This window comes from Spea bombifrons, chromosome 9 (genome assembly GCF_027358695.1).
Source record: "Spea bombifrons isolate aSpeBom1 chromosome 9, aSpeBom1.2.pri, whole genome shotgun sequence".
Lineage (NCBI taxonomy): Eukaryota > Metazoa > Chordata > Amphibia > Anura > Pelobatidae > Spea > Spea bombifrons.
Genome location: NC_071095.1, coordinates 5,687,947 through 5,752,466, shown reverse-complemented (window position 1 = coordinate 5,752,466; position 64,520 = coordinate 5,687,947). Strand labels below are relative to the sequence as shown.

The following is a 64,520-nucleotide window of genomic DNA, read 5'->3' as shown; positions in this document are numbered from 1 at the left end:
GATTGGGAGGAAAAAAAATAAATCCCTTTTCCTGATCCATTTATACGGAAGGATTGCTTATAGATTTGGTCGGAGCAGTCCAGGCAATGGACCGGATGATCTGAGGGTCACGATAGATGTTCTGGCCCTCAGCGCTCACACCCCAAAACAGACCGGAAAAAGGGTAACACACGGGGGGGGGTTGGGGGTGAAGTCGCCGGGACAGAAAGCCGACAGGTGTTATGGGGGGGGGGATGATGCCGATGGTTCAGGTGGTTCTGGCTTCGGGTGAGTTTGGTGCAGGGTCTTATAATAAAGGTTAATGTAGTCTGTAGAAATATAGGGGTCTAAACAGAAGACATAAGCTGTACTATAGTCATAACCAGGAACATGAATCAAGACCCCCACGGGGGGAAGACAATTAGGCAAATGTCCCCCCAGGGACTTGTTTGGTTTAATTGCTACACGGTGCGAGTTCCTTCCCTCTCCGGCCCAATTGAGTCAGACCACTCTACTCCGTTTTGCGAACCAGCGTTATCGCGTCTGTTTCTATTCAGGGGCAGTTTAATGTCACGGGCAGCCTTGCCAAGGAACAATGCACATGAAAGTATTTTCTATATGCATTCTTAAAATAAATTTTTAAAAAAACATAATAAAGGTAATTCGCCTTAAGGAGAAGCTACAGCTCTCCTCCTCCGGGGTCCGACATGTCTCACCGCTGTTTCCATACATTTAAAGTGACCCCTTATGAGTGCATGGGGTGGCTGGAGCGTCCCTTTAACTTTGTTTTTAAAGATTTCAAAAAAAAAAAAACACAAAGGATAATGTTTTTCGTGACGTTTACTTCCATGTATGTCACGCTAACATCACGCTAACATCACGCTAACATCACGCTAACATCACGCTAACATCACGGATATACTGCTGATACACGCGTGACATATTCCGTTAAGTTGCTACAGAAGTATTCGAGCCATTCGGCAAAAAACATTAAACGAGAAACAACATGGAATCTCCGTGATTATTATTGTTTTATATAGCGCCATCATATTCCGCAGCGTAGTACAATGTATGACGGGCCATTAAAGAGTTAATATTTAAAGCGTCCCCCCCAATATGGCCGCTGTGTTTCGTCTCGGTGCCCGGTGATAGGTATTTCAGGGTTATTAACTCAGCTAGCAGAGGTATGATGTCATTGAAGTCAATTCCGCTGAACTTTGAAACTTCTCATGGATTCCGCGGTCCCATCGCTTGGACGTTATTTAGTGCTTTAAAGGATAAATGTCTTAATTTACTTAAAAAAATTAGGGTTATGAATTAAAAAAAAAAATGGTACAAAGCTTGAAAGGTGGCGTTACCACCAGTGCAACCAAAAGCAGGTTTCCTTGGTTACTACCCCTTCTCACAATCTGCACCATATCTTTTTGCACATAACCCCCCAGACGCTCGTGTTATTGGGGTCACAGACCCCCCTGTGGTGACCACGGAGACTGCAGATACCCCAGGGGTAGTTGGGCTGCCTCAGTACATTATCGCACGTGATGACCGCCGGCTGGGCCGAAGGTGGTCCGTGTCACCCGTCGTCGTCAAGGTCCCCGTCCAAAATATCGCGACACGTCCCGCCCCTCAGAGCAACCACCTCCCTCCTCCCACGCTTTGCCACCATTGGCTCTTTGCGATTGGCCGCCGTTGTAAACCAACCGTAATCCGACATGGAGTCCCTGCCGGGCCAATCACAGCTTGGTGATGGGTGGGCGGTGTTCGTCCCACAGCTAGGGCCGGACTGTGACAGACGGGCTCGGCTCACAGCGCCTCCGTGCTCCACACGCGCTACAACTTTCCTGAGGTGAGTGGCGGCGCTTGCGTATGAAGGGGGAGGGGCGATTTACCGTATTCGTTATATCCGCGCCCTGAGTGGCGGCTAATTAAGCATCAGTTAACCCCTTCGGTGCTGTTACACCGTATGCCTGCACCGGGGGATCTCGGTTCCATCGTGTGTTTTTGCAATCATTGCTGTGATCGGTGATTAATGGCTTTACCCCTCCCCCTTTGTTGCTCCTCAGGTTCCTCGATTGGAGGGTGTCTCCCGTTTGAGTGTAAGGGCTTTTAAACCCCAACTCGCTCGGCCTGTGCCCAGACTCGTGGCCAGCTCTGCGCTGTGCCGTCCATCTATCCCCGCCGGGCCGCCATTGTACGACGCTTCCTGCTGCTTCCGTTCATCGCACCACCGGGCGAGCCGCGTTGTGTTTATGTCTTTATTGGACGAAAACGGTGAGTACTGAATGGGTATGATAGGTTTCGTGTTCACTGTCCGGTAACGGTGGGGTTTAGAGGTGGAGTGGGGGGTAAGGTTTCCCGCGGGGACGCTGAGGGATACAGCGCTAAAATGGCGGTCGCACCTCGTGACTCTGGCTGTGACGCATGTTGGAGCAACTCGCTGCGCCAGCACCCAGCGCGCCCTCCCTGCAGCTTGGCTGGGTTCCGGGTCTCAGGTGGGTCAGTAGGGGGTGGGCAGACCCTGGCAGAGGGCCTGGGGTGCAGTATTTACTGGGGTGACGGTGGGGAAGGGCACTAGGCCGTGCGCATGCGCAGCGGATCACGAGGCTGACTCAGTTCTGCAGTTCTGAGTCATCAGGAGCGGGCCCTCGGCTCTCCTTCCCCCTCCCTGCTTGTTTTTGTACCCCCAGCCCCCCTGGGTGAGTTACCGGGACCCCGGGGACTGCCTCTATTTATACGTAGATCTCGGGGGGGGGGGGATACCGATGCGCTGATCCGCAGCCTTGGGGTAAAGGGACTGCTGTTTGCAGGGAAGGCTTCCCTTATGTAACACGCCTGCTCCTTTACATATGGAGTGCTGCTCAACGTGCAATAAACTGGGTGCGTGTTACGTGACATCATGCCTGGAGCCGCTCGCTCACACGCTTCTTTGGTTGCTATACAATATATGATGGGGACCCTTAAACAAACAAGGGCTTTATGTCAAAATAGAAGGCCATAGGCTTTGTAATGGAGACTTGCTCTACTGAAATCGTGGTAGATAAGGGGAATAGCTTCCCAGCAGAGGTGGCAGAGACTAATACAGAAAGGGGATTTAAACATGCATGGGATAGGCATACGGCTCCTGAATCTGAGTCTTTACAGCAGGGTGGTTCTTGTCTGTTAAGGGGTCTCGGTATCTTGTAGAACATGTGGGACGTTAACCGTTTCCTGCCTGTAGCTGGCTGTGGTGGGAAGGCTGTATGTCTCTTTGGGTTAAGCGATTATAAGGATTAAAATATAATGCTGTCTCTGTGTGTTTAACCTCTTGTTAACATGAACACCGTGTCCGTTATAAACCAGCGTTTGCATGTGAGGGATCTGTACAGAGTATGTACTGTTACCACGCACACGCTGAAACAACACGCCTCTATTCCTGCATGGAACTTTGGAACACGTCTCTGTTCCGCTCCCCTCCCTCCTGATTTTGTGGGTGGGTGATACTGACGCCGCTGCCCGTGTGGACTTTGCGATTAAAGCCGAGCCTCCGCTGCCATGAACGCTTCTTACACTCGCCACGGGAACGCGGCTGACGCATAACCCTGTAACAAAATCTGTCCACTCTTTCCTCGCCGCGGTCCTGTGGAGTTGATGCGTTTCTTGGGGTCTCTACAGAGAAGTTGCTGTCTTACGGATCCGACTCTGGGCTGCTTTGTGTTATTATCTTACTGGATTCTAAATAATAAAAGCGGGGAGGAATTACATCTGAACAACAGTGTCCATAATTGACTGTTGTTCTCGCTGTATTGGCTAATGGCGGAGTCTGCTGAGCAGCTCTGGGGATTAACAGATAGCCGAACGTCAGCACTCTTGTGTTATCTGCAGAGCTGCCTGTTAGTGATATGATTTGCTAAGCTGGCTTTTCTTACTCCTTCTCTGTATTAACATAATTTTTTTTCCGTTTGCAGAGCTGTTGCGCAGCCATTGGTACCTGTATTGGGGGAACATAGCATACAAGCAAGAAGCTCACAGCCTCGGGGGCGAAATTATTTTCATGTCAGAGACCGAGAACTCTTGCAGTCGTTTATGTCATCCAGTCTTCTCCAGACAGAAGATACCAAAAAGTTGCAATCCAAGAGCTTTTCCTCTTATTGACAAGGCTAATAAAAAGCCAAGATGTCTGTCAACGTCAACCGCAGCGTTTCCGATCAGTTCTATCGGTACAAAATGCCCCGTCTGATTGCCAAGGTGATGTTTCTGAGTAGCTCCTGTTTCTCCGACGCACTATGATCCGACAGCTTCTATAAAGTGTTTTCCCTCTTCTCCCCTTACAGGTAGAGGGCAAAGGAAATGGAATAAAGACGGTAATAGTCAACATGGTTGACGTTGCAAAGGCGCTTAATAGGCCTCCAACGTGTAAGTGATTTCTGAACTGTGTTTTATTTATTAGAAGTGGCCTGAGTCTTAGTGTGTGCTGCCTGAAGCTGTCTCAAACCATAGAGTGTTATGGATCTTGTATGTTTAAATTTGGTGTGAGATGCTTGTTTCTTGCTTGTGGGCTTATTGTCTTAATTGTGTGTGAATTTATTTTTTATTATAGATCCCACCAAATTTTTTGGTTGTGAGCTGGGAGCGCAGACCCAGTTTGATGTTAAGAATGACCGTTTCATTGTCAATGGATCTCATGAGGCAAACAAGCTGCAAGACATGTTGGATGGGTTCATTAAAAAGTTTGTTCTGTGTCCCGAGTGTGATAATCCTGAAACAGATCTGGTAAGTCTGGCTAACGGCATGATTATTACACTGAATGGGGGGGGTTCTTGTGTAACTTCTGGAAATTTTCCAGATAAAGCGTGTGTGCGTGGAGAGAACTACTACCCCTGCCAAGACCCATCTTGCATGTGAAGCATTTTAATGTTGGTCTGGCCGTCGTGTGTATGCATGCTTTGTATAAGCAGGTCGCCGTCGAGCCTGCCTTAAGGATTCCGAGGCTGTTTGAACCCTTCTAGTCCTGTTTATGGCTTCAGAAGTCTATAATTCTATCGCCATCGGTCCAGTTGTTTGTATTGCGGCCAAATAGTAGCAGTTTTTTGTCCAAATGTAATTCATCTGATACCTGTTTTCTTATTACAGCATGTCAATCCCAAGAAACAAACAATAGGCAATTCTTGCAAAGCCTGCGGCTACAGAGGCATGCTAGACACAAGACATAAGCTGTGTACTTTCATTCTCAAAAACCCACCAGGTAAGGCGCTTGATACGTTTTTCTTCATAGCTCAAGCTGGCTCCGTTAATTCATGCTTAAATCAGCATTTTGTAGATATGATCCATCTCTCATTCACTCGCTAGTTTCTGTAGCTCGGGTAGAGTTGTTTATAAGGTGCTAAGACCTTTTTAAGAACCTGTTTAATTTAAGATAGTTGGTTGGATTAATGCTTACCCCAGCCGGTTCATCCGGTCAGTACATGCATGCAGATCTCCAGAGCGAGGTGCAAGCAACACTCTGTGGCAGACGGCTGTCTTCTGTCCCAATTTTTCGCTTGCTAAACTAAATACAAGCTGAACGAGCTTTCCCGGTAACCTCCCGGTGAGATTTACCGGTTAGTTGGCTCTGACAATCGCATCGGTCGTTGGAGCGGCACTTTACGATACTAAACCGGTCTTCTTGCAGAGAATACGGACGGCAATACGGGGAAAAAAGAAAAGGATAAAAAGAACAGGAAGGGGAAAGAAAAAGAAAATGGTTCTGTAGCAAACAACGATTCCTCGGATTTATCAGAGTTCGGTCCTCCGCGTGGGGTAAGTAGCTGAGCTGCGTCTGTATTTTGTGCGATTGGCCATGCTGTGCATAGGGGTTTCACGGGGGGGGGGTGTCAAGATTTTTTGCAATAAAAATATTTCTCCCTCAGGAGGACGATGACGACGAGGACTGGGGCGAGGACACAACTGCGGAGGCACAAAGACGCAGGATGGAAGAAATTAGTGATCACGCGAAGAATCTTACGCTCAGCGATGACCTAGAGAGATCTGTTGAAGACAGAGTAAATATGCTCTTTGACTATGTCAAGGTATGTATAGCTTCCTTCTCTCCGCTGCCGTGAATATGATCTCTGTGAATAACACTCCCGTCGCCCCTGCAGAAAAAGAAGGAAGAGGGTGTAATCGACTCCTCGGACAAGGACATCTTGGCCGAGGCTGAAAGGCTTGAGGTGAAGGCTATGGGACCTCTGGTGTTGACTGAAGTTCTGTTCAATGACCAGATCAGAGATCAGATTAAGAAGTACAGGCGTCACTTCCTCCGTGTAAGTTTATACGTTGTCAATAAAGTTTTTTTATCTCGGATTTGAATGTCAAAAACCACTGGATTAGTAACTCGAACAGAGCAACTGCCCCGGTTTCTAAACATTTTTTCTTTCTTTGCCAGTTTTGCCACAACAACAAGAAAGCACAGAAGTACCTTCTCCATGGCTTTGAGTGTGTTGTGGACATACACCGGGCTCACCTCCTCCCCAAAATACCGCATATCTTGAAGGAAATGTATGACGCAGACCTCCTTGAAGAGGATGTGATCATCGGCTGGGCTGAGAAGGTGGGTGCAGACTATCGTTTTTATAGTCTCTAAAATCTGTGACAATTTAGCAAAGCATTGATGCCGATATTTGCAAGTGTGCGTAAAATACATAGATATAAATGCTCCTCTGTGCAGCGGCGCGGTTAACCCTTTGGTGAATAACGGCGAGGTCTTGTGCGTAGAACAGCTTATCAATTGATGGTTATTTCCTCCCTCTCCAGCCTTCAAAAAAATACGTCTCTAAAGAGCTTGCCAAAGATATCCGTTCAAAGGCAGAGCCCTTTATCAAATGGCTGAAGGAAGCTGAAGAGGAGTCGTCCGGTGAGGAGGATGACGAGGAAGAAGATGAAAATATCGAGGTAAATAAACTAGAAATTTGCGTAATGTACTAATTGCACATTATCTTCCCACCCACATAATTCTTAGTAAAGTAGTTCTGTTCGGAAGTGGAAAATTCCGTTACACAGTGGCGCCCACCTGTATTTTATTACTAGTATCGGTTAAAAAATTATATATTTGCATGTTTTTTTCAGGCAGCTGCATATTAGCTGTTTTGTATGAGTTCTCTCTCTAATCTGAGCCCGAACTACTAGACATTTCTACCCCTTATCATATTGTCTGTGGGGAAACAATAGGTCAGTCTTAATCAACCAGTTACACTCCCTGACTAATGAAGGTCTATGGGGAACAGACTTCATTAGCATGGCCATAAAGCATCAGCTCAGTGTGGTGTTTGGGTCGGGAAAGTCACTCAAAATATCACATGACCGACAATGACGGCTGCAGATAAAGGGAGTTTATTGGATGAAAAGAACCTGTAACGTGTAAAGCACTGGAAAATGTCTTTCTGCACTGCATCTTTGTGTCTGAGCTGCTTGTATAAGAGATGCTCAGCTGCCAGACGCTGCATTTCACATTCGTTTTGAGTATGTGCCCTGGGCCTGGCTTGTCGGGAGCTCGCGGGTATCTCGCGAAATGCTGGCGTATTTTAATGGCTGCTCGTTTGTCTTGGCAGGTTGTCTATTCTACATCCGTGAGCGTTCCCAAGGTTGAAACGGTCAAGGTACCAGTTGAGAAAGACGACGACATCGATATCGATGCCATTTAAAGCTGACTAGATCTACTTAAAGTTATGATTCAGTTTCCGCTTCTACGTTGTACGCCCGGAGTGCAGCATGTATGTGATAAAGCCGGACGAGCCGAACATCATGCTGCACTTTTTACGCTTACACCTTTCTTTATGCTGTGATTTATGGTCTTTAACAATGTTTAACAAATTATGAGACGCCAACAGAAGAGTCTTAGTTTTGTCTAAAGCATGTGATTACTTTTTTTAAATTCTAATGTTTGATGCACATTTATACAGTTGTGAATAAAGGGTTATGAGGAGATCTGTTTCGTGGCTGCTATTCTGATTTGGGGCCAATGGGAGTGCTCGGGTTAACACCAGTTTCATACTGGGAACTGAATGGGTGCGGGCAAAATAACTTGTGGGGCAACCCTGATCCTTTAAATTCTGCTAATGATGCACCGTTCCCAATGACCGCAGTGAAACACAACAAAACATAAGTACTGAGATTAAAAAAATATATATATATATATATATATATAAAAATGCATATGGTATATAAAAAAGGCTTTCGGGGCCCCAGCCCAACAGGAAAAAGGAAGAGACCGTAAGTCTTCAGTACAAACACTAACTTGACTGTATCTACAATAATATTGCTGGCTGAACTTCATGGGAATTGTAGTTAAAACAGTAGGGGTGACAATCGCCATCTTTAGTTGGGCACAACACATTTTCAGCTCGGACTGTTTGTGTGGCTCTGATTCCCTCCCCGATGCAGGGGAAAGTAGCTGAACGCCTATTCAAAGGGTCAGGCCGGAATTATTTACATGCGACAGCCTTTTGTAACCCCGCGCCACCCAAGTTTTTGTCTTGTCTCCCTCTGGATTACCGGGAAGCATCGAGGCCCTACGCCCCCCCCCCCCCGGCAGACCAAACCAGCAAAGTGCAAAAACTGACAATGGGTACGGTGATCAGTGGAAGGGGTTAAATCCCCGCAACTAAAATCTAATATAAAGAATCCAGAGTTTTGTGTAACTGAACATTCTATCCAAGGAACAAAATGACATTAAATGAATTCTTTTATTTGAATTACATGAAAATTTTAGAAGTGAGATGAGACCAAAAGGGCAGAACCCTGAAGATTTGTGGGCGGGGCTAAACTGCTAAATTTGTTTGGTTCTAGGAGCCAATCAATGAATGTGGAAGACCCTTTTTTTCTGCCAATCGTTATTTTATGTATACATCTATATATAATTCATTGCTCCAGAGTCCAGTGCTGCTCCAGCTGACGCTCAGCATTGCCCATTTCATGAAGCTGCTGTTGCTTCCAACCAGGCTTTGGGGTAAAACATTTATCTTCCCCAGCAGCCTGAAGAAGATGGACTTCCGGTGCTTGATCTGTATCTTTTCTGTGTATTCAACAAAAGCTGTCTAGACGGCACCTCCGGGTTTTTTGGGGAGCTTCGTGTCATGCTCTGGGTCAGCCATTAGGGGGCACCAAAAGCAAACAGCCAGAGTAAGGTTAAGTTCAGAGAGGTGGGAAAGAGGTCATAATCTAAAACTAGAGAGTCGTAGATGTCTGTGTAATGTCAGGAAGTTTTACTACACTGAGAGGGGGTAGATAAGTGGAGCAGCCACCAGACAGAAGTGGTAGAGGGTAATACAGTGAGGGTATTAAACATGCATGGGATTGGCATATGGTTCCTGAATCTAAGACTGAGTTTTTACAGCAGGGAAACAAGAGGCAGACTAGACAGGCTGGGTGGCTTTAGTTTTATGAGCCCAAGATAATGACTAAATATAAATCCTGCTTTGATTTTATTATGCTTGTCACTGGGTCTGCTGAGTAGGCAGATCGGGTGAGTATGGAGGGAGGGTTGGGCAGTGGCCCACTTGGCATTTGCCCGCTGTGCCAGATGGCCGGACCAGGCCTGCCAGTTGCGCTGTGCTTCTGGATTATTGGAGTTTGCGTGTTGAATCTGCAGCTCCTGCGTTAGCAAACCTCTCTGAAATCTCGAAAAGTCTGAGGCTCGCTTTAGCTCACTTTCAAATCTGTTTTCAGAGGGTAACAGGTAGAAGGAACAAATTACCGCGTATTTACGAAATAAAGCCCATAGAAACAGAGAATCTGCCGGCAGATCGGCCCCATTCGGCCCGTCCAGTCTGCTCCGAAGACTCAAACCTTAAGTCAGTCATTGGCCTCGTCTTAGACTCAGGTGCCCTTACCATTGGCCATATCTCCCATGCAGAAACATAAACGGGGATGTGTATAGAAATACTGATCCTACTGAAGCCGCTGAGGTCACGGTACGACATTTATCATTGCCATATTGGTCCTACTACAATGGCGTTTATTGGGCCAACGGACTGGTTTACTCACTATAGTATGAGTTGCGTTACGGAGGTAACGTGACTCACTTAACACAAAATCACTCAGCGGCACTTGAGTAAAGCCAGCAAGCGGCATCTGGTCTGTTAACAAGCTGCGTTGAACATGAACTTGTTTGCCCTCAAGTTGGTCAGAGTCGGCGCCGTTTGGTTCAACTCATCACTTCCTCAAGTGACCAGAAACTCGCCACAGAAGACCAGCGACGTATTGATGGGATCAAGTCCCGCTTTGTTCAGATTAGACTCAGCAGAGAACCCGGTGATGGGGCAGCAATCGCTGATCTATATTCATTGAGAATTACCTTCTATGGATGATCTCAGGTTTACGCTTCCAGGACCCTGCTTGACACGAGGGTTTACTCATAAAGTACGAGTCCCAAGAAAGGAAAAACTTCTTCTCACCTCTTTAAAGTTACTATAGGCAACATAAGCTCTTATTCAACTTACCGAGCATTTCTTTTGGAGCATATTAAAAATATACGCCTCCCCTTTCCATTTTTTTAGTAGCATCTCACAGGTTCGTCTATACATTTCCACGAATGAGAAACCTGTCATCGTTAACCCTTCATAATACACGCCAAAGCGTAGAACAAAACGGGCAAATCAGCAAGCTGTGCCGAGGGGCATTCCTGTCCTCCAATCTATCTTACCTGCGTCACCGAATAAGTCGTTAGAACTTAGGAGTCGTTAGATGTGCGGCTGTATTATTACTATTTATTGTTTTATATAGCGCCATCATATTCCGTGGCGCTGTACAATGGGTGAACATGACAAGTAGTATATAACATAACAACTTACAGAAACAACAGGTACAATGGAGGCGTCCTGGGGGGGCAGTTGCCTCAGGCGCCACAAGGCGAGGGATGTGCCCCCCGGCGGCAATGCCCCTGCGCTCACCTATATTTTCACGGTGTCAGCGCAAGGTGTGACCTTTAACCCTCACCACAAACTCTGCCCCTGGACCTGGGCCTCCCGTGAGGTGTAATGTTACCTTTCATTGTATGGCAACTCACCGTTAAGTGAATAAGGCCTATGGTGAAATATAATGACACAATAAACATTATTATTATCATTATTGTTTTTCATTTTAATAATAATACTAATAAATGTTTATTATTATAATAATACAGAGCGGGAAGAACCTTCACTGTACGGCTTCAGCCCATGAAGCCCGCTGCAGACCCTGACAGGCCTCTGTATCGCTCCCGGCCAGCACCATGACAAATACCGACTTCGCACATCCAGTCGCCCTTAGCAACAACAAGTAGCTCGCGCTGGGCTCCCACCCCAATCAAACCCGCAGACTGAGGCGACGTCACTTCCGGCGGCTGTAGGGCTAGGCTATTAGGATCCGTCCGGAGGAAGCGGGGTGGCCATCTTGGATGTTGTAAGAGCAGCACGGAAGGGGGCAGAGCGAGCCAGCGGGGGGAGAGAAAACACCTCAAAATTCCCCCCCCAAATGCTTAGCGGAGTGCTGCGAGCTCACCGGTTACGGTAATTAGCGGTAGCGGTGAGTCCCCGGAAGCCTGAAGTGTACGTTTCGGAAGCCTGTCGTTCGTGAGCCTCGCCCCAGTGACATTACATCTCACCCGGGGCCTGTGAGACCGGCTGTTCGGTGGCTGTTGTTTCTGGAGGGAGGTCCCCGGCTCTCCGTGTTTGCTCTTGGCCTGCCCACCCGGGGTTCATGATTGCACTTTATCTGTACATAGCCCTTGGATACCGTTATATAAGCCCCCTCACCGGATCCGCCAAGGAAGAACCCTCATCTGTATATAATGATCCCACTGGGCACCCGTGGGTGTCTGCTGCGGTGAAGGACTGGAATACACCCCCTGCACATCTGTCACCGAGTGGGCATCTGGCTACAACCACTATAAATACCGAGCCCATCACCCACCCCTCTTCCTGAATTACAAACACAGCAAGGGTGCTCAAAGGGAATACAATGTCCACGCGAACCCCGCTGCCCACGGTCAACGAACGGGACACGGAAAACGTAAGTGGATTAGGCGCAGCATCCTCGGCTCGTTGGGTGGACAGCTAGACACTGGGCCCTGGGAATAAACAACGGTCGTGGGGCAGGAACAGTCTGCTGGTTACCATGGTGACTGCTCCGCTTATAGGTTTTGCCCCAAAGTAGCTGTTTATGAATATGGCCCATCATCGGCTTCCTGGTGTGTAATGGTTAAAAGAGGCTGATTGTGTGTGCTGAGCTTATGTATTGGAGCGATGACATCACGCGGCCCTATCTTACCTTCCGAGTAGATCTTGGGGGGGTTCATTCACTAAATGGGGAGTTGTGGACCCAACTCTCTTTTCACAATCCACTCGTTAGGGCCAAAGCTTCTGAGTTTCTGAAGAAAGAACCCTTGCTGACCCTGTATAGTGTATAATTTAATATCTCACGAGACTGAGGAAATCTCACTGGTTTATCTATACATTATGCAGGGCCAGCCAAGCACTTCCTGCGGGAGAAGCTTGCTAGCTATGGACCGTCATAATGTATGGCATGCGTAGTAGGAACTCCTTCCTACTCCCTCTTTAGTGAATAACCCCCGTTAGCTGATCCTGTTTATATTCCAGGCGGCCCGTGTGATCCCCGTGGTGCTGCCCAGTCACGCTTTGTGCTCGGATGCTGAGTGGACGGTTTCATTGATCCGTTACTCCGCGTGGTTGCCGTGGAAGGTCAGGGTTGGGTCTGAGATAGTGGCCGCCGGGCGTTTACAGACGTAAAGTATCGGCTAGTCGGGAAAAGCCGAGGCTCGTCGTTTAAGGTGGGAGACACAGAGTGGGGTATTTCTGAGCTCTTTAGGTGCAGGAGTCGCCCCGCGGCACGCCGTCATCCTGCTTTCCCCGACGCGCTTAACTTTCTTTTACAGAACCGGACCCGACGCGGTCTGAACGCCAAATAATACGAGGAGTTTGTACTTTCTTTGGAATCCTCGCTGTGTCTTTTATGTAAATATCGGGAAACGGTCCCGGGAAAGTCTCTAAATAAGAAATCTTCTTCGCCTGTTTTCTTATTTTACTTCGTTATTCCCTGGAGGGCAAAAATCCTTATTTCTCATCCAAAATCCTTAAAAGATGTCAGGCTTTCCGCGTCCTTCTCCCCCGGCTCTGTACGTTAGTTGAGTCGCCGTAGGCTGGATTGATTGCGGAAGGAATCATAAACATCATTTCTTTATAGCGCACGTCCTTCCATCAGCGTCACGCCGAGGCGCTCCGGGGCTTTTGTTCCACGCTGCGGTACTTTCAGGCTTTCCAACGGACCTTTTGGCCGCGTTTCTTCTTTTTTTCTATAAATGCCGGGGGGGTCTCCGGCTTTCTTACTTTCCTGGAAGCTCTCTGGCATTGAGCTTAAAGGCTTTATCCCTTTTGTAATAGATGCGCGCAGTAACACTGTTCTGGCGATCATGTTTACTCGTTGTGGTTAAAGTTGATGGATGACCGGTCGGAGCTCTGTCGACGGCAGCGGCAAGAGTTAAAAACTTGTCAAAGCGGGATGCCTTTTTACCCCGGGTGACCCTTTGTGACGGCGATACGGGCCGGTGTGCCATATGCTCCCGTGATCCAGCTGTGGTCTGTCTCATGTCCCGCCGGTCCAATCCCTCTAAGAGGAGTCATGTGATGTCCCGATCCTCGTTGTGGAATGGTTTTTGTTTTATTTTTTTAACCTTTCCTATGAGTCTGGCATCCTTTTTCGTTTTTAGTGTCGGGTTTCAGTCTGCGATCCCCCGTCCCTCCGTCTCTGGTACCAGGTACCGGATTTGGGGTTGCGGCGTGAGTCGCGTGTCTGTTGAGCCGAGGCTCAGGAAACGCGTCAGTGCTTTGTGGAGAGAGCTTTGCGGATGACGACGTCGGTTATGCAGACCCCGGGGTGAAGCAGACCCCGGCTTAATGCCCCCTGCATTGTTCCGAGCCGCGTTCTTCCCATGAACAGACAGCAGTTGTAGGAATATCTAAAACATATGTAGAGATTTACCACTAAGCTTCAATTTGATCTTTTTATATATATTTTTTTCCTGTTTCTTTATTTTGGAAGTCTCTGGGACTCGACCCTTTTTTGCACATATAATATTTAACAGGCAGGATAATAATTTTGGCCGCTTTCCTTTCGGACTCCTATCTGTTCCCGCGCGCTCCGGATCTTCACACGTATGTAAAAGTGAAGTCATCCCCCGTCTGTTTACGTCTACCCCGGGCGGGCGATAAGCATGGTGTGCGCAGCAATCGGGCTGAATTGACACACAAGATAAGAGTCCGTGGAAACAAAAAAAAAAAAAAAAAAAGTCGTTCCAGATAGGGCTGCAACTAACGATTATTTTAATAATCGATTAATCGGCCGATTATTTTTTCGATTAATCGATTAATCGGATAAAAAAAAACAATATGCAAATTTTTCGTTTATTTAAAAGAATTTAATGAACTGGATGTTAAAAAACAACTTAAAATTTACATTAACATTCTTATTTTGTTATGATGTAATAAAAAACAATATTTTCAAAGTACAAGAACCCAAACACAATATTTATGAAACAAAATAACCCCAAACATTCTGAAAAGAGGTGGACTATTACTGTTCAAGAAACTTTGCCCCAGCACTTTGCACTTTGCACCCAGCACTTTGCACCCAGCCCTGGCACTTTGCACCCAGCACTTTGCACCCAGCACTTTGCCCCAGCCCTGGCACTTTGCATCCAGCACTTTGCACCCAGCATTCAGCACTTTGCACCAGCACTTTGCACTTTGCACCCAGCACTTTGCACCCAGCCCTGGCACTTTGCACCCAGCACTGGCACTTTGCACCCAGCACTTTGCACTGTGCCCCTGCACCCAGTCTCTAACTCTGCCCTGCACCCAGCCCTGCCCCCACATTCTGCCCTGCCCCCACACTCACACTCTGCCCTGCACCCACTCTGCCCTGCACCCACACTCACACCCTGCCCTGCATCCCCACCCCCACTCTGCCCTGCACCCAGTCTCCCACTCTGCTCTGCACCCACACTCACACCCTGCATCCCCACCCCCACTCTGCCCTGCACCCAGTCTCCTGCCCTGCACCCCCCACCCCCACTCTGCCCTGCACCCCCACCCCCACTCTGCCCTGCACCCCCACCCCCACTCTGCCCTGCACCCACACTCACGAACCGCTCTGTGCGAATGGAGCCACTCGCACAGAGCGAACCGCTCTGTGCGAATGGAGCCACTCGCACAGAGCGAACCGCTCTGTGCGAATGGAGCCACTCGCACAGAGCGAACCGCTCTGTGCGAATGGAGCCACTCGCACAGAGCGAACCGCTCTGTGCGAATGGAGCCACTCGCACAGAGCGAACCGCTCTGTGCGAATGGAGCCACTCGCACAGAGCGAACCGCTCTGTGCGAATGGAGCCACTCGCACAGAGCGTATCGCTCTGTGCGAATGGAGCCACTCGCACAGAGCGGTTCGCTCTGTGCGAATGGAGCCACTCGCACAGAGCGAACCGCTCTGTGCGAATGGAGCCACTCGCACAGAGCGAACCGCTCTGTGCGAGTGGAGCCACTCGCACAGAGCGAACCGCTCTGTGCGAGTGGCTCCATTCGCACAGAGCGATTCGCTCTGTGCGAGTGGCTCTGTGCGATCCGTGCACATAGACAGAAGAATACTTACCTCCGGAACGCGTCACATCCGTCACGTAGCTTGAAGAAGGCGGAGACTGCAGAGCGTGTAGCAGAAGCGGGGAACGCTCGCGGAGGTAAGTAAAAGGAGCCGAGTGCTCCAACAACGAATTGATCACTCGATTAATCGATAACGGAAATCGTTATCGATGATTTCCGTTATCGATTATTATCGATTTTATCGATTCGTTGTTTCAGCTCTAGTTCCAGACATAAGTCATTATTTGCTTTGCGTGATAAACAAAAGGGCCGCTCGTGTCCGTATTCAGCGGCTGATTGGCCGGAGGTGTTAAGGATCCGGATTGTGATGCGGAAAGAACAAAACTCGAGAAATGCAAATGTTAAGGGGGGGGGACTGCCCTTCGATGTTAGTTATCTAGAAAGTTGTCTGGCCCCATAAATCCCTTAGAAGTATTATGTCTCTGGTGTTTGGCTCGGTGTAAAATACAAAAGTTGGCAGGGAAGTTGGCAGCTATTGCGATGCGTATCAGTGACATCACTTTTTTGTGGCTCTTCATAGAGGACCGGTTCCAATTTGTTTTCTTTTGTTGAGAGGATATGTTACATGTGACGACGCGGTGTAGACCAATCAGAGAAGAACTAACGTGAATGAATGCCGTGTCGGGTACACGTTACACGGAGTCGTAAAGATATTACAACGTAAACGGCCGTAGGATCAGTGATTAGCGGAGGCTTATAGAAAGGGTTAATATCCTCTCTATAGCTGCCACTAAGGAAAGGAGGCGTCACGGGCCCGTTCCCGTTTTAACGCCGATGATGTCATGATATCTTTGATGTCATGATATCCGTGTTGTTGCCGCTTGAGATATTCCTCGTTTACTCTTGTAAACTTACTAATCCTTAATTGGACAGGCGAATAACACGTCGTTAACGCATGTTTTTATTGGCATTTTTCTTTACATATAAAGTAAATTCTTTTCCCTTCCATTCATTCGCTCGCGGCCTTTCTTTGGCTGTTTCATCGCGCACGTATTTTAACGCCGGTGCGGTTTATGATTCGGGCCGCGCAGGTCACGTGACTCGGTTTCCTGCCGGATATCCGGCGTCTGCATTATGCCCCCGGGGCTGCTGGACGCCTCCAAATGTCGGTATTAAGAGGAACATCACCTCGTTGATAGGGTCACCCGGGAACTAGTCAGGGATTTGGATCTAATTAAATAATTAATAAAGATTGGCGTCTCTATGATGATCTGAAGCTCTACTCTTCCTTGTCCTTTTCTGTTAGAAATTCTTTCCTTTTTAATATATGTTTTTTAGTTTTGTTTTTCTTATGACCTGATCTTTTCATGCTTTGTATCCCAGAAAACCCACCAGCCGTCCAATTTTTCTTTTTTTTAATGCTTGTTGAACTCTAAAGTAAAGTTTACTTTCGCCTTGGTGTTGCAGCATACGTCTCACGGAGATGGGCGGCAAGAGGTCCCTTCCCGGCCGGGCCGCTCCGGGGCGCGCTGTAGGAACTCCATAGCCTCCTGTGCCGACGAGCAGCCGCACATCGGGAACTACAGACTCCTAAAAACCATCGGCAAAGGAAACTTCGCCAAAGTGAAGCTGGCCCGGCACATCCTCACCGGCAGAGAGGTAAGGAGCCTGTTACAGTCCCGAGGGGGGCCGATGGCGTGACTGGTGGTCCTTCCGCCATCTTCTGGCTTTCCACTTTGGGGACAGTTGGTGTTTTCTGTGGAATTTAGAAAAAAAAAAGAAATGAACATTAGCGTCCTTTTGGATTAAATTTCCACGCTCTGATACCCGGGAAACCGTCCCATGTTCTAGGGCAGTAAAATCTAATATCCGTCTAACATTTAAGTAGATGACCCGTATTTGAAATATTTACGCACTGAATTATCGCTGGTTATAAATGAAAGCAATAATCTTAACTTTTCGGGATCTGTTTGATTAGTCCTCCCCATCCCGAGGACTCTAGTACAGGGAAGCGATTGTATGATGCCGGTTGTGCCTGGTTCTTCCCTGGTGTATGGCCTATATATCTGAACGAGTACAGGGGCTATCAAATATGCATCGACGGTTCTTGTAAATGAATCCAAGTGTGAAAAAAGTTTGGGGTCAAATTTTGCTAGTGTTTGATAGAAAAGCTCATTTTGACCATTAACATAACATGGAATGGATCAGAAAACCAGCGCAGATGGGGTTAATGTTAGAAATTACTATTGTTCTTCATATGTGTACAGAGGCCCTTTATCACTCCCATCACTCCTGGGTTCCAGTGGCCCTTTATCACTCCCATCACTCCTGTGTTCCAGTGGCCCTTTATCACTCCCATCACTCCTGTGTTCCAATGGCCCTCTATCACTCCCATCACTCCTGTGTTCCAATGACCCTTTATCACTCCCATCACTCCTGTGTTCCAATGGCCCTTTATCACTCCCATCACTCCTGTGTTCCAATGACCCTTTATCACTCCCATCACTCCTGTGTTCCAATGGCCCTTTATCACTTCCATCACTCCTGGGTTCCAGTGGCCCTTTATCACTCCCATCACTCCTGTGTTCCAATGGCCCTTTATCACTCCCATCACTCCTGTGTTCCAGTGGCCCTTTATCACTTCCATCACTCCTGTGTTCCAGTGGCCCTTTATCACTTCCATCACTCCTGTGTTCCAATGGCCCTTTATCACTCCCATCACTCCTGGGTTCCAGTGGCCCTTTATCACTCCCATCACTCCCGGGTTCCAGTGGCATATGTTGTGTTCGCTGATCCAAGTTTAAAATGCTAGAAAACCCCTTTTTGCGATTGTTACAGCCAGAAATTTCCTCGTTTTCCATGGACAGCTGCGTGACCCCAAACTTTTGCACAGTAGTGTGGACAGACTCCGATGAGCGTATTTAGTTAGGTGACCTGTGCAGATACGCGGCGGCCGTGCCTTTTCTCTTTATTACTGTGATCGCGGTGACGTGTTAACGGGAAATGTTTCTGTGTACGCCGCTGTCTGTTTCCGCGTCTCGTTGCATTCCCAGGAAAGCCCAAGCGGTTCTGCGAGCCTCTCTGTTTACCCCGTTGTGTTTGTAGCGGCTCGTTGACCAGAGTCCGAGCCAGCGCATGTTTATCTTCTATTTCTTTTTATTTCAGGTGGCAATAAAAATCATTGATAAAACGCAATTAAATCCAACCAGCCTGCAAAAGGTAAGAGACGGGCCTCGTGATTGGCTAATATGTTCTGTTGCCTTACTTGCTGCGATATGTATTCAAATGAAGGCTCTCTGTGGTTTGGCAGATTCCATTCATATTGCCAGTGAGGCATTTCCCTGATAAATAACCGACTTGCATGAATCACAGAATTAGTTTTTTCCCCTCCCCGCCATAAATGATCAGTAGCAGTAATCTTTCCAATGCTGTATTTGGTGGAACGGTGGAACAGCAGCTTTAAAGAGAGCGAGGAGTAACCGGTTGGAGGGGCTGTAGGATGCTCCTCGCCGGTCGGCGGATGGGAAAGGGACGGCTCGGGGACTTTACGCAGCGCTCGCTCTCCTCGCCGTCCTGTTGAAAGGCAGCAGCTTTTTCCTCTTTCCTTTTATCCTTCAGTCATATTAACGACGGCTGCGAAGAGTCTGCGGGAACGGGAGGGGGATGGGGCAGGAATGCCGCCGAGACAAAAGTCCTCTTCATGCGCTAGACGCTCCGCTCTTTCTCTCCACATTCCAGAGCTTGCTATTGTATATGTGCGTTTGTCCGTCTCTGTAGCTCCCGCGCAGGCTGCGGCGCTGTACAGCAGACGCGCTAGTTGGCGATCGCCGATCGGAATAAAGGGGCGGGGGGGGCTTCACGTTTTTGTGAATGAAGAATCCCACGTGAAAAACGTCGAGGTCACAGGCAGCCGTTCTTAGCATTCCTTCTGCGGATATCTGAATGAAAACGAAAACAAAGAAGCTCAGGCTGTCTGCTGTAACCAGACGTCGGGGTTCGCCTATAAAGCTGTGAACCCTTCGGCCACGTGGGCATTAATAACTAAATAAAGCTGAATGTTTGCCACGCGTTACAAGCACACGTTACACTTACATGCTTACCGATCGTTAATGCGTTTAAAATGATCTGAATCCTCGTGCGTTTCGTGCCTTATTGAGTCCGCTTGCACCCCAAGAATTCTCTGCAGACGGGGACCCCGGGGATCTTGTACAGCGCTGCGGTATATGATGGCGCTATTCAGAGCAATTAATAATAATCTGGCGGGGTTCCCTGTTGCTCGGCTGCTTTCTGCGTAGCTTTAGGGGGGCAGCGCATGGTGAGGATCGCGTGAGTCGCGGCTCCTCTTTCATTGAAGCAGCGCGGTGTTCGAGGTCCGGCCGCCCTGCGACTTGTTACCGGAAGCTTCCGTTAATGAATGCTGCAGCTTTCTGCGCGGTCAGCAGTGCCCCGGATTAGGTTCGTGGGGGGGGTGTAATTTTCCGCACGCGGTTACAATGCGGAGGTAATGAGCGTCGGCTGCTTGTTTATTTTGTTTTGTTAAAGATGTTATTGTCCCTTTTGTTTCGTCTTTTCAGCCGTAGTGTTGATAAATACTTTGTTTTTGGGTTTCACCACAATAAATATTTGTATTAAAGAAACAATCCGGCCATTTTTTTTTCATTTATTTAATGGAAGATCAGATCGGTAATTTTGGGTCATTTCCTTTTGTTTTTTTCTTCTGTTTTGGGCCGTATAGACCCCGGCTCCTTCTGTTTCTCCAGTAAGGCTCTAGAATGATCTTCACCGAATGTATCGGATCCTCGTGTTCCGTGTTCTGTGTGCCGGAATCGCAGGGCTTTCTTGGTGACGGGTGCTCCGAATCGCCGCTATAACCTCCGACTGATCTCTGGAGCGCGACTCCATGTCCCTACGATCAGCAATGATCAGCATGGGAACCGCAATCCCCGGCAGATGCTGTGCCAAAGGTTAACCCTTACCGCCGTCAGCCTGTGTGCGACAATCGCGTTGTATCCAGGCTGCCGCTGCTCAATAGGCTGGTATTGTGCGTCTTGTGCAAGGGGTCAGTAGGGTGCGGTGGGGGGGTTACACGGGGTCAGTAGGGTGTGGTGAGGGGGTTACACGGGGTCAGTAGGGGGCCGGTGGTCCGTGTGCTGTTTAGGAATCCCTTGTGTAGTTTATAAGCCCATCGTTTCCCCCACCAGGTCTTTGTGGAATTGCTATTTTTCTTTGTTTCCCCCGGAACCCGATTACTCAAACCTTCCGGACTTCCACTAATATAGCTGCTTCCCTTTAACGCTTTCCTTGCCGGTCCGGAGGCGGGTTGCGTTTACATGCCGTGGGTAGCGTTTAGGCGATATTGGTTTTGCGTGGTACGGAAGAGACATGGCGTACGAGGGGTATGGCGTGGGCGAAGCAGATGATTTCCCGGGCCCGGTCGCGCATGCAGACACTGGGGCTTTGTTTGTCAATGGATTGAAGAGCATGCCGGGATTACCAGGGATTTTCCTCCCCTGTTTGTTTTCCCAGGTCCTTTTGTCACCGTTCAGTATGATGTCTGATTGCCGTCGCTTTATAAACTGGGCAATGCGGTTCGTTTCTTTGTATAAAAGCTATACAGCTTGACACCGCGTCCCACTGGCTGTGCCTCTTCTCCACGTTGTTGTGCGATTATGGGCATTATAGCCCCCCTGTGCTTGGGACCCCTTTGTAGAAAACTCCCCCCGGCCTTTGAAGGTCTCGCCTGTCCGTGTCCGCTTATATAAAGCTGTAGTGAGTATAACCGGTTCTCGTGGGCTGCCCAAACGTGGCTGGTGTTCCGGTGTCTTAGATGTAGATAGTGGCAGTCGGCCCGTCTTCTCTTCCCCTTTTCCATCACTCTTTCTCCTCGCGATGGCTTTATGCCCGTCCCAGCCTCCTCGAATGCCTCCGTTGAATTGCAGTTACCTCCGAGCGTCGGAGTTTCCGAGCGGCCGAGTCCTGATTGCGGTGTTGTTTTCCTGTTTTGGCTGCGGCGGTTTCCTTAAAGTCTCTTCGCGTTGACCGCTTCCGTTTAAATCAATCTCCAGTAAGACGCCTTCTTCTCCGGCCTCGGCAGACATCTGTGATTTTTCAGGCATGAAGGGAAAGGCAGATCCGCCGTCACAGGTAGCTGGATCCGGTCGGTGACGGTTCGATCCGTTTCCACGCCGCGCGGCTGGACCAGGAAGCGAGGAGTCACCGGCGTCCGTTCAACGCTTCAATCCGCTGCCGGCTGACGACCGTTTTATTACTTCATTCCAATCTGACGTCATAACCCACTCCTCGGCTTCATAACAAACTCAATGAGTGGATTGTGCTCGTACCGGCCCCTTCTGTGGGGACATGAACTTTTTTTTTTATTTTGATCTTTTTTTTCAGATCACTTTTAAAAGCATCCATTTTTATTCTGCAAGTGTACTTGTTTTTAATTCTTAGGGAAAGTGTGTCGTCCCCCCCCCCCCCGATTTTAACTGCTTAAAAAAAGTAAAATTTTCTCCTTTTTTGAGGTGATCTTTGATAGATTCGACATGCTCAAATATTTTTTTTTTATCTTCATCTAAATCTTTGTAGACCAGGGTTATGTATGTTACATCATTGCATACCTGTATGTTTTGTATACTGTGTGTGTGTGTGTGTGTGTGTGTATATAATATATATATATATATATACCGGGTAATATTGCCTTTAAATTTTCTCCGTCTTAAGACTTTCGAAGCGTGTTTTCTACACGTGTACTAAAAATAAAATGAAGAGCGAACGCCGCGTGCAGCTGATGCTCTGTATCCTTCACCTTTATTATATCGCACGTGACTTGCGTGATATAGACGCTGTGATATATACATAACAATATAATTAATACTGCGTATACTCACATACACCCTGTCTGTCTTTTTCAGCTTTTCAGGGAAGTAAGAATAATGAAGATTTTAAATCATCCAAATATAGGTAAGCGTTTCATAAAAAAAAAAACCTCTTTTCCGGGTGGAAATCTAGTGAAAGGTCTGGGTGTGAAGCAGGTGACCCAGCGGTTGCTTCGCGTGGCGCCGCGTCATATTCTGCATCGCTGATTGGTTATTTTTTTTTTTTTTAAACTGGCCCAATGTAAATGTCTGTTCGTATAGAGCGCCAGAATATATGTTTGCTGTTCGCATAGACGTTTGCCTCGCTCTTCCCTCCTGTTGATGCGGAGCGCCGGCCCGTGATTTATCCCCGCGCCCGGCATCGATAGCCGGCACGCTGCAGCGCGCGGCTCCTGACAGCTCCGTGTTTATCGTGTAAATCGCTCTGATTCACGGCGCCTTTCGAGAATCTGCCGTGTTTTGGCCGCGGGCGCCAGCGGCTCCCCGACTCCCTGTGCTTTATATTACCGGTGAACGCTGAGGCTTTGGACTCGGAGCCGGTAACGTTTTTCTATTATGTTTGCGCGGAATCATTTGAACTCGTGTTAGAATCTCACAGGTGTTTCACTTCTTCTTCCCTGCAGTTAAATTATTCGAAGTTATCGAGACAGAAAAAACTCTCTACTTGATCATGGAGTATGCGAGCGGAGGTAAGGGATTCTCGCGGGTTCCGTGATTAAAACGCGATGCTTTCCGCCGTCTCCCGTTGGGTTTATTAACGAGGCCGGCGAGCCGGTTGTAAAGTAATCCCATACCCAGATGAACCGGGAAGAGCAGAGAACCCTCGTCGGACTGCCGATGATCGCAATTAACGTGCTTATCCGCGTGTACCGCTCGGACGTTGGTTGGCTGCTGTTGGGGGTAGATGCTGTCGTAGGTGTTTTGGGGGCTCGGGGTAATTCGCAGCACATGCTATTGCCAAGGGGTGCAGCGTTTGGGGGTCTTGCTATTGCACCATAAAGCAGTTTTAGGATGAAACGCCCGTCCTCCTAAAGGGTGACGTTTAAGCCTCGAACTTTATTTGACTGCCTGTGATTTATCTGCGTCCAAAATGCTTTTGGGCCGATTCCACGTTATTGGGGTTATTTTTACATCCTTTGCATTCCCCTTTTGGATAAGCCGTCCTAGTCATGGTAATGGAGTCCTAATCCGACCTCGCAGGGGTGACCTTTTGGGGGACGCTGTAGTGCCCTAAAGCCCCGTTCTATATTCCCGTCCAGTGGTTCCTAAAACTCACAAGAGCCGAGTAGCCCAAATCTTTCTTCTGCCCGGAAAATGAAGATGTTAAACCCGACTCCTCCCCGAACCAGGAGTACAACTCCCATCATACAGCGAGTCTCGCGTTGTTAAACTGGCAGCCCTGCCAAACCGTCCCGTATGTTTCTAATCTGCTCTGGTTTTGTTTGTGTTTTTGGCAAAATTCTTTCGATTATTTTCTCGTTGGCGCTGAGACAATTGTTAACATGCGAAGAATTCTTCTCCGTGGCCTCTGAACCGTGGCGGAGGGAAGCTGCGTACGCGGCCGTGTACTTGCGCGGCACAGGCGTGCGGGTCTTCTAATAGGGAACCGATGGCTAAAATCAAGCCGTGCCCCCCTTAAGCCCTTATTGAAATCTAATTTAGAAACTGTATTCCGGTGGACTGTTCCTTTTTAATTGTCTGAACAATTTGCAACCGTTTAGACGTTCAGGCACTTTTTTTTTTGTCATTTTGTTCCCCGTCTGATTTGTGCCCCGTTCTCTTTTCCAGGTGAAGTGTTCGATTATTTAGTTGCACATGGAAGAATGAAGGAAAAGGAAGCGAGAGCCAAGTTCCGGCAGGTCCGTGCGATCGAAGGCGTTTTTGTTTAAATCCACGTCTCGGCGTTTAATGTAAAGGAATTATTTACCCGTCCGGAGCTTCTCCCGATAATCCCCGCTCTCCGCTTCTTCTCTTCTGTTTTTCCAGATAGTGTCTGCAGTGCAGTATTGCCATCAGAAGCATATCGTTCACAGGGATCTGAAGGTAACCCGTTCTTTTTAATTTATACAAGGTCCTAGTCGTACGACACTTCTGTCTTTGCGTATGCTCGGTTTTTAGGAGAAATAGGAAGGAATGAACAAAAAAAAAAAAACCAATGCATTTTAATACAGGGTTGACTTCTGTAGAGCAGTTTGCTTTAAAAAGACATCTTCTGTCTTGAGTTTGGTTATTAAAAGTTTCTTCTGGATTCGCTACACACAGAGACACACACACACACACAGAGACACACACACACACACAGACAGACACACACACACAGACAGACACACACACACACACACACACACACAGAGACACACAGACACACACACACACACACTAATGAAGATGGGATGTGATGCCCAAAGACTCCTAGAAACCCATGCAGTTATTGAGCTGTTTGGTTGTCATGGTAACGGGTCATGTTTGCCACACCATCCTTGGAAAGACCGTGTTTTTTTTTTTTTCTCGTTTCAGGCAGAAAATCTCCTTTTGGACGCGGATATGAACATCAAAATAGCAGACTTTGGGTTTAGCAATGAGTTCACCGTCGGCAACAAGCTGGACACGTTCTGCGGGAGCCCGCCGTACGCCGCTCCGGAGCTCTTCCAAGGGAAGAAATACGACGGGCCGGAGGTGGACGTGTGGAGCTTGGGGGTGATACTCTACACTCTAGTCAGCGGATCCCTACCCTTCGACGGACAAAACCTAAAGGTGTGTACAGTTTCCGACGCTGCCGGCCAGAGGACGTTCACGTTATGTAGCCCCCTTCTCCTAAGACCCCATCCGTGAGGAGGTTTCCGGTCCCTTCCATTACTACAGCGCTTATATTTGTATGTAAACTGTTAAAGTAGCTGTCTGGGTGGAAGGAAGGGCCCCTCGTGTCTCCGGAACCAGGTTGCTGGCTGAGGTTTCGGGAGTCTCCTGGGGCATGATGGGTAAGGCGTGGAGCCGGAACCATTTTAATTAATTCAGCCCTTCTGGACAATTTCTTGGGTCAGTTTCTTGGGAAATTGCCTAAGATTCATCCCGCCGGTGTAGACGTCTATAGAATGTCAGCTAGCCGTTTCAGATTCTCTCCTGAAGAATGGATAGGATGGTGGAGCGGGAGAGGAGCGGGAGAGCCGAGCTAAAGATGACCTGGAAGAGCGAGGGCTTCGATGCTTCGGTTCTAAAGGCGTCTTGGTGCCTTATTGTAAATTGCTATTTGCGGAAAGATAGAAAGACCTTAGACGTTCTATTTTGAAAGTATATTAAGATCGTTGATGTGCCTTTTTATGTGTGTTGAATGTAATAACGCTCGCGGGGTGCTAGGCTTTCAGCTTGTTGGACGGCGACGTTGGTGTGTTTCCCGGGAAACCATTAAATATTAAAATGTATTAATTTTAGATGCGAGGTGGAACAATTGTTGTGGCAGAATGGAGTACAGAACCTTGCGTTTAGTGAACGTGGGTTTTTTTATTTTATTATTTTTAGTGTTTGTGCTTCAGGTCCATTTTTGCTCTATAGAGAAACGTGCAAGCATTGAAAAACCCTATCCGCCTCATTAACTCCATCCGTGGGAGATATTCCCTGTTATTTCCATGACCTGACGTCCATGCTCTCTCCCGACCGCTCTCTCGTTGCCACTACATCCAACACTCGGGGTGCCGACATCAAGCACTCCGGAGAGGTCTTACTTGGCCACCTCATCGTCAAGCTATCTTTTCAGATCCCAGAACGTCAAACTATAATTCACCGGCCCGTTGTACGCGCGCCCTAGGGTGACTCGGGAAGCTGATCTCCCTGCCGAAGAGCATGCTTGGCTGTTTTAAAGGCTTTACGCCTCAATGTCCAGTTTGTGTCCTAAAATATAATTTCCTGAGGTTCGGTGAGCGTACGGTTAATGGTGAAAGCCGGGGTACCGTCCGCCACCACCAAGAGCTAACTCCTCGCGATCTTTCCTCGTCTAGGAATTAAGGGAACGAGTGTTACGGGGGAAATACAGAATTCCCTTCTACATGTCAACAGACTGTGAAAACCTTCTCAAGCGCTTCCTGGTGCTAAATCCAACCAAACGAGGCACTCTCGAGGTACGTTCACGCGGTTAGAGCGCCGCCGAATGGATGGAACCAAACGGCTTTTAATCTATTCCGTGTAGTTAATGCAACAATAACATCTGTTGACATATATTATATACATACACACGTTTTTGGGGTTCTTTTGTACATTCTTTGGGGGGTTGTGGTTTTTTTTTGGGGGGTAATGTTCCTTTATTTAGGGTTATGGAGTTTTGGGTTTTTCCTCCCCATTCTCCTTATTTCATGCAGTTCATCGACACAGACTGAGCCTCAGCTGCCCCAAGGACATGGCAAAAGTCTTCTACGTACAATCCAAGCCCTTTCATGAGGCTTTCCTTCTCCCCTGCAATGATTTATATTATATAATAGATGTGCACATAAGGAGTTATCATTTTTATATTCTTTTTTTTTTAAGCAAATAATGAAGGACAGATGGATCAACGCAGGCCACGAAGAGGATGAACTGAAGCCGTTTGTGGAGCCTGAACTCGACATTTCAGATCAGAAACGAATAGGTAATAAAGGCGCCATTTAATCAGCATATCGGTGATTCCATCACTGCTTGTGCCGGTTCCCCAACGCTATAGAGTGTGACTAAAGCCCTGGCGTAATACTTTCCTCCGATCTGTCTTCTGTTTAAATATAGTGCTAGCGGTTCGGGTCTATGTTCTCCCCCGTATGGGGGCTTTCTCAGTGTCTTCTACAATCTGAGGACCTCTAACGCCCCGCTGAGTGTCTCACGCCTACAATCTCCATTTCTATAATAGTTACATTTATTTGTCTAGTTTAATATAGGTTGTCTGGGTTTAATGTCCTTGGTCCCTTTTGTATCGGTATATTTAAATATACTTTTACTATTTGCGTGAACTGAATTTCCTTACGATTAATGTTAAATTTTATTTTTTTTGGAAAGCCGTGTGTGTGTGTGTGTGTGTGTGTGTGTATATATGTGTGTGTGTGTGTATATATATATATATATATATATATATATATATATATATATATATATATATATATATATATATATATATATATATATATATATATATATATATGTATATATATATACACACGCATACTGTGCCGAGAGGATTACCGTAAGAAGCAGAGTTATAGTGTCCTGCACGCAGGTATATTATTTTTTTCCCGCTTTTTTTGCAGACATAATGGTGGGAATGGGATATTCAAGGGAAGAAATTCAAGAATCCCTGAGCAAAATGAAATACGATGAAATCACGGCTACCTATTTGTTGCTTGGAAGGAAGTCCTCGGAGGTAAGAATAAATTCTTCGATTATGTGAATCCTGCAGCGGGGTTCGGTACTGCCGAAATAAAGTGCTGTTCTCCTTGATAACTTAACTCCTTGTGCCCTGTAGACCATCTAGTTGATCGTTATATTTCCTCCTATACCGTAAGAGCCGTTTATTGCACATGCGTAGCAGGCTGAAACAGACCGAACAGATAAAAAGGTCTCCAGTCCAGATTAAGGAGCCGGGGTACCATCTTATTGTTGACAGCCAGGGCTTTAAACATTTAGAATGCACCTACAAAGATAAGACTACTTGTAACGTGGAGGCAGCTGGGTTCCATATTTTTTTTTTTTTTGGATTGTCGTTTTTCCCATCCTTACCGACCGGGTACTGCATGTATATTCCCTCCGTAGTTGGACGCCAGCGACTCGAGTTCCAGTAGTAATTTGTCGTTGGCCAAAGTCAGACCGAGCAGCGACCTGAACAACAGCACCGGTCAGTCCCCGCATCATAAAGTGCAAAGGAGCATCTCCTCCAGCCAGAAGCAGAGACGGTACAGTGACCACGGTGAGTGCGCCCGTCTTACCGGCTTCCAGTGATCAGTTTGTGATTTGTCTGTGAAATCCCCGTCCCCTGGAAGTATTCTTGCTGGATCTTGCGTACTGGTGGCCAAAAATAATCTTCAGGTAGCAAGCTGTCCAAAGACGTGCAGGTTCTGAGCCCCAGGTGAGGCGCTCCTGTTCTGTCGACAAGGATCTTTATGGGGGTTTGATTCATAATGAATTCCCCGTACCTGCCGAGTAACGGACAGGGGGCGTAATATACACTTGCATTTTGGTGTCAAAAACATTGTTTTACATCAATCACACTTGTGTACAGGATCACTTATGTATGCGCTTTAATGCACCTTCTGTGATTTCCCAACTCATTGCACATGCAAACATTATGTTGGAAAGGAAGAAAAGTTAAGAAGCTTAATGTAGTCTTTGTAAGGGTAGAGAGGCTTTAGGACACAATATTGCTAAGACAAAGCTGGCTCTGCCACGCATCACACCTGCCACGCATCACACCTGCCACGCATCACACCTGCCACGCATCACACCTGCCACGCATCACACCTGCCACGCATCACACCTGCCACGCATCACACCTGCCACGCATCACACCTGCCACGCATCACAAGCTGTAGGTAGTTTGAATGTAGTTGTTAAAGCAGTGACAGTGTTAGTTCCCATTAACTGGACTTTCAGTGGCCCAAAGTCTGTCGTTTTGATATATGTATATGTATGTGTATATGTTTTATTTTTTTTCAAGCTGGTCCCGCTATTCCCCCCGCCACTTCTTACCCGAAACGGAGCCAGACAAGTACAACGGATAACGATCTGAAAGAAGACGGCGTGCAGTCGCGGAAGTCCAGCGGCAGCGCGGTCGCAGGGAGAGGGGTGACCCCTCCAAGCCCTATGCTTGGCAACGCTAACAATCCCAATAAAGCAGACATCCCCGATCGAAAGAAGAGTGCCGTCGTCTCTACTGTAAGTAACTAACTGGGGAAGCTACAATATTACTAAAATATATATATATCTGAACTACTGCTGCTGCAAATTATCCAAGCGATCCCGTACTCAGACCCTGGTACCGAGAACCTATCGGATCCTCCGGATAGCTTTAATGGTATACGTTCTACGTGGTCTCCCACAGCTGTGTCGTCATGATCTCCTCTGAGCGTTGGTGGATCTATCGGGGGGGCCTTTTTATTATTATTTTTAATTAAAGTCTTTTTGTTTTAGTTTTTCGTTCTTTTCTTCGGGACTAGCTGAAGCCATGCCGTTCCTGCCAAAGTCTTGTAACTTGACCTCACCTTCCAGACTCTACTAAAGAAACAATTTGTATTAAGGAGTCGACATAATTAGACGGGATTATATTCTTTTGATGCCAAAAAATGCCTTAATCTTTTTGGTAAACAAAAAAAAAAAAAGGTTAAGGGCCAAAAGCCCTTTTAAGTATTGCTTATGCGCATGTATTACTGGATCCCTGCGTGGTTGTACAAACAGGCATGGTGCTGAAAAGGTTAAAAAACTCTCGCTCGCCTTAATTTGAACAAATGACCTCATTAAGCCCTTTTTTATGATTTATTTATATATAGAGCAATTCTACGTCTAGCGGAATGACCCGTCGAAACACCTATGTCTGCAGCGAGCGAGCCCCGACCGACCGACACTCCGTGATTCAAAACGGCAAAGAGAACAGGTAGGGAACGTTGCGCGCATGCGGCGTCCCACACGTGTCTGTGAATACAGCCGCGTACGGCTAATCCGGGTTCTCTTAGAGAAGAGCTGTTTGAAAGTAACGATTGTGGGGAGGAATCGGTCACAGCCAGCTTCCAGTGTAGGGGGTTATAAGTATTCGGCGTGCCTGTTATTTATAAAGCCAGGGCCTGCGGGTCCGGGTTTATCCCAAAATGACGGATCTGCAGCTCTGCTCATCCTTCCATGCCGTGTGTGAGGTCACTCGGTCCTCTGAAAGTGTTTTCACTTCAAATGCGCCTTTTTGTGTCCGTCTTGTGCTTTTTTTTTTTCATGAAGAGGCTGCCTCCTCCTGGTGGTCCTTTTTTGTCCATCGTATTGAAGCAGCGCTGTCACCCGGCCCCTGACCGGACGTACCGTGGCATTCCTCCCGGCCCGTTGGTAGCGATTGCACCGGGAAGGCGCCCGGCTCGTTTTCCCCGTTTTGTCCAAGTGCACCGCTGCGCCGAAGCGAACCTTGCCATAATGACTACCGACATTGCGTATCGATGCCGGAGCGGCCACTCGGGGCTCTCTGCGGACCTCTTACTACCCAAAAGAAAAAAACCTGAACGCCACCGAGGGGGGAGACTTTCTACTTAAACCTGCATTTATTTTTAATCATGCCCGCAGGCGCTAAGTGCTGCTACTGCTGTACGGCGTAAGGATACAGCCAGCAGTCCGCCGGCGAGATGTTTGCATGGCTTTATTAATTCATGGAGGCGATTGGGAGCAGAGTAAGCGTATGGGCTGCTTCTAGGCAATGTCATCGCTGCTTTACAATCGTTTGCGTCATTTATTCCCCCCCCCCAATTTTGTGTAATCTGTTGAATTTTTGCTGACTCTCGTAATTTGCGCCTGTGTCATTGGTCCATTATACTGTTCTGTCTGCCCAAACCTACCCCCACCCCACCCCAACCTTTCCACCCCGTCCCACCACAGCCTGACGGGAATTTTCGCGTACGCAACTAGTCCTGCCTCGGTTTGCGCCATATCCTCCATCTTTGCTCGGCTGCGGCATCCGAAGTCGATGTCCATGTCGGCCTCCAGGCACTCCGAGATGTTACCGCCGGTAGCCAGCGAAGCAGATGACGTCGGCTCTGCGTAAGAATCTACCGTGGAACTAACGTGTCCCCCGTGGCCCTCCAGTGTCGTGCCGTCCCCGGCTGTAATACAAGCTCACCGTTGTGTTGCACGCCGGGTCCATCTTGTCTCATTTTATTCTTTCGTAACTCAAGGTGTTGGGAATGTCCGTCCTTCATGAAGCCCCCCTCCCAAATATAAACCTTAAGGGGGGCTGCTGGGGGTATTTTTTGGCCTCGGAAGTCCGAATATAATGTCTTTTCCTTTAACGTTGGTTAAAAAGTTGCCGTTGGTCTCTGATCCTTCATCGTGTCCGTAACAATCCCTGTACGTGACGAGTATCCCGGTGTTAACATTCACATTCATGTGCGTTCCTTTCAAGCTGTTCTTTAAATGTATATAAAATGTTAATCGTTAAAGGGGAACTCCCAGTACATTTATTACCTCATGAAATTAAACTTTTTCAAAAATTAAGGTTAATTTTCTTCCAAAAAAAAAAAAAAAGTTGTCCTTTTTACATAATGTTTTCAGGCAAATCAGCCATTTGTATGAATTCTCGCTCTGTTATCGGAGCCCCGATCTACTAAACAACCCCCCCCGACTCCTTATCATACTGCCGTGGGGAACAATAGAATAGCTCGGTCTTAATCACCCAGTCTGACACTGACTAATGGCGGGATGGATTTCATTAGCATCGCCATAAAGCATCAGCTCAGTGTGGTGTTTGCGCCGAGAAAGTCAGCAAAAAAATCACATGACCGACAACAATGGCGGCCTCTCGCTAAAGAAAGTCGTAAATACTGCTTTATTTAACGTTATTTTAATATATTTTTTTGCAGGACTTCCCCTTTAATATGGTTTGACACTTAATACAAGGATATTTTATATATATTTATATATATTTACATATATTTATATATTTAAATATAATATGCTAAATTAAAAAAAAATGGTCTTTAATTACAGATATTGGGCCCCCTAACACCAAGTAAATGGTAATGAAAATGAAAAAATAATGAAAATAATTGTGTTTTTATCACCTTGCAGCACGATGCCCGATCAGAGGACTTCGGTCTCCTCGACTCACAGCATAACCAGCAGCACCACGCCGGACCGCATGCGCTTCCCGAGGGGGACCGCCAGCCGAAGCACTTTCCACGGCCAGCTCCGGGAGCGACGCACCGCCACGTACAACGGACCACCCGCCTCCCCCAGTCTATCCCACGAAGCCACCCCACTGTCACAGACTCGAAGTAGAGGCTCCACAAACCTATTTAGTAAACTAACGTCCAAACTGACCAGAAGGTAAGTTCCAATGCTTCGGGATTGTTCCTCCATCACACTCTGGGTGCCATCGCTACCAAAAAGACGACGACAAAAAACACACAAAATCGCAGACACTCGCGTCACAAAGATAGCGTTCTCGTGGTCTTCGTACCTCTGTGTATGTGCCATATTTCTTACGTTTTGTGTAACATTTTCTTTTTTTTAAAACGTTCTATTTTGTGGGCCCTCTTAGAAATTCCAGAATCTAAACGGCAGACAAGTTTACGCTCTAGAGAATGTATTTTCCAGTAAAGTTCTACAAACACAAAAATTCTTAACCAATATCTTCAGTTTTGTAGTTTTTTTTTCAGTTTCTGGAACACTATTTTATTATTGTTAGAGCAGGGGGTGTTATGTTTGAGTTCCGCACCTGTTTTCACCGAGTTACATGTAGATAGAGCATGTGCGATGTTATTGGCAACTGGGTGAGGAAGTACATGTTAACGTCACGTAAATGCTAAAAATCCATGTTCTCTGTATAAATAATATATAAGTCGAGCGCTTAACAGGCAGTAAGTACTCTTGGCATATCTCTCTGTACCCCTGTACACTGCCTAATGCAGCCCGTCACCTTTTATCTTTCTTTGTATGCGTTTAGCCTCACGATTTGATTATTATGCGTGTTTTGGGAGGTTTACACGCAAGGTTCATCCGTGACTTTGAAAGCAGGGCTCCCACCGCTTTTTGTTACCGTATTTTTAATAATTTTAGCGTTCTGGATCCGCTATCTTGGCCTAAATACACCGGCTCTTTCTAATGCTGCCTTGTAGTAGACAATAGAATGGCTCGGTCTTAACACTCTAACAAAAGTCTAGCAGAACGGACTTCATTAGCATCGCCATAAAGCATCAGCTCCGTGTGGTGTTTGAGCCGGGAAAGTCACTCAAAATATCACGTGACCGACAGCAACGGCGGCTCCAGGTCTGCAAATAAAGGGGGTTCATTGGAGCCAAATGGGGGTTATTGGTGCCCATTAACATTCTTTTTTTCAAGCCCCTAGGCAACTTATCCTGTTATAACCATTGGAACGTAGATGGACGTGTATCTTTCTCCCTACGGAGGTCGTATAGGTTCAGTAGTCACGGGGGGGCAGAAGATGACTCTATTGTCTCTCTGTCATATGATTGCGCACGTTACTGCTGCTTGTTAAGTGTTTTTTCTTCAGTTCAGGCTCATTATAAAAACATTTATTTTTTGATGTTGTTGACCAAGAGAAGAGCATAAGTCTCAGATTTTAACACGATAGACGGGGGGGGGGGAACTTGAGTACCGCCGTCTGGTGGAATCAGTACATCCCGCCTCAACGAATGTCCATTCCAGCCTAATGGGTTAACGCCCCAAACTCTTCGCCGCCGCTGGGAACGGGCCGCTGTGGGATACGACGTGGTCAGAGCTCTCGCCGACGTTCCCTTCAATGCCTTTTTGTACGATAACAAGGATCCTGCCTCCGGAACTTACAGGGACGCAAATGTTCAAAAATACGTTTTTATGCTGTAAAATGAGGGGAAATCCTAAAAAAAAAAAAAAATCTCACAATAACCCGAGTTTCTTGGGGGGGGGCTCGGTATAAACGGACGGTTAGACATCCAAAATTTAAGGGGGGGAAAACGTATTTCTGTCCATTAGCGTCCCTGTAAGAGTCTACAACACAAACGTCGTCCCCTTTAATCGCTTTACTCTGGGGTTAGAGAAACGGACGATCGTCCCCGAAATCGTTCGTTCGGCGCCGTGTATTAACCCCTAAAACACTTTCAAGTCCTCATCAGGGTCGCAGCAAAGCTTCATACGTGTGAATCTTGGAAGTCTGAATGATTTGTTACTCTGATGCTGGTCCATCACACGCTATCTTTACCTTTATGGGGGGTGGGGGGGGTAATGGGACCAGACTTTTTAGTATTAGAGGTTTTTTAATGCATTTCTGCTGTAAATTGTATTTAATTTTTCGCCGTCAGCCTGTTAATAGATTATTAATTGCAATTATATGAGTGTTTTGTACCCGATCTGCTTATGCCTCAGGACCAAATCTCCTAGTTCTGTAATAAACGCTGCTTACGGCTCTTTCATCGCCGAGATGCCAAGGATCTGGCAGGCCCAGACCTTTTACGTGGAAAAAATGTTTGTAAATTCTGAATTCCTGAACTACCAGCTTCTGTAACAACAACGTCTGACTAATAAACTCTTCCGAAAAAGAAAACTGTGTGAAATAGTTTCATAGAACGTTATTAATCTGTAGTGTATTCTTAAACACGGACTATATATCCAATTCTATTCCATATTTAGGTTTTAGGTCTTAAAGTAGACTATCGAAAATATGTAATTGCACAAATTGCGTGTTTTGGGGGTTTTTTTTGTTTTAATACATAGGAACGGAATGCTTCTTTAGGTCACTTGGCTTCTTTTATTCTCTAATCCAAAAAATATAGATGAAGCGTGAATACATTACTAGATATAAAAGACAGAATTTAATACGGATACACATTTTTAAAATGTATTTTTTTTTCTTTATTTCTGCCTGAATTTATTATGCATTTTGGATTCATCAGACTCAGCAAAATTAATTTTACCCTTTAAACGCCAGCGACTTGTTCAAACTAACGGTCGCTGAACACGCATGCGGCTGAAACAGAGGCCAGCGTTAACATAAACCCGTCGGTCGCTTTATTTGCTTTTTTGTGGTTTTTATTGCAATTTTATTTGTGTTTGTGTTGATTGCATGCCGGTTACGCTTATTAGTGCTGGTTGTATAAAATGAGTCTAGTGATTGCTTTTTAAATACACAGAACAACACACCTTTTTACGTTAAAAAATTATAATAATAAAAAAAGAAAACCAAACACTGAAAAATGTCAATTTTTGTTTTTTTTAGAAACATGTCATTCAGATTTATAAAAAGGTAGGATTAAAAAAGCATCTACATTTTATATTTTTCTCTTAAACTTTTGTCTTTCTGGTTCTGATTTTTCTCCATACTAAACTTTCTGCTTAAAACTAAATATTTTGGTGATGAAGCAAAAACTATATTCAAATTTTTTTTTTTTTCTTTGAAGAATTTTTTTTTCTTTTTTTTCCTTTTCTTAACGCTTGGCATGCCCTGTGCACCGCGCAACCATAAGTCATACACATAAAACTTCATTTTTCATTTTTACTAATCTACACTTGGCATGTTTATGGCAGAGGGGTTTGTAATGATTTTTATGATTTTAAGTCAATTTCCTGGATTTTTTACTTTTTTTTATATATTTTTTTTTTTTTTTTTTTTGCAGTTGTGAAATAACAAAAAAAAAATAAAACCTGCTTCCAATTTATATTTTTAGTAAATATAAGTATTTAAGCTTTCTTCGGCACTATTGCTACGAATAAAATCGGCTTTTAGAACACGACATACAAGTAACAACACAACTTAACACAATGTTGAGACCCCCCCAATCATTAAGCAGTCGTGCATACAGCCTCCCCCGTGCACCGTTGTATATTAATTTCACTTTCCAGCTCCATTGAATAGACTTTTTATAGCTTTTTAAACTCATTTATATTAAGAAAATCATTAAAAAATTAAATAATAATTTTAATATTTTTTCATTTTCCCCGTCTGAATAAGTTCCATAATTTTAAAAACCAGGAACTATAGAAACTCATATAAAACACACAGCCAGGTGTCCGCGGCTTCTAAAATGTTACTTTATTACAGCTTCGTTTTAGTTAAATTAATAATTTTAAAAGGCGTGCATTCCGGGGAAATTCACCAATTCAGGTTATGGTTTCTAAACTTCAAATACGGGTAAAATAACACATTTTTGAATGCTTTCCCTTGAAATACGCAGAATTCATTGGCGACGTTGCTTTGTGATAACTTTTTTTTTTTTTTTTTTCTCGTTGATCCAGCGAGCTACTAACTCCGTGTCCCAATTAACGATCTTCTGGTGTACTGCATGGCAGCTCTAACGCACTTTTACAACCGTTTTTCCTGTGTTTTTTTGTTTTTATTAAATTTATATTGAATTAATCACCCTCCCCCGTATTAACAAACTGGATATTTCTCAGCAGGTACCTTTTTTTGCCAGCTTACCCCTAGTTTAAAGCGCCGCACCGCTTGGCCAGAACGGATTATTTGTTCTGCCATGTTGCTTTCCCGTTGGCTTCCGTGAGACTTCTGTAGGCTCGATTTGGGGCAAAATTCGCTTTTGTGGCGTCTTAGAATGAGCTTTAGTTAATAGAGCGCCTGCGAGCGGACCCCGCTTCTGCCAACATACGCTGACCGTGCCATGTCGGAGTAGAATGTGTCTGAAGCCACCTTCTTCTGCCCACTCGCTAATAATCACCGCTTTCGTGTCCGGCAGACGGCCGGCCGGCTCGCTCGCGCTCGGTTGTCTGTTTTCTGATGAATGATATTAACCCCGTTGCCTTCATGCAGTAAGATGTACATTAGTGTAAGATCTCTCTTCTCTCTTCCGCTTGCCTTTTACTCTCAATGAGGCTACCGAGCGAATCCGAAAGAAACGGGCGATATGAGGGCTCAAGGTGAGGGCGGTTTATTTCTTTTTAACCGTAAAACACACACAATCGCTGTTTAAGTGTCCTCGTGGCTCGTTTTACACGCATGCTGTAAATGTGATCTCTAGAATGTCTTCCATGAACATTGTATCGATGCCAGCATGCAGTTATTTTCTTCTTTCTCCTCAATGCCAGCATGCAGTTTTTCTTCCATTGCTTTCTTCCCATGTCTTCCTCCATTCTTCATGGTATAGCATGCAGAACCACTGTATGTATATATATATATAATGTGTACTTGATATCCGCTATTAGTGTTATTGAGACTATGGACTACGTGTAAGAAGTCCTGTTGGGTTTTTAGTAACTTTGGAGGTGGCTTTATGTTAAAACTTCACGCTTTTGTCTTCAATGACAGAAAGAAAAGCTCTTTAGAGGTAAGCTAACCGAGCATCTTTCTTCTATTTAATTCTTTTTTTTTTTATCAGTCATCCCCCTACAGATGCAAGGAGTACTTGTTCCTTTATCATAGATGGGAACAGGGCTGTGATGCCATAAAAAACCCTTTTTAGACCCATTATGGGCTCTCGAACGTCATAGCAACTATTTTAAGTAAGGGATGTTGGGCGGCAGTGGCGTTACAGGAAATGGGAGTCCGTTTTAATGGTGATTTAAGGAAAAAAAAGCTTAAATCTCTGATCACAACAGTCGTTTCTTTTTTTCTTCTTCTAGTCGAAACGTGTCGGGGGACCAGAAGGACGAAAACAAGGAGTCGAAGCCGCGGTCGCTGCGTTTCACCTGGAGCATGAAGACGACCAGCTCCATGGACCCCGCCGACATGATGCGCGAGATCCGCAAGGTTCTGGATGCCAACAACTGCGACTACGAGCAGAGGGAGCGCTTCTTACTGTTCTGCGTCCACGGGGACGGCCACGCCGAGAACCTCGTGCAGTGGGAGATGGAGGTGTGCAAGCTGCCGAGGCTCTCGCTGAACGGCGTTCGCTTCAAGCGAATCTCGGGGACATCCATAGCCTTCAAAAACATTGCTTCCAAAATTGCCAATGAGTTAAAGCTCTAAGGAAAATAGAGAAAAATTGTACATTTTACGTAGCAAATTTAAGTGTCCCCCCCCCTCCCCCCACCAAGAACACTGGTTTAAATGTATAGGATTTAGGCAATAAATACTGCATCTCCTGAATTATGATATTACAAAAACCGAACAAGCTGCTGGGATGGAAGGGAGAAGGTGGACTTTTTTTTTTCCCCCTTTTTTTTTTATTTTTTTTTTTTTTTAAATATACGTATATATATGTGCACTACAGCATTAAAGTTGCCTAAAATGTAAATTATTTACTCCTGCTTTTTTTTTTTTTTCCTTTTCCTGACATTATTCGCATAATATATTTCCTTATTGATAGACATCTTGTATGCGTGTGCAAGAATGGATGTCGGTTTGAGATGATCACAGAGTATTATATTAAAATAAAAAGTGGCTGTTGAAGACCTAATGTTCCAAAATTCCCTTTTTTTCCCCTGTTTTGTTTTCCACATGCCATGGTTTTTTTTTGTTTTTTTTAATTTTTATTTTTTTTTTAATTTTTTTTTTTTTTTTAATTTTTTTTTTTCTCCCCCTGTTGAATTCTTTTAGAATTTGTAAGTACATTCATTTCAATCATTGTTACGACCTAGTGTTTTCATGTCGGTTGTTGTAAGCGAGGGGGAATGTGGCAGGAAAGAAAATTTGTGGGGAATGTTACTGAAAGGTATGAGTTGGCCAGCAATTAAAAATGTCCCTGCTAAAGAAACCTACTATTCAAGTCTCTTTTATTATTATTTATTATTATTATTTTATGTTTATCCTGGTTGTGGAAAAAAAACCTTTAATTCGATATCTGTTTGTTTTTGTCTTTCCACTAAGGGAAAAATCCAAGATGTCTCCCAAAAGCCATCGTACAATAAAAAAAAAAAAAAATCAGAAATTTAAATTAACTTAAATAAAATTCCATATACAGCACTATACATTTATAGATATTTGGGTTTTTATTATTATTATTATTATTGGTGTCGTCGTATGATTTGGAGAGCTAATCTTCAATTTCAAGTATTGCCACCTAGACAAAAAAAACTTGCTTGACCCAGAATCGTCGTCTTTAGCTTCCTATTTAGCCAAGGGCTTTATCTTATAATTAAGCAAGCACCGTGACCTAGCGGTGCCCGCTAGCGAGGACCCTATGGGTGTTTATGTATTAGTGAGTGTTTTCTGAGGATTGGGTGTTTGATGGGGAACGGGTGCGAGAGCAGAGAATGAACACTCTATAGAGGTAGGAAATTATGTCCAATATGCAGTTTTTTTAACCCAAATTCAGAACATTCGGGGCATTCTTACGCTGAACTTCCTTTTTACTTGTTGCTCCGTAGCCGTCTCTCCTTTAACCCACCCAATAAAGTATTTTACATCGCGATGTTTGAGTCTTTCTTGTATAATATGTTGAGAGCCACGAACCTGCCATAAACGGCAACGTTCTTTACAGTAAGGGTTGTCGAGTTCCAGAATGCACTTCCTACGGGTTGGCTGCAGAGATTACAGAGGTGTTTGGGTTTAGGGACAAGGAAGGGTGTTCAGGGTTATTGCCTCTAAAAGTTGATCTAGCCGTTATTCTGACATGAAGCGAGAGCTTGGCCGGCCCTGTATAATGAGTGGGTAAAAAATAGATGCCCCCCTTGTGCATTAAATTATACATTACCCGGGGGTAGCTGGAGGAACTAGCCGATGTTGGCCCATCACAAATTGGGAAGTTGAGGAGCCGAAACTACAATACTCCTTTTTAGTGAATAAATCACTTTTTCAAAAACCAAACCAGATCATGCGATGGTTAGAAGTAATTTGTAATATGCGCAAGTCAGAAAAAATAAATAAATATATATATATATATTCTGGCTGAAATACCCCAATAACTGTTTTCAGATTGACTAAGTTTTATAACGTTTAGGTTGACTTCTGTATCGATCTAAGAACCTCCGGCAGAGGCTCGTTATTATAACAAAGGATAGACCTGATACTGTCCGTATTCAGATCGCAGACGCTTGTGTTTCCTACCTCTCTCTGTCTCTGTTTCTGATTCTGTGCGTCCAACCCCCCCGTATAAAACTATTGCAGAAAGGCTCGTAGCCCGGCGTTCGGTTATTGTGAGATGGAATTCTGTTTGTTTCTTGTTCTGTTATCGTCAGATGTGGAATGGAATTATTGTAATGTATAACGGCGCAGTGGACTAGTCACCCAAGTGATCCGTGTAAGCAGACAGCGGGTTTAGAAGGTAAAGCCCAGATTTTAGGGACATGGTTTGGGTGACATCTAGTGGCCGTTCATGGAACTGAGTGCCATGAATTATTCTGTTCTGCTCCGTCTCATTTGCTAATCTCGTTATATGAGGTTACCGGCTGGGGCTCTGCAAGGCAGGTCCTGGGGGGATGACTGGGGGTCATGCGGGTTTCAGGGCAGCTTGGGGCCGGGCCTGGGCCGAGATCCCTGCTTATATATACGTCTCTGCTCGCTGTGTTCGACTTTTTTCTTGTTCTGGCCAGGCTGGGCCGCCACTGTTATAAACGCAGATATGTGCCGAGAAGGTGGGAGGTCAGGGCAGGCAACAGCATAATTATACGCTATTTGATATCAAAAGGCAGTGGTCTGCTACGGTAACAGCAAATTTATCTTTATCTTGCAATGATAATTTGCCTTTGAAAAACTAAAATAAAAGACGAGAAAAAAAAACTTACATTCTCTAGAATGTAAGCTCACGAGTCGGGTCTTCCTCCGTGTAATGTATCGGTTTGGTTTCGAATGTACGGACTGTGCGCCGCGCAAACTGCCGGCGCTATGACGGCAATAACGGAAACGGCCACGAGAGGTCCCAAGTGCACGGTATAAATGCAACGGGTTCTGGAAGCTTCCAGGACAGACGACGTCACCATTATATGCAGTCATTTGTTTTATGAAATTAGTTTTTGTTTTTTTTTTCCCTCCCCACCACCAGTAATGGTTTTGTGCCCGTGGGCTCTTGGTTCGTCATTCTGGCCCCGATGTTCTGCAGTCTTCTTGGTAATTAAGCAAAGTTTCATACTTTCAAGTTTCATGATCCAACAGCTTTTTGGACAACGAAGGGTGTAAAAAAAAAAAAATAAAAAAAAAAAAAGTGCCCAAAACTCTGGAATGTCCCAAGAAACAAAAGCCCCCCCCAATAAACAAAAATAACCACCGTATTTCACCTTTTTAAAGATTGTTGCACCCCCCCACCCTGATCCACGAATTCTACCGTATTTTTCCTTTTTATTGAAAAATTTGTTTCTCTTTTTGAACCCTGAAGCAGAAAATTGGATTATTCTCTGCAAATCCATTAATTGTTCCAGGAATCCCCGCTCTGTGAAAACATCGAAGCGTCTGATCGCCGTCCAGGAACGTTACAGCGCCCCTTAAAACGTCTGAATCCAGAACAATGTCCGCCCCGGAGCGGCCAACAACTTAATTACGCTCCCCGCCGCCCGGTCAGGTCAAGATTACCGCAAACGACCTCGTTGTCACCTGAAATTGTTGGCCGGAGCTTTGGAAAACTCGCGGCTGGTGAGGGGGGGGTCAGGTTCGGGGACGGGACATCTTTGGCCATGGATAGAAATGGTCCGTTCCATAGAGTATCTGCTGGCCATCAGAATATCTCTGTTCCTCGAGTGAGGTTGGACTTGGTGAAGTTATACATCCTCCATACTGCAGGGCGGCACTTTATCTGGACTGGTAAGCCATATGTCCTGGAAAACATGGCCGAAGTGGTCACCCTTCCTTCCGTGTGTTCTAGGACAAACCTAGAACCTAGAGAACGCTACACGTTGTGCTCACAGAACTGCCCATCTCTGACATCATTATATGCTGCTACTATCATCTGCATAAATTACCGCGTGATGATGTCATACCTGAAACACACCTCCAACGCATTAAGTAACTTTTCTCCTCCTTTTTTACTCGATATATACGTCTCATCTCCCAATGTAATGAATATTTAACTTTGTTCCCGCCTGCCCGATTCTACATCAAATCCACTAAAATGATGCCGCCGTTCCGAAGTCCTTCGCGACCTTGAGAGTCCTTCAGCTTCTGAGGTCTGTCGATTTATTGACGCTCGGCTTGGCCGCTTTTGTTTGTTTTGTTCCGGACTCGGCGTTTCCTAGCAGTCTTCTCGGATATGTTCTGTAGAATCCGAGAAGACGAATGAATCAAACGGGATTGTTTCTACAAGTTCTTACACGTTACTTATTATTTATCGATCTCTATAGCGCCGTCCCATTCTGTGGTGCAGTACAACGGGCACGTAGTGCATCACATAAAAATGTGAATTTACAGAAACAAGATAATCCGATAAGGAGGATCCCTGCTCAAAAAGGAGCTTCGAAAGTATGAATTCGACACCAATTCCACCTGCCGGCGGACGACTTTGCGCATGGACACAATTCCTGACCCTCCTGTTCTGTAACTTGGCTCACGTTGCTATTGGAAACAGTCTGTAAATAAGTGAAACTTTTTTTTTTCATTAAATTGTAGAAATTGGGGGTTTTCCTATGGAAATTTTCATCGCTCTGACCGTTATCTTAACCAATAATAATTTTTTTAATCCTTTCCTTGGTCAAAGGTCCAAAAACCCCCAACAAATAATTAAAATTTTAATTGATTTTAATATTTAAATTTTTGTCAGAACTATTTGGCAATCACATGGTTAAGCCCGCTTTTTTTTAGCATATTAACACCATCTGCGTGTCAGCCGACGCGGTGAAACATTAACAAGGGACGTTTTAGATTCCGATACGGCGTAACCTTGGGGACGTTACTTGGATCGCCATGGCAACAGCCACAAAGTTTTATTTTAGACGAGAGCATATATTTATGGAAGGTGTTGATGAGATGCTCCAAAGGCTGTGGATGGGAAGGAAACAGGCCCTTCATCTTGCGGGTGTTGAGAGAGAGAAACAAGGATTTTTCTTGCGATTTTGTAAATTTCACCAGTTTTCACGGTTCTCGGCGCAGCGATAGCTTCCGGTTACATCGCGATCTCGTATTAGATGCCAATGCGCGGTCAGATCAACAAGTCAAGACATGAATCGGTTAGGAGCCGGTTCGGTAAATACGGGCAGCCTTATACAATATAATATATTATAAATTATATACAGATACGCTCCGGCGACAGAGATCAGAGGTGGGGGGGGGCGGGGGGTGTACTTGGAAATATCTCCCGAAACCTTCCTTCTAAAGCTTTTTATCTCCCCACCCCCGTAGTTTAAAGATATTGTATAATTTACTACGCCTTACAGAATTAGGTTTAGATTTTGTGCAGTCTGCTTAACCTCAGGTGGGACCGAGATGTGCCAGTTCAGGAATGAGGGCACCCTCATTTAATTCAAGAAAAACCCTAATTTGAAACCTTAGTTTAAGGGAGGTCAATATGTGATATATATCGTAAAATAATAATAATAACGCTCAGATAACACAAAACACAGAAGAGGGTGGGTTGGACACCTTTTAGGACAGTTTCGGAATGTATCTTTTCAGGTGCACTCTTTTCTGGGACAATTCTAGTTTTTTTTGCACAACCCAGCTTCTATTACCTTATATTAGCATATAAAATGTACTATTAGATGCCAACGTGATTTAAACCCTAGAGCGGTTTTGATAAGCGTTCCAATGCAGATAAAATACCAAGAAGCCCCCACCGCCCCCCCCCGACGGTCACCTCTAGTAATAACACAAGACGTCAAGGCAAGACCGTTTTATTTTCTATTTTCAGTAACATTGCAGCCATCAAAAAGAAAAATCTCTAAAAAACATGAACGGATGGAAGACGATCTCTACAGTGTTACTAAGCAGGAGTCGGGTCCGGAGGTCTCACTCAGTGATGCTATTGGTCGTCCAATAAATTAGAAAGCATGGCTATTAAAGTGCGTTTATTTCTGCGCCGGAATCAGGTCGTCGATGGACTGGCCCTTCTCCAAGCGCTTTTCCATCTCAACAAGGAGCTTCACCCCGTCGACGACCATCTGGACCAGTTCGACCTCGGAGAAGCCCAGGCGGTCGGCGTTGGATATATCAAAGACGCCGCCTACGGCTGCTGTGTCTACACCACCTGAGAAGATATCACGCGAAGGCCATCAATATTAGCATTAATATATATTTTATGGAAAAAAAAACATAAGTTTTGAGGACGCCATTAAAGTTGCTTTAGACAATAAGGCAACAGGACAATGGAGTCCAAGCACGGCCGTTCCACGCCCAGCCCGGCTCCTTACCGGTTCCTCGCTTTTGGAGCCTTAGCCTCTTGAGGATTTCGCCAAACTTGTCGTTCTTGCTGAGGTTCGGCAGCTTAACGTGAACGCCGGCGCGCAGACCGGTTCCCAGGTTCGACGGGCAGGTCAGGATGTAACCGAGGTGCTGGTTCCACATGAACTCGTACCCTTTGTTCTTGAAGAGGGATTCAATCTGGAGATTAAAGGAGCACATAGGAGTTACGGACATTACATGGATATAGGCTTCGGAGTACTCAACAAAAAAGAGGGGGGGGGGGGGGGTCCACCCCACTTCCCATTTTACTAGTTTCAACGTCTTTAGACATCTGCAAGTTCTTTTTTTAAATGTTAGACGTCTAAAAATGTGAAAACTCGTAAAATGGGAAGTCTGGATATTTTATTTTTTTTAAGAAACAATCACTGCTAAATAGTAAGGGAAAATTTAAAAGTATAGGGCAAACAGTGATGGGCGCAGCAGCGATTAAGCACCATGTTTAGTTAAGGAGGGACACCTACAGTGGTCAGGCCATCGCAGAACCTCTTGAACACTTCTTTCATGTTTCCGCCCTTCTGCATGGAAATCACACGTAGGTGGTCTTCCTCGTTGATCCAGACGAGGAAGGTCTTGTTGTCGTTATGCCTTAGAGAATTAAATAAAGATTAAACATACAAAATTAAAGGTTTTTTTGTGGGTTTTTTTGCCCCCCCCCCCGCCTGCTATTCTTGCTGCTTATAAACCGGCAACAGGTCAAGGTGCATTGACCTAGATTCAAATCTTTAGGTTGGATTTAATTCAATAGATTGCCAGGGTTTAAACCGCTTAGCGCTAATGCTAGAGCATGGCAGGACTAGACACAAGACCATGAAGGATCTTTTGTATATTAAAGGGTTCATTACAAGAATAATGACACACAACGTGCCACGTTTAGGGTCAAGGAGAAGAAAAGCCTAAGGGTCACTGGGTCTCTCCAGATATCCACACACTGCGGCATGCTGCAGATATCCAGTTCTCAGGTACAGCCATAAAGTCAATTTAATTTGCGTTAAGACGTTCCCTAAAGCCCATCAATGACATGACCTCGGAACGCAACGACCATAAACATTCTACCGAGCTTCGGTGTTAATAGAAAGACCCATTCAGGAGCGTCGGGGAAACATACCAGATCCCCCTGGCATCAGGCCAGTCCCGGGCCATTCCAGAGGCCAGGAGCAGAGGAGACACCGGCTTGTCGAAGAGGAAGTGGTCATCTATAAGCTGCTGCTGTTCTTGATCGGTCATGCTTTTCAGGGCGTAATATTTTCCTTTCAGGTCACCATCCAGGTTAGCAAGAGCTGGACCACAAAAAGAATATAAAATAGATTTGGACATGTAAAATGTTACTGACGGGAGGAGACTACAGTTTGAAATGGCAGAGGGGATAGCTGTGCTTCTATAATCATGAGAGGTCATCTAGCAGACAAAGGTGAAAAGTATTCTGTATTACGGCAAACACTTTATTACATGTATGGTGCCATCAAAAGAAGAAGAGCATGTAGAAAGGAAGACAGGTTCCTCCTCATTAGCTACTTCTCCCCGTCTCAATTTCAGTGCAAGCTGGAATTTCGAGATGCCAAGTCTTTCCACGAAGACTAAACCATATACAGACAGGTATTTAGGAGGATCCGAGGGATGGAAACTTTCCTTAAAAGGTTCCTTATACTAGAACAGCAGCATCAGGATCACTAATCACCGTACGGAGCACACGCCGGGCGACAGCTTCAAATAAAGACATTTAAAGAGGAATCGCAAGCGATACCAAGTCCAACCCACGTTATAGGAAGTTCAAAACTTCAACGGTTTCTGTAGAGCCTCTGATCTGATAGATCAGCTAGAACATCAAGCTGCACCTTATTATACATAGCCATGGTAGATATTTGTGTTGTAATACAGTGTAACCCCACCACAAACCTTACAGTTTAGCATGGTGGCATCTGATCCACCATGAAACAAACCAACGCAACCCACCGGTTCGGGAGAAGGTTGGCTCATTGTCACGGAAGACATTCCAAAAGCTGTTGGATGATGCCTGATCCTGGTTAAACCGAGGCGAGAGCGTCTTACAAGATTCCTGAGCTCAGCTCCAAGTGTCATGTAAGAGACATTGGAGGGAAACCCACTGGCGTGAAAGCCAATTTGTGTCAATATCCCAAGTCGTTACCCATTAGGTTATTATGTATTTTAAGATGCTTGCACTAGTCCTGTGGCAGTTCTACTAGAGCTCTTTTACAGTTGAAAGGGATTAATGTTTCTACCACACATTCTAGCTACAGTGTATCAAGTGCAGCGACACCTTCTACAGCTAGGGTTACAACGTTTGCTTGGGCTTCTGGACCTGTTAGCAACACGCCCAGGTATCTACTTTGCCCCAAGAGGGCACTTTGATAGATGCAGAGCAGACAGCCAGAATTACCTTCGATGGACAGCTTTTCAATTGCTCGCCTTTCGCCGCGGCTGCAATGAGGAGGGAGGCAGAAGCCACGAATGCTCCTCCCGGTCCGGACACGGGAGCTGATGACGTAGTTTGGGTCCAGATCATCACCACCCTAAATTAGATAAGAAGATTTAATGACTTTTGAGAATCCGAGCAGAAAGGGTGCACCAAAGAGACCCGATGGGTCTTCATCAGCACCAAAGTCTGTTAAACGGTCTATGAAGAAAGCAAAAAGTGGATTCTGGACAAGGAGATTACAGGTAGTGCCAGACGATGGAGACACCATCAACATAATGATCTACATATTAAGACACGTGTCACTAGTACTTTTGAATTGATATAAAAACTCCCCCTCGTGGAGGCTGAAGTCAGTGGCAGCCTATGGCAGAGCCAGCACTCACCTTCAGGTTTTCAGAATTCAAGTCCGTCTTGTGCTGGTCAGTTGGCTTATATCCTCCATGTCTGTCCTCGATGATGGGGTCAAACAGATCCTTGAATACCTCATAGCACTCCTCATCACCAGCAACACATCCCACGGTCATAATGAAGGGGTGTCCTGCACAACACAGCAACGCATTACAAGTGTCTGGCCTAGAACGCCAAGCTTTGGCCACAACGAACCCAACGTTCATACAACGAATGGACTCAACCCAATGGGTTGTATGGCATGACATTATGAAATCACATCATTCTTTAATACTCCAAAGGTTTAGTAATTTTCCTGCACAGGTCAAGGGTTGAGACATTAGCCACGTGGTTCAGTTCCCTGGACTTACAGAAGGCAAGTTTACTGCTTTTTTTTTTTTTCCTCCCCTCCCATGAATATCACATAACCATCCATTCGCTCTGATATGGGAGTGGACTCTGATGGGGGCAACTTAAAAGAAATCGTAGCATGGGGTGTCATGGTTCAGCTATAGGATTTGGCTTTTCAGCATCATTCATGTTGGGCAGGTCAAGCATAAAGTAAATGGGAGCGAGGACTTGCTTTGAAGGACAGCAGATGGCAGCGTGGACAACAAGCATCCCACCAGTTACCTGGGTTATCGATCCCAGTTTGAATGGCATCATCCACAGTAAATCCACTGGGGGTCTGCTTGTCTCTCAGCTTCTTGTACAGGTCCAGGGTCAGCACTTTGGCCATGTGATTGTTGTGGAGACTCAGGTCGGGGAACTCATCTTCCACAGAGTTTTTCAGCTTCAGAAGGTTATGGTTGTTCCCGAAAGGCATGACTGCTCTTTACTGCAAGAGAGCATTTAACACGAACGCGAGCTACTTTTATTTAGACAGTTTGATCGGAAGCTGGATCGTACGCAATTTGACCTTGGAAGTGACCTTAGGCCGCTTATAGGTGGCGGCTCTAAAACCAACCACTTTGCGGTTTAATCAATAAATTAATAGAGTCAAGAGGTCCAGATACTGGTTGTAAAAATATAAATGAAACCCATCAAGTTTAACCCTTTTAAGTTCACACATTTTGATCCAGAAGGAAAGGGAAGACCCCCCCCCCATAACAAAAAGTCATTTTATCCAATATTAAGCCAAACATTCATACACACTAATATATATATATATATATATGTCACACTGTCTATGCTAAAGTGAATGGTTATAGAATTGGATGTCTGATACAATATATACACTTCCCTTTGAATATAATGACAGGACAGTTTGTTGCCCATTTACCAGACTGGGCTACTGATTATGCCGACATGCCCCAGCTACCAATTGTGGTATCTGTTATAAAAGTGCCTTTTTTTATTTATAAAAGTGCCTTTTTATTTATAAAAATAGAAGGGTAAATCTGAAGATTTGTGGTCAGTAGCCCACCGGCTGCAGCAGACATAAGACATGTCAGTAGGGGGCAGTGCTGAGCTGATTTGGGAATTATTAACCCAATGCAAGGAGTTTATAAAGAATAGCAGAATCACAGCAGCAGATAAAAAAAAATTAATCTTTTCGGGTTTTTACCCCCAGAATTTGTACCCCAACATAAAACTAGCAAGACTAGCATTATAAATGTTTTTTTCTATGTGGGTTCCAAACCCCCACTTTTTAATATAAGTGTTCATCTCTTTAAAACCTGCCCCTGGGAGCTCTGCACCCTCAAGCCAGTGCAGACTAATTATCAGTGATTATAACCGATTATTAATGCCCCAGTGCCTGCAGGGAGAGCCTTTCCATAAGAATCAAGGGCTGCAACGCCCTAGATGCACAGAGACGCATCCCAAGGACAAGGGCTGCTGCCCCCCCCCCCGACCCGCCGTGTTTATAAACAGCAAAGCGCTAAATGATCAGCAACGTTCCATTTCGAACCCTGCACCAGATCTGCGCACAGATTGCGCCATTACACCCCACTCACCCCTCCAGCGCTAAATAGCACAGCACCGGGTTCTGATCCAAACCCAGCATGTAAGAAAAGCCCACCGAGGGTCAACCAGCACCGAAAAAGCAGCAGGCACGGCCATTTAAATTATTATATTTAATCCCCATAGGGCTGGGGATCGTGATTGCAATAAACAGCCAGCATTAGGACAATATATAATAATATAAGATATAATACATATGCGATAGAGAGAGAAGAGATACCCCAAGCAGATGCCCCATCTCACCCAACACAAAGCCCTGCAACCTACCTGCTGTTTGTAGGCTTAAGAAGAAGTGATTGCCCCCCAAGACCAGCGAGTACCCAGACCTGAAGGGATGTGTATGTGCAGATACACCCACCTCTTATATATACAGCACTCCAGCCTGCCTGCTATTGGTTGCTATGTATATCCCATTCATTGGATTGGTTGGCTGCTAGAGGGAACCAACAGCACTTTGGAATCAATGCCCTTTCCATTTTGGCAGAGGCTGCTCCTGATGCACTGTACAGAGGCTGCTCCTGATGTATTATACAGAGGCTGCTCCTGATGTATTATACAGAGGCTGCTCCTGATGCACTGTACAGAGGCTGCTCCTGATGTATTATACAGAGGCTGCTCCTGATGTATTATACAGAGGCTGCTCCTGATGCACTGTACAGAGGCTGCTCCTAATGTATTATACAGAGGCTGCTCCTGATGCACTGTACAGAGGCTGCTCCTAATGTATTATACAGAGGCTGCTCCTGATGCACTGTACAGAGCCTGCTCCTGATGCACTGTACAGAGGCTGCTCCTAATGTATTATACAGAGGCTGCTCCTGATGCATTGTACAGAGGCTGCTCCTAATGTATTATACAGAGGCTGCTCCTGATGCACTGTACAGAGCCTGCTCCTGATGCACTGTACAGAGGCTGCTCCTGGTGCACTGTACAGAGTCTGCTCCTAATGTATTATACAGAGGCTGCTCCTGATGCATTGTACAGAGGCTGCTCCTGATGCATTATACAGAGGATGCTCCTGATGCATTATACAGAGGCCGCTCCTGATGCATTATACAGAGGCCGCTCCTGATGCATTATACAGAGGCCGCTCCTGATGCATTATACAGAGACTGCTCCTGATGCATTATACAGAGGCCTCTCCTGATGCATTGTACAGAGGCTGCTCCTGATGCATTATACAGAGGAAGCTCCTGGTGCACTGTACAGAGCCTGCTCCTGATGCGCTGTACAGAGGCTGCTCCTGATGCACTGTACAGAGGCTGCTCCTGATGCACTGTACAGAGGCTGCTCCTGATGCATTGTACAGAGGCTGCTCCTGATGCATTATAAAGAGGCTGCTCCTGATGCATTATACAGAGGCTTCTCCTAATGCATTATACAGAGGCTGCTCCTGATGCACTGTACAGAGGCTGCTCCTGGTGCATTATACAGAGGCTGCTCCTGATGCATTGTACAGAGGCTGCTCCTGATGCATTGTACAGAGGCCGCTCCTGATGCACTATACAGAGGCTGCTCCTAATGTATTATACAGAGGCTGATCCTGGTGCACTGTACAGAGGCTGCTCCTGGTGCATTATACAGAGGCTGCTCCTGATGCATTATACAGAGGCCGCTCCTGATGCATTATACAGAGGCCGCTCCTGATGCATTGTACAGAGGCCACTCCTGATGCACTGTACAGAGGCTGCTCCTAATGTATTATACAGAGGCCGCTCCTGATGCACTGTACAGAGGCCGCTCCTGGTGCATTATACAGAGGCTGCTCCTGGTGCATTATACAGAGGCTGCTCCTGGTGCATTATACAGAGGCTGCTCCTGATGCATTGTACTGTATTAGCTTCTACCACTTATGTAGGGAGGCTGTTCCACTTATCTACCACTCCCTCAGTAAAGTAAAACTTCCTGACATCCCATCTCAGCCTCAGCCCCCTTAGTTTACATTACGGCCTTTTGTTCTATCATTTCTCCTTCTCTCCAATAAACACCTGTCCTTTGTGAAATCCCTTTATGAATTTAATGTTTTCTATTATCGTGGAGCAAAGGATTACATTTAAAGCAAGCTGAATAAATGTTGACTGGTTTCTATGGCGATTGCTCAGTTTTGCCCTGTTTCTTTTTTTGTCGTTTTGCATTGTTCATCTATAATACGAAAATAATGCATCCTGTGTCACTTCTCATCTCGTTGTTACATTACGTCTGCTTTGAACTCACAAGATCTCACCGCAAGAGCTGTAGCTTCTCCAATGATGTTTATAATTAGAAATTAACTCATTCATTCCAGTATGGAAATATATACCCCCATACATATAAAAGCCTTGCCACAGTGGAAATTGTTGGCCGCGCTGGGGAGGGGGTTAAAGTGACGTGCCCCATGATCTGACCTTCGCCCTATATCCCACCCAGCGTGACCCAGAATTCACACCGATGTACTGGAATAGGTTGTGTGCAGGGGGGGGACCCTGATGGTCTGAGCTTATGTGGGGAGGGGGGTGTGAAGAGGGGCTTCTGGATAATGTTGTGTGCGCAGCCCCTCTCCTTCCTGCCCACAATGCCATGCAGCAGCCCCTCCTGCAAACAACACCATCCAGCGACCCCTCTCCTTCCTGCACACACTGCTATGCAGCCCCTCCTGCAAAAACACCGTCCAGCAGCCCCTCTCCTCGCTGCACACACACAGTATCCATCAGAGACTTGGTGTCAATGGGCAGGGCACACAGCGAAGGTCCGACAATTCCCGCAGTGACCAACAATTCCCACAGTCAAGTATTTACTAAGAGCTTTTAGATGGATTTGTGGCCCGTCCGGGAACTCTCCAGGTTTGCCCTGGAGGCTCCGGGCGAAGTGCTGCTTCTCTGGCTCTCCAAGTCAACATGCTCTGATTCTGGGTGGAGTTGGCATTTAGACACACCCACTGCCCATCCCATTCCCCTCCCACCCCCATACAGTTTCACGCTAGGTTACCCCTCTATAGAGAGTGGGCTCCGGCTAACCTGAGCCAGAACACTCCCAGGTATACTGATAGCGATTTATGTCAGTCATTTATAATAAAAAACAACTAAATATACATTTACTGCAGTTTATACGCAAACCAATGCTTGTTTTTATCTCCACAAAGGGAGGACAACAAGATATTAAAATATGGACTGAATATTTTGAGTGTGAAAGCAGGACTATCATTCCAAAGCAGGGACTCTTGGCAGTTTTGTATCCGCCCTGTAAGTAGGAATAATGGATTTTCTGATAACGGCACTCAGCGTACCTGGAACCGATTTCTACCTGGAAATAAAATGATTAAAATATTATTATCGCTTTATTACTAAAGCCAGGAAGGCGCTGTATAACGAAATCATTGGATGCCTTCGCCAGAAAAATAACACCAATAAAAACTGACTGGATGCTATAAAAAAGGGAGTTTTAATAAAAAATGTTAGTTTCAAAGAGGATCGGTTTTATCCGCAGGAGAACGCTATAGCTAGCTCCTGCCCCGGATTTAGCAGGACTGTCCTGTTTTGGGACCTGGGTCCTGGAGGTCTGGGTTATCTCTATGTCACCTCTCTGGGTGTACATAGCTTATTGTACCTGAGCGCACACTCACAAGGTCCTTCCTCACTAACACTATGAACCCTTTTGGCTTATGGTGATGAGATCTAATACATAGCACTGAGTCTTGCATTTGAGTTTTTTCTGGATTTTTATTTTTCCCAAACCGGTAATAATTAGTCAACTTGAACTGAATCGTTTTGACCGAGAATTCCCATCAAGGTCCTGCCAGCTGTGCAGCAAACAGGTGGGAGAGGGGCTGCTGGATCATGTTGTGTGCCGAAAGGAGAGGGCTGTTTAAACATAGCATTAAAAATACTTGAATTCCAATGATTAATGATTATATTTATTTTGCGTTAGTTCTACCTCCTTATAAGCACCCCCACATCTGCTTTCTATACACACTCTGGCTATATCACCTTCCTAAAGAAAACAATGCAAGACCATAAAGTACTAAGGGCATAAATCTGCACATATGCTGAAGATGAAGGACACTGGAATAGGGAGCTTGGGACTGATCCTGGAAATCTAGGACAGGTAGCATCAGCAGAATCGGGTTTTGAAATGGCCAGTCTTGTAATTTTTGTGCATTCTGGCCGGTACTTGAGTTCTTTCACCACAAAACTGGCTGGAATCTTTACACATTTATTTTTATTATTATTGTTATTATTATTGTTATTATTTGCACATATATTTTTAAAAATTGATATTATCCCTTTTATATTATTATTATTATTATTATTGCAAAATAATAAGAAATATATATTTTTATAAAACAAATAAAAATATTATATATATTTATATAAAATAAAAATATTATTATTATAACGAATGAATAAATAAATATAAATGAAATAATATTTTTCAGTATTAGTATAGTATTTTCAAAAATGTATTGAAATAATAATATAAGAATAAAATAATGCGTTCCTGCCGATACCGCTGAGAATAACCGGCGAATAACTGTCAGCTACCGCCTGATCAGCAGCAGCGAGCATCGCGTGACGTCATATTAGCGCGACCCGGCGGTCACCCACGTGTCTGACAGGAGGCTCCTGCTGCTGAATCTCGGACAGTATACTCGGTAAAAGCCCCCTTTTTCTGGTATGTTTTCGCTTCTGTCCGCTGGTACACCCGCCCTGCCGGTGGCTGCTCGTTATACGGCGCTGTATTGCTTTAGCCGGCGTTAGGCACGGGCTTGTGTGCCGTACAGAGATAATAGCAGCTTCAGGATAGATATTTAAAAATGGATAGCTGAAATAAAGCTGACAGTGTGATTTAATGTGCAGCACCAAGTGCTTAACTGCTCCCCTCAGCCAGCACCCTGCACCCTGCAAAAATAACAATAATCTAAATTTTAATGTAATATGGGTGATTTTCCTGTTTCGCCTGCTTTTTATTTTGCAGACAGATGGACGGCCTTTACGTAAAAGCTGAATTATATTTCTCATTTATGAGTTATTTGCATCTCTTGATATGAAACGTAGATATTATAAGCAAGCAGGGAACGGTACGTCTACAAACAGGCAATCTGCCGGCAGATTGGCCCCGTTCGGCCCGTCTAGTCACCGGTTATTCCTGCTCTAAAGACTCAAACCTTAATCAGCCTTTGGTCTCGTCTTAGATTCAGGAGTCATATCCCTATCCCATGCATGTTTAAGTCCCCTCGCTGTATTACCCTCTACCACGTCTGCTGGGAAGCTGTTCCACTTATGTACAGCCCTAGAATGTACATTGATGCGCATAGAAACGAGACCATGAGTGTATTCATGAGTGTAAAATATGTTATTCCTATTAACGCCTCAATATGCAAGTACCCGGGTATATAAATATCATAGGGTTATGTAAAAGGTCTTTAGCGTAACCGTTTGAAACAAATGTCCCTCTTTGGCCGTTTGAAATATGAGACGGGACTGTATTTGTTTCCAATTTCATCAAAATAGATAATAAGATCAGCAAAATATTTTACCACAAATGTAGCAAAACGAGATGAAATAAACGTGTGGTGCGCAGACGGTGTATCTGTTACATCTGAACTAAGAATAACACAAAGTGCGGCGTATGGAGTACATGCAGTGGGAGTGATGGTCTCTTGCCCAGAGAGCTTACAGTTCAAATGATTGAGTGTATCTGGAGAAAGGGCTGTTGTGGATTAGCCACATGTATTCTTGGCCAGGACTGGCCATCCGGCACAATGCCCAGTGGGCCGCTGGCCATGATTGGTATATAAGCGCCCAGTCTGCGGCTCCAGCGGCAGACCAGGTGCTGTGCGTCCTCCGGCACGTAATGCGCGGCCTCTCGTATCCAGCTGTCGGGGCACTTGTGTCACTTGGTGGCCGTCAGCCGTAGAGAGTGCCAGATTATCACCGTTATCACCGATTGTTGGTTATATGACATCCTAGTGATGTAATAATATATGATGATGTGTTGAGTCACTCGTGATTGAAAGTGTTCTATAATCCTTTGTTGTAATCGTTGTATTCCGTAAAACAATACAAACGAGGGGGGGCTACTGTTTATGGCTAACCTATCTGACTTGATCTGGCGGAGACACGGGGGCTTTGGAATGTGTGTATAACAGCACTGTGATGACGGATTTTTATAATATATATATATTTATTATTAGGAGATCACGTTAGGATGAGCTTTGTGGAATACAGAGAGCTCATACAGGATGGAGACACCGCCATCGTCTTTCTGGGCCACGACTCCATGTTCCCGGTGGCCATCAAACACGGCAGCCAGACCCAGACGAAATACGGCGTCATCCGGCATTCGGCAGACCTGATCGGGAAGCGGTATGGGTCCAAGGTGACGTGCAGCAAAGGAGGCTGGGTGTACATTCTGTATCCCACGCCGGAGTTATGGACCATGAATCTCCCTCACCGCACTCAAATCCTGTATTCTGCCGACATCTCTATCATCACCATGATGCTGGAACTGAAGCCGGGCTCTGTGGTCTGTGAATCAGGTAATGCGGCGTTATTGCCTCACTACTGTTGGTAATGATGTCATAATCCGTGTCGTTTAGAACACGCGAGTTGTATGTGTGGCGTCTGCATTTCTTTTGAGGCTTTGTGGCGTTAAATGATTGATTCATTCCGCTTCCATGTCTTGCAAGTCCGGCTAATCCTTTGAACCCAAGTTAGAAATGTCTGTGTTAGCCAACTAAAGGGTTAATATATAGATTGCAAGCTTGCCCTTCTGTACCGGTATGTCTCAATGTGTCTTATTTAAAAATTCACTAAGCGGGGTGCCAAAGGGTGTTGTAAGACGTAATTAAGTGCCCAATGCACATGGACCAATAATATAAGTGTGTCATTTTAACCATTTAAAGGAGACAAACTTTTTATTATCATGAAAAAATGTACCATGCGGGCAGCCGTCGTAACTTCTGTCCTCTGGATCTGCGTGGTTATTCCTCCCCATTAGGTTATCTATCCCGTAGTGTGGATTGTTGATAGGTTTAGGCAGCGTTTGTAATGAGGACCGGGAATTGATAACAGCCTGTTTAGCCGCCGTGCAGCGCTGCGGAATATGATGGCGCTATATGAATCGTGAATATTTTACCCATCTGCCCGCACGGCTCCTCTGTTTGGATTCGCAGCGGTAGTCGCGCAGCCCCCGCGTGTTCTGAGGCACTTTGTTCCCTGCGGGCGGGTTATGGATTTTCTGCGTTTCGCCCCGTAACGCGCACCTTCGCTAATTTCATTTTGCTAATGGCTCTGCGTTCCCAAGCCTAATCCGGTGAGAGCTTAGCCGGCACACGTGATCCCGGAGGTCACAGATGGCGTCTCAGCAAATGCAAAGCTTGACTTACGCCTTCGCCACGTATCGGTGCGGATTAACCCCTGAGAGACCGCCTGCGGTATAGAAAACCCTCTTATTTGTTGGTCTGATCTCAGATCCGGGATCCTCATGCGCGCTTACATGTTATAACGCTGAATGTAGACGTCTTCAGAGACTTTGGAATCTAACGTGTCGATAGGCATGTCCGTCAGCCCAGCGTCTTCAGAGACGCGTCGCATGGCGCCGCACAGTGTGTTCGGAGATCTGCATTTACATAAACGCCTCGAGTCACACCAGGCATTGTTCTCCAAACAAGGGACAAGCTGTCTGTGACAGGGGCTGCGTGTCTGCAAGCTCTGTGTAGGCAAGACGCTCTTCCATTTCCAGCAGAAACCTCGGCTTCTTCCTAAGGTTCTTAGGTTCTTGTAACAATCTATACGTTCTTCAAACTATGCCCTGCGGCTTATGGAGACCGCTTATTAATCACGTTCAGAATAAGTAACTATATATAAGTTATGAGCACTCTATATGAACGGCAGATATTTAAAATGTAAAAAAAAAAAACGTGAGGTAACCAAAAACTGGTGTATTTTCTGTAGTTATTTGATCAGAACCTTGTGGAAACGTGAACGCTACTAAGCAATGTCTGAGTTTCTATCCCCCTGCTGAACGGCGAACAAACCTTCTAAAGGAGGTTATGGGAATGGAGGCAGTCAGTAATTTGCTTTCTACGAATCTTTAAATATGTATTAGAGCCCGTAGGCGTCCGTTCCATAGGCCCCTTTGTTTAGCTGGAATACTGAATGTTGAGGGTTCTAGAAGAAAAGAGAACAAGAAGTTGTGTGTGCGGCCTGGGCTTAGACCTTGTTCTTGTATGTTTTCAGGTACCGGCAGCGGCTCTCTTTCTCATGCCATTATACGCACGGTGGCTCCCACCGGCCATCTGTACACGGTGGAGTTCCACCAGCAGAGAGCCGAGAAAGCGGCGGAGGAGTTCCGGCAGCATAAGGTGGACCATCTGGTCACGGTGAAGAACCAGGACGTGTGCAAGAACGGGTTTGGTGTGTCGCATGTCGCCGACGCCGTGTTCCTAGACATTCCTTCTCCGTGGGAGGCTATTGGTCATGCGAAGTGTGCTCTAAAGGTTGAAGGTACGTGTGGGGTTATAATTTAGCCCGTTTTGTGGCTGACTTTCAAAGCCTAATGTTTTGGTGGAACCATCGCAAGTGGCTAGCTTGATGTGGAACATGTTGGCTTTTGTGTGGGGGTCATACATGGTGCAGTGGCTTTGAGTGATAGAAAATTCAAGCCATCACTTCGCCCACATGAGTAGGACGATGATCTAGAGATGGCTGCTCAACAGAATATCATATGAAATCGGTGGGAATGAGTTGTCTTGGTGGTAGACCCAACAGAGAATTGGTCAGTAACACGAGGACCTCCATTAAAGACCAAACCAAAGAGCACTGAGCCAACGAAGGTGCAGAGCCATTAAATATTGGCTACGCGATGGTTCTAGACCAATGTCATCAATGTTTTTCTACAGTTTTTCATTAGAAAGCATTGGCTGGGGCCATACACCATGGTATACGCTAGGAGGGCTTCCAGTGCCACCAGTGGAACAAGAAAGCTATAGAAAAAAGTCAAGTTTAAGGCCGTTTAAAACATTTATTAAATATTATATTGGATTGCGGCTAGATGATTAGTAATCTAATGCGTTTTTCTAATGTCGGCTGAATATTAAAGTCGATTTAAACATTTATGGAAATTGATCCTAAAAAGTGAGAAATTATGTTTTCGTGGATTCAAAACATCACAGATAAAAGCTCCAATCTCTTGGGATGTTTAATTGGTGTTGTGTGTGTGTGTGTTCCGTGGATTCACTGTTGCATGTTTTTTTTTTCTCCCCCATTTCCTTTAAATGAAAACGGATAACTAGAGCTGCAACAACGAATCGATAATGAAAATCGTTAACGAATTTCATTATCTATTAGTTGAATCAGTTTTATCGAATATAAGATGAGGGTTTTCTCAGAGCAAATGCTCTGAAAAATGCCCCTCGTCTTAAAATCGGACCTCAAACAGAGGTCGGATAGTAACACTAAGATCCAGGTCCCCCGCAGCGCTGCAGGGGAGCCGGATCCTCCTCTCTGACAGCCAGCGAGCGTCTGTGCGATGCACGCAGACATCCTCAGCTGTTGACGGCCGGGCTTCTATGATGGAGCACCAGCGTGACGTGACCTTCCAGTGCTCATCCATAGAAGCCCCGGCGGAAGTACCGGCCAGCGCATTGCTCGCCGGCTGCCAGGGAGAAGGATCCCCCGCAGGGTACAATCAGCCTTTTGAGACGTGTCGAGTACGATCGCCTCGCCTTAGATTTGATTGTCTTCTTCTAGATGAAGGACGGTTTTGGATGGATGAGATTCATGAACATTTTCACGTCCATGTTTTCAGCCAAACAAATGAACGGTCGTGCTGAGACAGAATGCCATCGGATGGGGATATTTAGTGTTTTTATATGGACTATATATATATATATTCCCATTAAAGAAAAAAAAAAAGTTTTATTAACCGAGGAAGCTAGCCATACCTTATCTTTGCTATTCCTGTAGGATCTTCATAATCGGAAATAATGCACATATCAAAATGACAGCCTCGGCATTTATTGCTCATGCTGTCCATGTGGTGAATAATGTATTTATTTTCAGTTCCTCCCAAAAACCTCCGTTTCTCACCCGCTCCGTACAGGAATCTGTGAGCCGCGTTGACCCCAGGCTCAGCTTCGTAAATACAGCTTCCCCTATTTCCATCTGATTCCCGATGCAAACCGAAAGCTGTAGCTACGTTCTACATAGAAGCTTCATTATGGCTTCTCGAGGGACATTGAGTGCTTCAAACATTCCCGGCCAAAGACAGCAGAGTAAATCCCTCAACTAAGTGGGGGGGGGGAGTGAGACCTCGTAACACACAAGCCGTGTTTTATACCCAACAATGGCACAAGTGTCAAGAGAAAATAACTTTTAAAGGGTTAATATTGGAAGAGTCAGTGCATTTAGAATGTCCGGGGTATGGATATTCCGGAAGAGCTTTGTTATAATTTAATTTTTTTCTCTTGGAAAGGATGCATTTTTTATTATTGAGTTTTGTGTCAACTGGAGAGAATTCAGCGAACGTCTTGTAGGAAGCAGGTTGCTGACGAGGGAGGATGACGACGATTACACTGAAAAACCTTATTTTTGGGATAAATCGCTGTACCGCCTGGACAGCCTCCTCTTCAGATGAAGACAGCGAGCCTCCTTGTGAATCGAGATACGACAGAGATGGGGAAACCTCCAGCCATAGACGGCGAGCCTCGTTGTCCACCTACATATGGCCAAGATGGGGATGTCCGCACTTCCAACCGAAGATCGCGAGTCGACTTACATATCAGCGAGTGGGGGGGGTGCAAATGATGACCCTGTCTGAGCAGAGTGTAGACGTGAGTCCCATGAAAATTCCCATGGAGACCTGGGAGAAGTTGATTGTCCTCCTTCCGTAGAACCCCCCCTGTGTGCCGCGTCGGCTTCCCCTGCCCGTCGTCCTTTCCCCAATCTCCAAAAAGTGAATAGTTTCACAGTTTTCTGTGCCGCTGAATTTGTGTCATTTAGTGACTGCTGGCCTTAAAGTGCCAGGACTGGTTTTCACCAACGATATAAGAAGATTAACCCCTCAAGTTCCAATTTTGCCCAACAACGCATTGAAATCACCCCTAGGTTCACCTGTGATGTAGCGTTTTTTTTTTGGCTATTTTATTTATTCGTTTTTCTATAATGCTGCGTATCGCCCCGTTCAGCATCCGAGGAGCCTGAAACAGGCCGTCTAAGCGATGCTGAAAATTACGCTGGTGGCGGCAGAATTTCTCAGAGCAGCCGTAGCGGATTTGCAATCCCCGGGTGCTCTGGGACGTGAAGGTGACCCACGTGAATCGCTGATCGTTTGTGAAGACGTGAGGGCGGCGGATGAGGACATAGGAGAACCTCGTAAAACCTTTTACTTGTCCTGCTTACCCGTTGTACAACGCTGCAGAATATGACGCCGCAATATAAATCAATATATAATGCTGTCCAAAGCCTAGTTCGTGTCAAACCGAGGTTATTTACCCGGTCGCGTTTCTTTGCCCATATATGGTAAATTTCCCAGCTGTCTGTGGTTTTTGGCAACGTTCTTCTTATCTGCCCCAAAGCTGTACTCTGCAGTAAATTGAGCGATATATATATATATATATATATATATATATAATATAATATAATATAATATTACACACCCTGTTTGCTCCATGACTACCCTTCTGTACTTTATATCTAGCCCGGCTAAGGGTTAATCTCGCTTCCCAGAGCCGATCTGCTTGTCTCCTGCATTGCTTTGCTCTTTATGACGGCCTCTGCCGTTTCTGTATCAATCACGGTAATTGGCTGCTTTGGAAGGGAAACGCTCCGGGTTTTTATTTTTCTGGGGGTCGCGTTGCGGATCATGCGGCTTTTGGCTGCGCCTGCGGAATTTTTTTTTATTTTTTTTTTTAAAGTATCGTCGGCTGAGCAGAAATAAATGTTGAGCTCCTCCTGTGTAATTCTCCGGGGATGTCGCCCGAGCGGGTGATGTATGTAGAAAAAGGAGGACGTATGAGTGAAAATATACAGACTCCCAGGTGCGTCTAAGCCAAGGGTTTGCCGCGGCATCCCTTCCAAGAGGGGAGATCGTTACGGAATCTCAATTACTCGAGAATTCTTCTCTCTTATAGGTATGGCTGAGGTTGGCTTTATAACGAGGACGGAACGCGCAGGTTTCTTCTTCATAAAGATTCCAGAAACAGACTCCCCGATTTGAGTCTTTATATAAACGGAACGCGCAGGGCCTGACGGGGTTCGCGGCTCACAGAGAGCATTCAGTTCCTCTCGTACCTCTCCGCCAGCGGCCGCACGTCATGCCAAGTATAGAGCGTTGTGACCTCGCTTGCTAACAGCTCTCGCCAGCTGCCTTCAAAGGGACAAGTCTTCTCAGAGTGACTGCGGCTTGATGGGCCTCGGTCTCTGAGCTGGCCGCTCTCTCTCTCCTCTTTTCTCTCTCTCTTTCCTCTTTTCTCTCTCTCTTTCCTCTTTTCTCTCTCTCTTTCCTCTTTTCTCTTTCTCTTTCCTCTTTTCTCTCTCTTTCTCTCTCTCTCCTCTTTTTTTTCTCTCTCTCCTCTTTTTTTTCTCTCTCTCCTCTTTTTTTTCTCTCTCCTCTTTTTTTTTTCTCTCCTCTTTTTTTTTCTCTCTCTCTCTCTCTCTCTCTCTCTCCTCTTTTCTCTCTCTCTCTCTCCTCTTTTCTCTCTCTCTCTCTCCTCTTTTCTCTCTCTCTCTCTCCTCTTTTCTCTCTCTCCTCTTTTCTCTCTCTCTCTCTCCCTCCTCTTTTCTCTCTCTCTCTCTCTCTCTCTCTCTGTCTCTATCCTCTTTTCTCTCTCTCTCTCCTCTTTTTCTCTCTCTCTCTCTGTCTCTCTCCTCTTTTCTCTCTCTCCTCTTTTCTCTCTCTCTCTCCTCTTCTCTCTCTCTCTCTCTCTCTCTCTCTCTCTCTCTCTCTCTGTCTCCTATTTTCCCTCTCTCTCTCCTCTTTTCTCTCTCTCTCTCCTCTTTTCTCCTGTAACACGTACTGCGCATGCAGAAGCGTTCTCCGGCAGCCGCCGCCGCGAGGTTCGTTCGGTTTGTTTCAATCTGACGATATACGTGCGGCTGAGAAGCCTTCAGTGAAACGTGACTGCGACGAAAGAGACATCAGTCTTTTTTATTGCCGCTGTTTAAATCGCCCACCTAGAACGCATTAAAAAAAAACGGAGCGCGCTGAAAATGTGAGAGCGACCTCGGAGGGCCGGGTTCATAGAAATGTTATGGGAACGGTCCGGTTCTAACATTAAGCGCGCCGTGAATTGTGCTGACAATGCTTTTGGATAATAACGATTTGACTTTAATAAAAGAATGCATGTTTAAAATATATATATATTTTTTATTATTATTATTTATTTATTATACAAATCCATAATGAGTATTAATCCCGGTCTCACCGCAGACGTCTCACCGATATCTCTATATAACGGCGTATTTTTCAAGACGCAGGTCACGTGATTACATCACCAACGGAAAAAGCAAATTATAAACCTTGTTTTTTTTTTAATAACGTTAAATGTCTTTGAACGGATATTACCGATCTAGATTTTTTTTTTATTGTGCCCGGTTTGCGTATCATCCTCTCCTATCATAAAACTCTAGATTCTAGTCCGTGATCTCGTATGGAATCTTCTCCAAGTAGGAGGTGTTTGCTGTTCTTCAGCTTGGCTTGGTTTTTCTCGGTTTGGTCCCCGGCGTGGAGCCGCGTGTTTTATAAATGTATTATTCATCGGACGGAATACCCCCAGGACGCGCCGGCTCGGATGGCGTGGATCGGTAATCAGAACCCGCAGAAGAATGCGTATATATATATTTTTATCTTCTGTCTTTCAGGTGGTCGGGTCTGCTCCTTCTCCCCCTGCATCGAGCAGGTCCAAAGAACCTGCCTGTCGTTGGAGGAACACGGATTCACCGAGATCAACACCCTGGAGATCCTCCTGCGCGTGTACGACGTGCGGACCGTCAGTTTACCCGTCCCGGATCTCGGGAGACCCGGCGACGAGAAAAGCGCCGCGGGGTCCGACAGCAGCGAGCTTTCTAAGCAGACGTCCGCGTGCGAACTCTATAAAAGCGGAGTCCCCCCCAGGGAAACCGTGGGTCACACGGGGTACCTGACCTTTGCCACGCTCAGTCTATTTTAGACGTTTCCCTCTTAGACTGTATAATCTCGCACCATATAAAGCCCGGCTGAGCTCAAAAAAATGCATTTTGTGTAAACAGCCGGCAGACGAGAACGGCAGCGACTGCACGGCTCACGCGTGGACTCTGATTACCCTCCCCCACCCCCCGGTGCTTATAGAACGGCGTCGGCGTGGGAATAAAGTGTTTCATATTGTACCTGATCACTAAGGAGTCTGAAGGGTTAAAGAATTATTAGCTGCCACAGCGGCTGTCGGGGGCAGAAATCCCTTTTTTTTTTTTATGTTAACCCTTTGTCTGCCAGCCACATATTTACATGTATTTTTTTGCAAGAAGGTGTTGTGGTACAAACGGCACCGCTTTGGAACTCAAAGGGTTCTGTGTTCTGAATGGTGCTCTCCCTCTCCGTCTCTCTATCTCTCTCTATCAGTCTCTCTCTCTCTCTGCCTCTGGCTTTCTTTCCCATCTTCCTTTTTTAGACGCTGAAGCCTGCGCAGGCTGAACGGCTCCGTACGCGAGGCTTGCGGGGCTTTGGTTTGCCCATATTAGTCTATGGAGCACCGCTGGGTTGCACTCGGCAGCTGCTTATAATTCCCGTTCTCTTGTTTTAAGGGAATATTTACAGCTTGATGTATACAGCGTCCAGGGCTGCGGCCTCGGACTGTCTATTTTCTCGTGTTCTTGTTCTTCTGATTATTCTTTTTAGAACACCAAAAAATATCTTCAGACTTTGGTCTTATCCATGCATCCCTCTAATAAACGTTCAGTTAAAAATAAATAAATTATGTTTCCTTATTAGTAATTGAGTTGTTCTGGCCCATTTTTTTGGGCAGCAGAACGCACTGATTGGTTGATGATGTCATATTAAAGTTGCTGTCAGTTTAATGTGTTGTGATTTCTCCTGTGATTAGCAGGCAGGTTAACGTCTTGTACATGATTTAGCGGAGTTGTCGCGGTTTCTTACAGCCGACGCACTGCGATTTTTCTAAACCGCGAACCGCGGTGAGCCGGCTCGCTGACCGGGTGCCCCCGCTGCCCGCGATCAATAACTTTACCCCCACCGCTCGATCAATAACTTCCAAAGACGTAACGTGTTATGTGACTTATCTCTTAGAGCGGAAAATAATTCTGGAAGCTTCACGTTGTTAAATGTCTCACTCCAGATATAATTACATTATATATAATATTAATATTAATAATATCATTCTTTATTCATGTAAGATTTTGCCTCTT

At 45.7% G+C, this 64,520-nt stretch overlaps 4 protein-coding genes across 8 annotated transcripts; 3 read left to right on the top strand and 1 right to left on the bottom strand.

Annotated features, from left to right (window-relative positions):
- The first annotated feature begins 1,711 nt into the window (after positions 1-1,711).
- EIF5 (eukaryotic translation initiation factor 5) lies at positions 1,712-7,917 on the top strand. Its single transcript, XM_053475472.1, has 12 exons — positions 1,712-1,825; positions 2,043-2,250; positions 3,924-4,203; positions 4,290-4,371; positions 4,556-4,728; positions 5,089-5,200; positions 5,627-5,754; positions 5,865-6,023; positions 6,096-6,257; positions 6,380-6,544; positions 6,748-6,885; positions 7,542-7,917. The coding sequence occupies exons 3-12, from the start codon at positions 4,132-4,134 to the stop codon at positions 7,632-7,634; spliced, it is 1,284 nt and encodes a 427-aa protein (XP_053331447.1). The 5' UTR covers positions 1,712-1,825; positions 2,043-2,250; positions 3,924-4,131; the 3' UTR covers positions 7,635-7,917.
- Positions 7,918-11,343: 3,426 nt separating this feature from the next.
- MARK3 (microtubule affinity regulating kinase 3) lies at positions 11,344-38,272 on the top strand. Of its 5 annotated transcripts, none has more exons than XM_053475468.1 (18): positions 11,344-11,979; positions 17,046-17,237; positions 18,744-18,797; positions 22,493-22,541; positions 23,080-23,145; positions 24,245-24,315; positions 24,443-24,499; positions 24,974-25,210; positions 26,449-26,568; positions 26,972-27,071; positions 27,718-27,830; positions 28,220-28,373; positions 29,121-29,338; positions 29,950-30,053; positions 31,031-31,192; positions 32,219-32,476; positions 36,971-37,015; positions 37,718-38,272. In XM_053475468.1, exons 1-18 carry the CDS (start codon positions 11,929-11,931, stop codon positions 38,061-38,063), a joined length of 2,397 nt encoding a protein of 798 aa, XP_053331443.1. In that variant the 5' UTR covers positions 11,344-11,928; the 3' UTR covers positions 38,064-38,272. The 5 variants fall into 5 exon arrangements, with proteins under 5 accessions (XP_053331443.1, XP_053331439.1, XP_053331440.1 ...); XM_053475464.1 differs by lacking the exon at positions 31,031-31,192 and adding an exon at positions 35,364-35,390 and having other exon boundaries at positions 11,347-11,979; XM_053475465.1 differs by lacking the exon at positions 31,031-31,192 and having other exon boundaries at positions 11,347-11,979.
- Positions 38,273-43,773: 5,501 nt separating this feature from the next.
- CKB (creatine kinase B) lies at positions 43,774-49,483 on the bottom strand. Its single transcript, XM_053475473.1, has 8 exons — positions 49,411-49,483; positions 47,812-48,016; positions 47,175-47,329; positions 46,753-46,885; positions 45,463-45,634; positions 44,819-44,942; positions 44,306-44,495; positions 43,774-44,142 (listed from the first exon to the last, which is right to left on the bottom strand). The coding sequence occupies exons 2-8, from the start codon at positions 48,002-48,004 to the stop codon at positions 43,964-43,966; spliced, it is 1,146 nt and encodes a 381-aa protein (XP_053331448.1). The 5' UTR covers positions 48,005-48,016; positions 49,411-49,483; the 3' UTR covers positions 43,774-43,963.
- Positions 49,484-53,708: 4,225 nt separating this feature from the next.
- On the top strand, positions 53,709-63,442 carry TRMT61A (tRNA methyltransferase 61A). The gene is made up of 4 exons (XM_053475279.1): positions 53,709-53,770; positions 55,313-55,657; positions 57,360-57,626; positions 62,982-63,442. Exons 2-4 carry the CDS (start codon positions 55,327-55,329, stop codon positions 63,287-63,289), a joined length of 906 nt encoding a protein of 301 aa, XP_053331254.1. The 5' UTR covers positions 53,709-53,770; positions 55,313-55,326; the 3' UTR covers positions 63,290-63,442.
- The last annotated feature ends 1,078 nt before the right edge of the window (positions 63,443-64,520 follow it).

Coding starts and splice junctions, on each gene's coding strand:
- MARK3 (XM_053475468.1), top strand. CDS start 11,929: ATGTCCACGCGAACCCCGCTGCCCACGGTCAACGAACGGGACACGGAA. Junction 23,146..24,244: donor CATGGAGTATGCGAGCGGAG/GTAAGGGATTCT, acceptor TCTCTTTTCCAG/GTGAAGTGTTCGATTATTTA. Junction 27,072..27,717: donor TTCAGATCAGAAACGAATAG/GTAATAAAGGCG, acceptor CTTTTTTTGCAG/ACATAATGGTGGGAATGGGA.
- TRMT61A (XM_053475279.1), top strand. CDS start 55,327: ATGAGCTTTGTGGAATACAGAGAGCTCATACAGGATGGAGACACCGCC. Junction 55,658..57,359: donor CTCTGTGGTCTGTGAATCAG/GTAATGCGGCGT, acceptor GTATGTTTTCAG/GTACCGGCAGCGGCTCTCTT. Junction 57,627..62,981: donor GTGTGCTCTAAAGGTTGAAG/GTACGTGTGGGG, acceptor TCTGTCTTTCAG/GTGGTCGGGTCTGCTCCTTC.
- EIF5 (XM_053475472.1), top strand. CDS start 4,132: ATGTCTGTCAACGTCAACCGCAGCGTTTCCGATCAGTTCTATCGGTAC. Junction 4,204..4,289: donor TGCCCCGTCTGATTGCCAAG/GTGATGTTTCTG, acceptor CTCCCCTTACAG/GTAGAGGGCAAAGGAAATGG. Junction 6,024..6,095: donor TGCTCTTTGACTATGTCAAG/GTATGTATAGCT, acceptor TCGCCCCTGCAG/AAAAAGAAGGAAGAGGGTGT.
- CKB (XM_053475473.1), bottom strand. CDS start 48,004: ATGCCTTTCGGGAACAACCATAACCTTCTGAAGCTGAAAAACTCTGTG. Junction 47,330..47,811: donor AACTGGGATCGATAACCCAG/GTAACTGGTGGG, acceptor TGTGTTGTGCAG/GACACCCCTTCATTATGACC. Junction 46,886..47,174: donor TGAATTCTGAAAACCTGAAG/GTGAGTGCTGGC, acceptor TATCTAATTTAG/GGTGGTGATGATCTGGACCC.